At 36.8% G+C, this 72,089-nt stretch overlaps 1 protein-coding gene and 1 non-coding gene across 2 annotated transcripts; both read right to left on the bottom strand.

Annotated features, from left to right (window-relative positions):
• Positions 1-31,681: 31,681 nt before the first annotated feature.
• LOC112055870 (peptidylglycine alpha-hydroxylating monooxygenase) lies at positions 31,682-49,785 on the bottom strand. Its single transcript, XM_052881196.1, has 10 exons — positions 49,384-49,785; positions 46,631-46,688; positions 45,570-45,657; positions 44,751-44,826; positions 42,759-42,885; positions 41,894-41,942; positions 41,423-41,568; positions 40,583-40,772; positions 38,588-38,779; positions 31,682-37,595 (listed from the first exon to the last, which is right to left on the bottom strand). The coding sequence occupies exons 1-9, from the start codon at positions 49,501-49,503 to the stop codon at positions 38,611-38,613; spliced, it is 1,023 nt and encodes a 340-aa protein (XP_052737156.1). The 5' UTR covers positions 49,504-49,785; the 3' UTR covers positions 31,682-37,595; positions 38,588-38,610.
• A 14,350-nt stretch (positions 49,786-64,135) lies between these two features.
• On the bottom strand, positions 64,136-64,208 carry Trnav-aac (transfer RNA valine (anticodon AAC)). The gene has a single exon. It is a non-coding gene; the product is annotated as a tRNA-Val (tRNA).
• Between the last annotated feature and the right edge of the window lie 7,881 nt (positions 64,209-72,089).

Here is a 72,089-nt window from a genome sequence, read left to right as displayed (position 1 = left end):
TGCTTGTACTTGAACTACATTGTATTTATAATACCTACTTCGATGTATAGCCCACCCAAAGAATCGAGAAACGAAAGCAATAGGTAATTAAATAATTTTGGCTAGTGGGAGACTTTGGCCGTGGCTAGTTATCACCCTACCGGTAAAGATGTACCGCCAAGCGATTCAGCGTTCCGGTATGATGTCGTGTAGAAAACGAAAGGAGTGTGGATTTTCATCCTCCTCCTTACAAGTTCGCCCGCTTCCATCTTAGATTGATTGCATCATCACTTACCATCAGGTGAGATTGTAGTCAAGGGCTAACTTGTAAAGAATAAAAAAAAGGTAACAATTTCAATTACTTTTGTAAATACGAAAACGCTCAACTCCTTTTTTCTTTTCTCTTGATTTGTTTTAGGCGCTAATTAACAATAATCCCCAAACAATCTTTTATAAAGATCACTTCGTTATTCTAAAGGATAAAAAATAATTCGAGATTAAAACAGCGCGTTCCTGAACGGCCAGTGGAATTTTTTTAAGGGATGGAGTTGGAGTTTTTCATGAAAATCTTATTTTTGTCTGATTAAAAAAAAGTCAAATTTAAAAAAGCACGAAGTCGGCGGTATCGTAGTCTGTAAGATCACATCCGCATTCAGCCCAGAGTCTGTGACTTTGATGATAAGCTACAAGCCCGATTAGACAGTACAGTCATGTCGCGCGACGTTCCCAGAGCTATGATGCCTCTACATCGCAGACCTTGAAACTAACCCACAAAGCGCTTGTTTGACTCAGGCCAAAACACCCTTCCCGAACGACCCTCTAAGCCGAGGTCCGAGTCTCAGAGGAGACGCCCTTAGAGAGTCGTTCCGCCCATCTACTCTGCTTCTGCCTTCGGGCCCCATCTGGCGATGCTTCTGAGCTCGCCAAAACCCCTCGGTGACGCCGCTGAGGTCCCATAAGGAGACAGAAAAAAAAAAGAAAAAAAAAGCTTGCTTGACAATGTAAACGCAGACATGAGAACCAACAAAACATGTCAAAATCAACGATCATTAGATGCCTAAGACCGGGCAAACTGGGCCAGCTTACAGCAGGAAAGCGGAACCTACATAAGTGGGTTAACGATGGAAGAAGAGAGATGGAGAAGAGAAACATTGATCATGTAAAAAGCTTCTTATACTTTATGATAGCCTGGTAGTTTGACTCTTTTGCGTTACATTAAGATTTCTGTAAGTTCACTCTAGTAAGCCACATAAAAAACCTTTGTTCCAAAAATCTCTATTACCTACGTAAAATGTTAGGTGTAACAGGTCCCATTTTCCTGTTGCCTATATTGTTTATTTTCCATCGAATGTAGTGGAAATGACATTAGTGATAATAATCGGACGGGCCGGACTGTTTCAGTAATAATATTTATGTTTCCTATGCCAAAAACGTGTAGTGGGCGTTTTCTGTTAGGGTGACAATGATTTTATCATTTTATAAAAATACCCAGAAATATTCAAAACAAATTAAAATTCTTGTGTATACTTTTCTGTTCTTGTGCAATCAATAAATATTTATTTTTATAACTTGAAATAACAATTTTCTTCTAATCTTTCTGCTTTTGTTTTTAATAAGTTTCTTGCCATTTCTCCGTTGGTTATTATTTCTGAACTGATACTCACTATAGTCTGGCAAGTTCGTTGATGACACTCCCATGATATGCGGGTGACGGGGCGAAAGACTGCGCGGGTGTGAAATCGTGCGTGCGGGGAATGAGGTGCATCAGTCGTGGGATTTTCATTCATCGCTACACTCCCCCCGGCCCGCGCGGACCATCAGGAGTGTTACGAACGCAGTTGCCAAGCTATAACAACTTATTAAAATTTCGGAAAGGACTGAACTGAATAAAAAATATGACAGCTTTAAATATTTTATCTATACTAATAATATAAGGCTAAAGAGTTTGTTTGTTTGATTGATCGCGATAATCTCAGGAACTACTGGTCCGATTTAAAAAAAAATTTCAGTGTTAGATAGCCCATTAAATGAGGAAGGCTATAGGTTATATATTATTCTCATATTTTTTCGGGAACGGGAACCACGCGTGTGAAACCGCGCGGCGTCAGCTAGTTTTAAATAAATAGACACTGTTCCTTATTGTTTCTATCGATCCCCCAAAAATTTAATTGTGCTCAAGAATTTTACGTCTAAGCAGGTGGCGTTAACTAACTTATACGGATATATTTAAGTCGGAAATCTATGGATCACCGTATATTAAACAATACAATAATAGAAAAAGCATTGCATGTGGTCACACTACTTCTTATGCTCATACATGAGAATAATGTATAGACAAAAAGGAAACGTCCACATAACATTCGAGGCCATACAGTGACGCATGTTATTAGTAATCAGCGTAAGAGCAATCTAATAGATGCATTACAAAAGAAAAAACATAGAAGGAAATCCGTACATTTAACAAAAAAAAATATAAATCGAATGGAAGTTTATCGAAGAACTTTCAAGAATTTCGGAGATTTTTTCTTTAAAAACTGATTTTAATTTTGCATGATACGCAATACAGACGTACAGCAGAAACGAATAATACAAATTATTCGTTAATTTTTATTTAATCCAGCTTAAACGGCTTAATAGATTAAATTTTTTTTTCAAAAAAAATTCAATACTCAGATCTGAGCTAAATTGGAAAATATGACCCGAACTCGGAATCGAATCCAGGACGTTTCTGATGAAATCAATACCATTACCAATTACGCCAGAAAGATCATCACTTAAATTATACTTAGGTACATGAAATTCCCGTGAAGAGCTGGATGGAGCTCCGTGGTGCAGTGGTATACACGGTGGATTTACAAGTCGGAGGTCCTGAGTTCGATCCCCAGCTGGGCAGTTTGAGATTTTCTTAATTGGTCCAGGTCTGTCTGTAGGGAGACTTGGGCCGTGCTAGTTACCACTCTAGCGGCAAAGACGTACCGCCAAGCGATTAAGCGTTCCAGTACAAGTCGAGTAGAAACCGAAAGGGGTGTGAATTTTCATCCTACTCCTTACAAGTTAGCCAGCTTCCATCTTAGATTGCATCACTTACCATCAGGTGAGATTGTAGTCCTTCACTATCTTGTAAATAATAAAAAGAAGTGCGAATAGAAGCCCCTGTATTGTGTTTTATTCCAAAGTCAAAGTCAAAATTCATTTATTTCAAATAGGCTTAGTTTACAAGCTCTTTCGAAACGTCAGGTAATAATATTAAACTTAAGACAATTGTGATAATAATCATTCGAAAACTTAAAATTAAAGTTACGAGGGTTCCAAACGCGCCTTGGTCCGAGAAGAGCCCACAACAAACTCACCCAAGGTTTCTTTTTTTGTTATCACCATTTTACAAACTTATTTAAAACTAAGCACACAGTCGTATAGTACAGTTTAACACCAAGCTTTTTTATAATTTAAATACTCATTAACACTATAATAAGACTTTACTAAAAGCTTGCGTTTAATAAAACCTCAAACTTCATTAAAAAGTGCAACCAAGTTTTTAACTGTAACCCATTAGCTTGATTTGTTTGCTTACGTTCTATCTATTCAAACAGCGTATGAGGTTAGGGAGTAATGTCTGTTGCTTGTCCGTCCGCGTCAATCGGTCAAATGTTTCGCCGATTCCCGTAAATATTTAGATTAGTGCTCCGGTAGTGTGAAGGTGCCTTAATTTTTATACGCGATGCTGTGGTATATACGTAAATGGGATTTTTTTAAGTGAAGAAACATTGTAATTAAGTGAATTATCTTAATGCAATGTTTTATATAATTTTCGGGTTTATATATAGTCTTGGTATATAAACGCGAAAGGTAATTCATCATGAAATCGCGAAAACCGCTTGATGTACATAGCTGAAATTTGGCAGGGAGGTAGTTTATAGTTAGTAGGTATCCACTAAGAACGGATTTTGCGATAGGACTGGATTAAAAAGGTCTAAGGGCAGACGACATCGCGGGCGTCCGCTATTCTTAAAATATAAATGCGAAAGGTAAATCGTCACAAAATCTCGAAAACTTCTTGACGTAAAAAGTTGAAAATTGGCAGGGAGGTAGTTTTTAGTCCGATAAGAACAGATTTTGCAAAAAGGCAGGATTAAGGAGGTTAGAGGGCGAACGAAGTCGCGGGTGTCTGCTAGTACTTTAGTAGTACGATTAATACAAGTAACGCCATCTATCAATAAATAAATGCATGTAAGGATACGGTTCACATTGTTACACTTTAACAGAAGACTTCCCACATTTTACTATTGTGATTCTTTAGGAATTAACGAATATTTGGAGATTCTTTTAAAGCGTTTACTTAGTTCTGGAATTCACGTATTTCAGAAATCATGATGTGTCAAATAAAAATATTTTTATTGTACCTATTAATGTAGTAGTTTTCGAGTTTTAGCGAGCAAGAGTTCTTAACGAACAGCAATAAACATTTATGTATAAGATTATTGATATTCAGAAGTGGCATAATTATGGAAATAATCGAAGTGTTCTACATCGTTGATTAAACTTATAACACCTCTGGTTTTCACCAGACCATGCACTGGAATATGTCTATTTAAACGCCTCTGGGATCATTTATGAATAAGATTATTGAAATTCAGGAGTGGGATAAATATTATGGAGATAATAGAAGTGTTCTACAGCGTTGATTGAACTTATAACACCCTTGGTTTTTACCGGACTAAACATGTAGTGGTTACTGTGCATATATTATATGCACTGTAACCACTCTTACCATCTGGATCATCTGGTTATAGGGTTAGGCCTTCTATTATAATAAAAGTGTGAAAAAACTGAATATCAACCGAATTCTTTCGCAGCTATCTAGTTTATGAGTAAGACCATCAGTCATTGTCAGGTTCGGTATATATCATGCTTTTTAAACGATCATCTTCGGGAACAGCTTCCCGGTACAGCGTAACCTTTAGCGGCTGCGATGATCGGCCGGTGCGGGAACTGGCGCCAGGCCAAAATCTCGACCTATATTCCGCGTCGTCACACTTCTTGTCTATCCACTTGCAACCAAATGTTGGAATGTATCTATGTATGGATTATCATTGCCATCTCAACTAGGTAGGTTGATGACAGAGTTCGTCTGGGGATGTAGTAACGCCGAACTTCGAGTGCTCTGAACACGAAACAAACTTTGTAATAAATTACCTGTAAGCTTAATAAGACAAAGATTCGCCAAATTAATATTTTGTACACAGGGTGGCAATAACATGAATTTTAGACTGCGCCAGTTTAGAAAATCACTGCCGAAGAATCCAAAAAAACCAATACATCTTAGGTCAAACTTAATTAATTAAAACTATATTACAATTAAGTGATCCTACATTGTACGCGTTGTACAAAAGAATGATTGAATATGCAATTTAAATTATAAAGAAAAATTCTTAAAGTAGGTTGGTTTCGCAATTGCTGAATTGCGTTTCGTGACGCGGTTATCACCAAAGAGTCGTCAGCAATCTTCATAGGGCTACATTCTGTTATTAACTTTTTAATATTGCCAGCTTTTATTTTTGGCTGGTGGGGGGCTTCGGCCGTGGCTATTTACCACCCTACCGGCAAAGAAACCGAAAGGGGTGTGAATTTTCATCCTCTTCCTAACAAGTTAGCCCGCTTCCATCTTTGATTGCATCATCACTTACCATCACTTGAGATTGTCGTCAAGGGTTAACCTGTAAAAATAAAAAAAAAAGCTTTTCGATTCGTTGTGAGACTTGTTTAAAAACTCACTTTCTCAAAAACTTCTGGAATTTTTAATAGTGCTAGTATAAAAATAAATTAGAAATGAATGATTTTATGAAATTTCACCAAATTCTTACAGTTCTTCTATCCCCAATCATGTTTATGTTCCCAGTTTCCCTGTACGAGATAATGAATGGCCCGCAGAGGTGCGAGAGCGCGTACATCATCACCTCCCCGCTCGCTTGTTCACTGTTCATTACTGTTCATATATGAACTCACTAGAAACTTGCGCTATCGGTCTGTCAACATAAGGCCTCATTCGCACGAGAGTTAGGCCTCATTCACATGAGAGTTAAAAAAGAGATGCGTTAAAACCCAGCGTTGGCGAGTGAGCATCCTACTATTATTATAAACGCGAAAGTTTGTATGGATGTATCTTTGTTACTCTTTAGCGCCGCTACTACTGAAGCGATTTGCCTGAAATTTGGAATAGAAATAGATTTTACTCTGGATTTATACATAGGTTACTTTTTATCCTAAAAAAATCTATGGATTCCCGAGATTTGCGAAAACCTGATGATTTTGATATTATGATACTCTTTCACGCCTCGACTACTGAACCAAATCACCTAAAATTTGAAGTAGAGATAGATTATAGCCTGGATTAGCATATAGGCTTCTTTTTATCCCGAAAAAATCCGTGGTTCCCGAGGGATTTGTGAACAACCAAATTCTACGCGGACGAATTCGCAGGCGTCTGCTAGTATAGTATGAAGTTGAATGAAGATCTATATCCAACGCCCAAAACTGAAAGTGCAACACTGCACCATAAAAAGCGTCGTGTGAATATATATTTGGGAATGTTAATTAATTTCTCTTAAATTAAATTAAATTAGATTTATTTAATTAAATCTAATTTAATTTAAATCTTTTATATCTGTCACACTGTAGCCTGCTGGTTGAACAGTTCAGTTCAGTAATGATAGTGTTACTTTGTGCATCTGCCATCCTTGACACGTAAAGCTTAGAACCTGAGGCTACGGCTTCTCCGTTATCAGAAGTGGAACTTAGTCTGCTCCGCCGACATATCTCTACTTCAATAGTTAACTACTTCGTATTATAGATACAATACGACAATACCTACTTCAACAATTTGGATCGTAAAGTGTACGGTCATGGGTGGTAGACATAAACACGCGGTTCACGCTAACGAAACTGTAAACCGGCGTTTAATCGCGCGGTAAAGTAAACCTTTGAGCGGAAACGACGTGCTATCGGTTAGCATAACAAATGTGGACGCGCCCTTATGATGCGGGTGGCAAATGGTTGTTATTAAAAAGTAAAATCATCATTATTATCAACTACTAGGCCTTCCTTCTTTTAGGGTAAGAGATATTGAGTTTAGACCCACCACTCTGCTCCAATGTTCGTTGTCAAGTTTAGGGACTTAATTTATCAATCCAATGCGGATTGGCAGACTTCACACACGCAGAGGACTAAGAAAATTCTCTGCGTGTGCAGGTTTCCTCACCATGTTTTTATAAACATAGGAGGATAAAGGGGATATTATATTGTAGTGTGTATGACTAGATATTTTTCTAACATTCCTAAAGACTTGTTTACATTAAAACCGAAGACCTTGCAAAAATATCTTTCAAAGAAGTTTTCCAATCTTCATTGAAAAGACAAAATGAAGGCTAATGAAAATAAATGATTCTCGTGGGCATTCATCTGCTTTATACAAAAAATTAAGATCATAATATTTTTATAAATTCTCAAATGGAAATTGTTTCAAACATGTTTGAGACTACGACGTTTCTTGGCTCATTTCCTGTTTCTGTTTGTGATAATGTCTAGGTATGGTAACATTTATGGTAGTTGTAGCTGTAGTTATCACATCACAGTGAAAAAATACGAATAGGATTTCTACTCAGCATTTTAATGATTTAGTGATACATATAATTATTTGCAGTTAATTAGGTCATAGGTATTTATTATTCTTTTACAAGTTAGCCCTTGACTACAGTCTCACCTGATAATATGTAAGTGATGATGCAATCTAAGATGGAAGCGGGCTAACTTGTCGGGATGAGGATGAAAATCCAAACCCCTTTCGGTTTCTACACGACTTCGTATCGGAACGCTAAATCGCTTGGCGGTACGTCTTTGTCGGTGGGGTGGTAACACCGGCGAAGCCTCCTCTCCAGCCAGACCTGGACCAATTGAGAAAACGTCAATCGACCCAGCTAGGGATCGGACCCAGGATCTGCGTCTTATAAAACCACCGCGCATACCACTGCGCCACGGAGGCTGTCAAATTATTATTAAAATCAGATTACACAATGATCTAAAGTAAAGTCATTATCATCATCATATCAGCCGATGGACGTCCACTGCAGGACATAGGCCTTTTGTAGGAACTTCCAAACATCACGATACTGAGCCGCCTGCATCCAGCGAATCCCTGCGACTCGCTTGATGTCGTCAGTCCACCTAGTGGGGGGTCGACCAACACTGCGCTTACTAGTGCGGGATCGCCATTCCAGCACTTTGGGACCCCAACGTCCATCAACTCTTCGAACTATGTGCCCGGCCCATTGACTTTGTTGACTTTCGGCCCAAGTCGGTGACTTTGGTTCTTCTGCGGATCTCCTCATTTCTGATTCGATCACGCAGAGATAAATACGCAGATAAATTTACGAATAAATTCATTATATATTGTAAATAAGGCAGTCTTTTTGACGGCCTCCGTGGCACAGTGGTGTGCGTGGTGGATTTACAAGACGGAGGTCCTGGGTTCGATCCCCAGCTGGGCCGATTGAGGTTTTCTTAATTGGTCCAGGTCTGGCTGGTGGGAGGCTTTGGCCGTGGCTAGTTACCACCCTACCGACAAAGACGTACCGCCAAGCGATTTAGCGTTCCGGTGCGATGTCGTGTAGAAACCGAAAGGGGTGTGGATTTTCGTCCTCCTCCTAACAAGTTAGCCCGCTTCCATCTTGGGTTGCATCGTCACTTACCACCAAGTAAGATTGTAATCAAGGGCTAACTTGTAAAGAATAAAAAAAAGCGTTATACACTGTAGTATTTGGCTAGTATAGTATAGTATAGTATAGTATAGTATAGTATAGTATAGTATAGTATAGTATAGTATACGTAAAGCAGCAGACGCGTCGTATCATTTCCACGGCCCGTAGCGCGTAGCTCTGGCACTTGGTAAACAACGCTCACGTAACCCGATATGCGCGCGCGCATTCCGTATACGGCTTGTGGTCGCGCCGACCAATCACAGCGCGGCGCACTCCGCCCAACTCTTTATTGTATCTACAATGATTTATAGCACTGTCAGCTTACACTGGAAGCTGGCGCAACTTCTAGTGTTTATGGCATTCACTGAGTAACAGTGGTATAGTTGTCTATTCTATACTATCTCGGATACAAAAATGTCAAAGGCTTTTTTACTTATACTTTTCAGTCAACCGATGGTTATAATATATAAGTTGCTCCAGCTTTCAATAGTACTGACAACTATACCACTAACAGAAGTTAATATAATTAGGTACTATTTCTAAAGGCACAGACTAAAAATGTTAGTAATTATACGTTGATAATAATGAATAATATTCCAATGACAAAATGTATTCGTAATCTTTGTACCTACATACTTAAAAAAATATTCTTAACAAAACAGAAAGGTACCAAACAATTTACTTTCCTCCCAAGGTTTTCTGGAAAATTGGATATTAAGATTTCTTATTCTGTAAATGGATCAATAGTTTAGTAGAATGTGAGATTCTCAGACCAATAACCGTCTATAGGATTTGTATCGCATTCAAAATCAGAAATAAAATTGTCTATCGTTTTTTGTTTGAGGGGGACGAGGTAAACTCACACATCGAACTTAACACCAATAAATATCCTGTGTCCTTACACTACACACAACTATAAATTTTAAATCGTAATACACACACAATGAAACACCGACTCTATAGATGCAGTGTATGAACAAGTTTGATCATGATCATATATTTTTGACAGAGAGGTAACCTCTAACGAGGCAATTCCTCTCGAAGATAGGTCTCAGGTGAGTATACCTTAGTTTGAAGTCCGCATTAGACTTAACTACTTGTACATATGTTTTCTGTGACTTAACCAAGAGATAGTTAACGCAACCAGGCCACACAGTCATCACCCTCAGGCCTTAACTAAATATAACTTTCTTGTGTCAATAATAAAACAACTTACCTATGACAGTCCAGAAATCTTAGCACGAGGCTTACGAACTCGAAATCGGTAATAGTTTCCGAGTCACTGTAGTCGTCATTTTTAGAAAAGCCTAATATTTTATAGCTCAATCCTGCCCCCCTAGCCAAGGCACGTCGATTCTCTTTCTACGATCGCTAACGCTTCGAAAACTAAAAAGATGTATGGGAATGACATTTGCTATCGACAGGTCACGTGATCAAGATCTGTCATTCGCATACATCTTTCTAGTTTTCGAAGCGTTAGCGATCGTAGAAAGAGAATCGATGTGCCACTTGGCTAGGGGGTAGGACACTAACCAAGGTCCAAAACGTTAATTGAAATTAGGTAATATTAACATCAAATCATTTAAGAAATATACAGGATTCGCGGGAGTATTTCCCATAACTCTAGGGTTACATTGTCTAAGGAAAATTAATTAAAAATATCTAAAGAACTTGTGCTCTAAAATGAATAGTTTCGGAGTCAAAAATATTTCTTTTGTAAATAGATTTTAAATTGTGTCCCTTATATCGCATCCTTATACTATGACCTATCCAAACTTACTTATTGATAAATATCATGAAGTAGCTTACTAGTGAAGTGCGAAGTGCCAGTTGCAATATCTCGTCGATATCGTCAGTCTTACCACTTTGATGACGTATTTTAAAATGCAAGGATAGATAAAGGCGTGAATTACATGGATAGTCAGATTTTTTTAAATTACTTTGTATGAAAATATAAATGGTTTTTTTTTTAGTTAAAAAAATAGTTATGCAGTTCGGCTCCTATAAGTGAACTTGTCAACACCTTGAAGTTATGGGAAAAATTGCCGAGATCCCTGTATATAAAATAAAAATAGTAAAACAGATAAACTCTAATTGTAATTATCGATTTCTAGTTCCAGGGGAAACCTTGGAATCCGGATGGTATTACAACACTTGATTAATTCTAAAAATTGATTAATTCTCAATGCTAGTAGGTATTTCCTTTTGTTTCCCGAGGAATTCTTAGCATCCGTTACTATTGGAAAAGTAATTGCTAATTACACCCTCGTGTCTCGAAGAGCGCGTTAAGAAGCTTCTGATTGTTCCAATAAACATCTGACAGATTTAGAAGCATAATCAACTACTTTGTACACGTACTAAGAGACATGGTTGCTCATTTCATAAACTGCATGAATATGGAATGCCCTTCTAGCCAGTTTTCCCTACAACGTGGGTGTTTTAGTAAAGAGTGAATAGACATATTATAGGCAAGCGTTTCATCATTGGCTGAAATTTTGCTTACCAAGTGCGCTTGCTTATAACTTTAATCGTAACTTTTTTTTAATTTTAAGTTTTAGACTAATAATTATTACCATTGTCTAATAATATTACTACTTGACATTTCGAATGTGCTTGTAGACTAAGCCTAATTGAAATAAATTATTTTATTTGATATCGATAACATTAAAAAAAAGTTAAAGCCTGCTTTGGAGGACAATTTTAATATCCGCTATTAGGTGAAAGGAGGCCTAAGCTCTGCTATAGGTCAATTAAATATATATCCTCAATAGCTCCACCTTAAAGAAACTATATCTAACACCATGGTCATGGGTTTGATCCCCGCTCACCATTTTTGTACCCACTACTAACACAATATTTCCGACTAACTATACTTAACATGAATATAGATCATATTAATAAATATGGCAAATTATCTTTATAAAAAAACTGAACAATTAATGTAAGATGACCTCACCCACCGAATGTACAGGATCGTTTTATATAGTTCAGGAATCGAATAGAGTAGCGTCGTTTCGGTAAAAGCTCAACAAGCTTTTACCGAAATTGAGTTAAAATCCCATTTTTGTCAAGATTTAATTACAAATGTTCTGAGATTTATTTTTGTATTTATACGTGTATAATGATGTTACTTACCAAATTTTGATTCCCTTGAGAATGTCGAAATATGCGTCTTTTGCAAAATAAACCGTATACCTGGATATACGGTCTCATTAAGCTAATACATCCACGCATTGCCGAAATTAGGGCTAGTCAGAAAAACAGACAGGCAGATAGACAGACAAACAAACAATAAAGTGATCTTATACGCGTTCCGTTTTTTTCTTTTATGGTCAGGATATGGAACCCTATAAAACAAAGCAAATACTTGAGTTATTCAAGATCGAAATGTATTCGTACTAAGCGCCCACAGATCGCATTAATGTAGAACTTAAAGCGTTTAAATTCACAAACTGGTCGCTGGTTATAAATCCAAATTGCTACAATTTGAGCCGTGTGTTCGCCTGACAGTAATGGAGGGATGATTGTCGATTATCAGATTGCGTGTAAGTATATTCTTTTCTTTAACTATTTGTCATGTAATACGTTTACGTTGATGATAGATCTTTATGGACTACAATCGGACGTCCGCGACTTCGTCCGCGTGAAACTCGATATAAACTTTCAACTACCCCTACCATACCCTATCTTACCCCTACCCTGCCTTTACGCCGTTTTCTTATTATTATTAATATAAACTTTATACAAGCTCAAATTGACCACGAATATTTTGTAACTAAAAGTTATACAAAGTTATACAAATGTTTTCTAACTAAAAGTTAGAAAACATTTGTATGATAAAAAGAAAAGGGCTATTTTGATGGTTTTTCCGGCAATTATTCAAAATTTTCTCGCCGTAAAAACCATGCTAGAACTTCAACGAACATTTAAAAAAAATAATTGGCCAAATTGGTCCAGCAGGGCTAGCACGGGCAAGGGAAAAATTTATCCACGGGGAGAGGATAAAACATTTATCCCCCACACTCGTTTTATCCACTCACCGCGCATGGGCACGCCGGTGGATATAATATCCCCGGTGGATAAACGGAGGGAAAGACTTGTCAACCCATTTGTATATATCTTATAAATTGGCATTAGGTATATTAATAGTCCGAAATAAACGTAAATTTGATAATATTTGGTTATTTTGTGCATATTATTTATCTGTTTTCTGTTGGCATTGTTTTGTTTGGTGATTGTTTTTTGCGGTGGTTTGTAGTAGGTATCTATAGTATCTATCATACTAGCGGACCCGGTCAAGCTTCGTTGTGACATAAGTGCACTTATTCTCTATCCCTACTCTACCCTTCTTTACCTCTACCCCTACCCTACCCCTACCCTACCCCTGCCCTACCCCTACCCTACCCCTACCCTACCCCTACCCTACCCCTACCCTACCCCTGCCCTACCCCTGCCCTACCCCTGCCCTACCCTACCCCTACCCCACCCCTACCCCACCCCTACCCCACCCCTACCCCACCCTACCTCTACCCTACCCCTACCCTACCCCACCCCTACCCCAGACGTAATGAGAGGTGTTATTATAGTTACGTACATACAAAACAACGGTAGTTGTAGTACCTACTGAGTCATAATATTTATCGTTTGTTGTAGAACACGCAGATGTGAATCATGAAATTCGTAAGCTCGTGCCGCGGGAAACATTTTCTTGCTAAATTATGATTTCAGATGAGTGGACAAACTTTAATTATATGATTATATTTTTCACTATGTATTAACATAATTTTGTTTTTGTAAACGAGGTAGTATCAAACAAACACACTATACCTACACTTAATGTAATAATGAACAGGGACAGAAAGGTTTCTACTATCGCCATATTAATAACTAGCGGACGCCCGCGATTCCGTTCGCGGAAAATTCTGTTTGTGACAAATTTTTCGGGGAAAAAAAAATAGCCCATATTCTGCCCTAAGTTCCTATTTATATCTATGCCAAATTTCGTCCAATTCTGTTCATTCATCAAGCCGTGAAAAGGCAGACAAAAATACTTTCGCATTTATAATATTAGTAGGATTATAAAAAAGTAAGGTTTGTTAGGTTGTAGGGGATCTCTGCATCCACTGAACCGATTTTGAAAATTCTTTTACCAACAGAAAGCGACGTTATACGTGAGTAACAGAGGCTTTATTTAATTCCCGTATTCTCACGGTTACGAGAACTACGCGGGTGAAGCCGCAAGGCGTCAGCATGTTGTCAATAAAGATGGGCACGTAAGGTCTCATATGTCGTTTTTATGGAATTCATACCACCTAAACTTATCTAAGAGCCGTGATAGCCTAGTGGATATAACCTCTGCCTCTGATTCTGGAGGGTGTGGGTTTGAATCATTGGGACATGCACCTCCAACTTTTCAGTTGTATGCATTTAAAAAATTAAATATCACGTGTCTCGAACGGTGAAGGAAAGCAGCAGTGAGCCGAATATGAATTGATAACGACGAAACTTATCTAAAAGAGATAATTTACACAGAAAATTGACGATATTAAATTTCAAATATTTCACCTGCTCTTTTAAGCTTTCCCTAATTTTCATTTTCCTAAGACACCCTTGTATAAAAGCTTACAGCAAATTATTGTTGTTCATAAGATGTAGTTATAAGTGGCGTAATTATATTTTCGAATATTATTTTATCGGAAAATCTACGCGTGGGCCAGGAAAATTTATCGGCAGATACTCATAATAAATGTTATTATCTGATACTTGCCTACTCACTTTTCAATGACCGTGAATCATCCACTTCAGGTATTGTCAGAAGAAATGAAATTCTATTGCGATGGGCTAAGATTTATTTTACAATGGATTGTAATTATGACGTAATATCACGTGTATTACAAAGGATGCCGCATATTTATTATATTGATATAAGGCTCGTTAGCTCAGCGGGTTAGAGCGCCGATACCTGGCCTTTTTATCGGAGGGCGGAGGTTCAAATCCTTCACGAGTCGAGCTTTTTTGGACGGAACTACTAACACACCACAGTTGTATTTCTGCATCGTTTTTTTTAAATAAATATATAAATATAATTAAGCAATCCAAAATTCAATTTATTTTTTTTTATTTTGAATTTAATAAATACATATTACATACATACATAAACAATACACACATCACCCCACACACATAGCTCTAGTAAGCGTAGCTTGTGTTATGGGTAATAAAATAGCTGTTTTTATCAATTATAAATTTATAAATTACGTATAAATACTTATATAGTGTATAATTATACCCAGACATTGGAAACACCCATATTCATAACACAAATATGTTCCATATTGGATAGAAGCAGGCGTTACTTTGCGGAAGTTCATCATGAATATATAATAATTTATTTATTTTGCTATTATCCGCGAAAAGCCGACGAACCCATGCGACAACTCAGGTCTGACAAAATACTCTCTACGTACGTTTCACCCCGAAACCGGAGCATCCTCAGGAGTTGACTCTACAACGAGCAATTGCACGTGCAATTTGCACGTAGCATTCGTCGGACCTGGGTTGCTGCGTGGGTTCGTCGGCTTTTCGCGGATAATAGAAAAATAAATAAATTATTATATGAATATTTTCCAGTTGTGGGAATCAAACCCAAGGCCCTGAATGCAGGAAGCAGGGTCAGTACGTACTACCCACTGCGCCATGTGGCCGTCAAATTTTTCGCTTTTGTGGCTTCGGACCACGAGCTATGACTACTAAGTTTTTATTCTTACAAATTTTCCATGAAAATTCTCAGCCCGGATTGGGAAAGTTCCTGATAATACCTTCCGTAACACGGCTCGTTACGTTAAGCCCTCGGTCTCGGTCATTATCAGTAACATATTTTAGAAAACAATAAAAACCCCAAAAACATGTTTTCTCAGCTCATCTCGGGACACATACGAAAGATCCCACGATCCATATTCAAATTCAAAATTCAAAATTCATTTATTTCAATTAGGCTTAGTTTACAAGCACTTTTGAAATGTCAGGATTATGCCATATTTTAATTTAATCTAATGGTGGTAATAATAGTCGAAAACTAAGAAGTAAATTAAGAAGTTTTCACTTAACTGTTGGATCAAGAGTCGGATACAGAAGGCAGTGATTCTTGAGACGCCGCGTATTGTGAGGAGGTTCCTCACTCTGGAGCCCTGACCACCGGTTGCTTGGGCACTCAAATGTCCCGCAGCGGGAGGTTTTATTTTTTTTATCAATTCTTAATAGTGTTTTGTATTATATTTTTATATTAACATTTAAAAAAAAGATAAATAAATAAATGAGAGATATAGCCGAAAACTTAAAATTAAAGTTAACAATAAACAAACAGATCAACAACTGGAACTACGAAGCAATTCGATGAGGACGATAGTGAAAGATATTGCAAAATAAAAGCATGAATATTCACAAAAAATATCATTATGAAAAGGAATGCTATACAAGTAACTTCAAAGAACAGCAGTAATTTGACATCATTTCCATATTGAAACAGACAAGAAAATAATATGTACTCGCAGTAGGACGTGCCGTTATTTATCAAACAACACTTTTCTTTGTGAAAATTGTGGTATTTAGCGTCGAGTGGTATTAGATATTCATTAGTGAGAGCTTGAATATCCGTTTAATATTTCGCTTTCAAACATTAATTTGTTAACGATCAAAGAAAGCTGTCTAATTAAATACGCGATCTAAAAGAGGCACAAATTGAGCAAATGTATACATTGTTTCGAATTTAGTTATGCCATTGTGTTTTGTCGCTGCGTGATATTTGGTGCACTTGATTGACTTGAAACTCTTGTTGCTCGCATGTTTGTGGGCGAAGACGAGTGGAATAAATGCGTGACCATGCTCCGCACTGTAAGGGTTCGGAGAGAAATAAGAGAAAGGCAGGAGACGGGAGAGTGTGATAAACGATAACTGATCGGTTAGCACGAAGCAATGCTAGGCAGTTCCGTGTTGACCGAGGAGTTGAGGGGAAGTTATTTTAGCCCATGCAAGCCATGCCCATGCATGCAACATGGCAGAAGTTCGGGGGGATTTTTTCCTCCCGGAAAAAAGGGGGAAGCTTGCACTAAAGTAATAATTATGTTACATTGCCGGGTACTAGTTACCACCCTACCGACAAAGAAGTACCGCCAAGCGATTTAGCGTTCCGGTACTATGTCGTGTAGAAACCGAAAGGGGTGTAGATTTTCATTCTCCTCCTAACAAGTTAGAAGTTAGCCCGCTTCCATCTTAGACTGCATCGTCACTTATCATCATCGTGTAGGAACCGAAAGGGGTGTGGATATTCATTCTCCTAACAAGTTAGCCCGCTTCCATCTTAGACTACATCATCAGGTGAGATTGTAGTCAAGGGCTAACTTGTAGTAAATAATAATGAAAAATAATTTAACATTGAAAGAAAGTTCACAACATCTATTGCCACAAAGTCATACCGCTCATCAAAACTACTTACTAAGTTCAATCTAATAACTTCAGAGCGGTAATCCAAGTAATCTCAAGTAAGATCTCCCGACAAAGACGCCCGGGTGGCAACACTGGCGCCAGCTCAGAGTACCTATTACGAGTACAACACTTCAAACCGAACACACCGAGACGTGAACAGGAGTCTGTTATCAGAAAGGCACTCATGTTCATTCATTTCATTCACTTTTATTAACTCGGTCTACACTTGAATAACTACCTCATCGGTATAGGATAACCAGCATGCTCAAATTCGGCTTAAAATTTATTTAAAAAAAGATCTTCTAAAATTTTTCATAATTATCAGCCGATGAATTCAGGAGATGGAAATGGATGAAGATGGAGGATGGAGGTTTTGAGCCACATGCATCCAGCTCCGTGTTACCCGTTGGATGTTATCCGTCCACCTAGAGACCAACAATTCTCTTTCTTAATTTAGAGCCTCAATAGCTCAACGGCAAGAGCAGTCGGATTCATCACCAAGGGGTGGTGGTTCGATTAGGCACCAGAAAGATATGGCGAATATTCTTAAAAAAATAAATAAAAGAAAAAAACAATCTGCTTTTAGGCGCGGTGTCGCCATTAAATTTCAGAACCATTGGCTCCTAAAACTATGCGATCTAATTACTTCAGCATCGTGTAAGACCCCAATATTCTTCAGCTTTTAAAACTATACGTTTTAGGCTTCGCGACTCGTTGTCAATCACAATTTCTTCTACGGATCTCACCACGCAGAGATACTCTGATCATTACTCGCTCCATCACCCACTGAATGACTCGATGAACCTTCTTATACCCATCCACTAGGATGCCCATTATCTTGATCCTACAAATTATATTTCCCCTTTCTACGACAGAACAGAATGACCCCAGGAACGATATCATCATCATATTCACATGGTAGATACCAAAGTAAGCATTTTGCATCAATGTTTTTAATTCACATAGGAAAAGTGGTGAATGCTATTGCAGCGCCTGCGTTTCCTGACAGATGCAATTAGAACATCTGCAATGCACGAGTAAATATGCATGACACTAACATTATCCCTCTTTAACGCTGCGACTACTAAAGCGATTTGGCTAAAATTTGAAATGGAAATAGAAAATCTATTTCCATTCTGGATTAACATATAGGCTACTTTTCATTCCGGAAAAATCCATGGTTCCCGCGGAATTTGTGAAAAACTACATTCCACGCGGACGGAGTCGCGGGCGTCCGCTAGTCTTCCATAGGCCGCATCATTGCTTTCCATCAGATAAGATTTTAAGGCCTTTAGTTTTTTAATTTTTCAAATGAAAAATAAAACAAAATTGAAAATTATGAAAACCCCCCGAATGTCATGAAATTATTAATTATACTCTCGATCAAGTCTCTTTCAGTGCGCTTTCATTTGAGACCCCACTCGTGTATATTTGCAGACATTCGGTTACTCTTCCCCACTTTTACCCTTCACAACTTTTAAACGCCTCAACCGATTTTCATGAAACTTGTCTAAACTAAATTGAAATCGCTTCATCCTGTCGGAAATTATGGTGCCACACACATACAGACTGACAGACAGACACGTCAAACCCCGTTACAACAACCCTTTTTTGCATAAAGAAAAATTTAAAATATAATTGGAAATTTGAACAAACTATATAAAACGCACTTAGCTTATTGAAACTGGTAGCTGGTACACGATTTGTGGAATAATGACGCGTAACATTGCCAAATTTCCTTTATACAAAATTAAGTGAAATTTAATGACCAAATTTCCATTGCCAATCTACGCTAATGGGGCGTTAGCTATGCCTTCTCGAGATGTGTAGGATGAAGCTCCATTATTTGCGACTTTATTATCAAAATAAGGTATTTTATCATTCTGAAGCTCTGTATATCCCTTTTACGAATTATTTAATACTAGCTGACGCCGCGCGTTTTCACCCGCGTGGTTCTGGTTCCCGTAGGAATACGGGGATAATATATAGCCTATAGCCTTCCTCGATAAATGGGCTATCTAACACTGAAAGAATTTTTCAAATCGGACCAGTAGTTCCTGAGATTAGCGCGTTCAATCAAACAAACAAACTCTTCAGCTTTATAATATTAGTATAGACTAAGAAAGGATCGATAATAACATGTTCTTATAAAAGTACGGGAGGTTTGCGTGACAGAAAATGTCTTTATTTCGTTTCCTGAATGCAGTTGTAAACTTTTGACTGTTGTGTACGACCCAAAACTAAATAACTGTATCAACCCGATCGTGATGTGTGTGTAAACTTTACTGCCTTAAAGTCAATATATAAATAAATTTAATATTAAGTAAAATGTTTGTTTGTTAAATAAAATTCCACCTACTTAATCATAAAGGCACAATATACAGAGGATGAATCTCTATACTAGTATAGAAAAGCGTGTTTCAATTGTTACCACCGTTCCCAAGCGCATAAAATGTTGATTAGAATAACGCCTACCTGTTTTATTAATCCAACCCCACGCAATAACCTACAGTCTATATATATCGCACCTTTCGTAGTGTGATGGAGTGACAACACCGTGAAATGCTTCATGGGTCAGCGAGTGAGCTAGAGCCTACAGCCTACAGGCCGGCTGACTGCATGACGGAGCAGCTCAGCTGGATAGCTTTATATGCCTTTGCGATTTATCTATATTGTTTTTTTTTTTTCACCATGAGCAAATAATAAAAGACTCTACAATGATGAATTAAATGAACATTTTGATGGCGTCCGTGGCGCTGATTTACAAGATGGAAGTCCTGGGTCCGATTCCTAGCTGGGCTGATTGGGGTTGTCTTAATTGGTCGAGGTCTGGCTGGTTGGAGGCTTTGGTCGTGGCTAGTTACTGGCAAAGACGGCCTCTGTGGCGCAGTGGTATGCGCGGTGGATTTACAAGACGGAGGTCCTGGGTTCGATCCCCGGCTGGGCTGATTGAGGTTTTCCTAATTGGTCCAGGTCTGGCTGGTGGGAGGCTTCGGCCGTGGCTAGTTACCGCCCTACCGACAAAGACGTACCGCCAAGCGATTTAGCGTTCCGGTACGATGTCGTGTAGAAACCGAAAGGGGGCGTGGATTTTCATCCTCCTCCTAACAAGTTAGTCCGCTTCCATCTTAGATTGCATCATCACTTACCATCAAGTGAGATTGTAATCAAGGGCTAACTTGTAAAGAATAAAAAAAAAAAAAGATGAGCCAAGCAATTTAGCTTTCCAGTACGAAGGTACAACACAGCTATCTTAGTAGGTATGGTAGGTATCCATAATACAAACTACGCTTACTTTGGGACATGACAGTGATGTGTGTATTGTTTAAGTAGATAATATTAGTCAGTTGTTTGTTTGCGTGGACACCGTCACGCTGCCAGTCGCGTTAGTAATTTTGTGCAATAATGTTTTGTGCTGTAATTAATGATCGTAAATTGTTTAGCTGTGGGCATGGTACATGTCGGGCAGAAAATGTGAGTGTTTATGCATTCTGTAGGGATCTTTTAAACCTAAAGTCACAAGTCCTGGGACCTACCCGAAGTGTTTCCTCTACAACAAAATAATGAGGCAATCACTGTCACACTTATTTATTTATTTTATTTTTAGAATTAACTTAATTTTATCTACCTAAAGCGTCGTTGCACATTTGTTTTAGATTTAAAGGAAAGTAAAAAGAGACAATCATAATTGATAGGAACGTCTGTTAGTATTCTTTTAAAATACTAAATTACCTACGTACGAGTTTATTCGTAAATCACAAGAAGCTAAAGCAGGATACAAGAGACGCATATCTAACTGATACGTCCTTTTTACAATACCGTACAACAAAAAAAAACCGTTTTTACTGAAATAAACGAACATGTATATTTGCTATCGTAAACTCCGACCATTATTTCCACGATAAACACAATAAAAGCCCACTCATTTTCCGCTTGAAGACAAATTACGAATTCTCTATTGATTTTCCCGCATTCTAATGCGAATCGACTGCCGAGGACAAAGTGGGTTCGTGTAAACAACGAGATGTAAACACTTTAAAAACATTGTTTATTTAACAGAAAAAGCTTAACAAAGTTATTTATACAGTTGGTGTATATAGAAAACTGGACCAAAATTGAAAAATATTTTAATTTTTCCTTGATATATAAACACTATATATATATATATATATATATATATATATAACCAAGCGATATATATATCGCTTGGTTATTAAAAATTCAGACTTCTGGTTTTATCTACAACGTAATAGGGGTCGAAAATGGCTTGAATTGCTTTAAGAAAAGTATGGTACGTTGCTACTTTTTTGCTCTACCTTTTTGCGGGGCCCCCAGATTTAACAAAAAAGTCGATGGCTTTTACACACATGAGTGAGGTATTTTTTTTATTCTATGACAAGCCTTGACTGCGAACTCACCTGATGTTAAGTGATAATGCAGTCTAAGATGGAAGCGATTATTCCAACCATACCTCTGACGGTGTCCCCTCGGCATCCGGAAACGCTTAATCGCTTGGCCTTTGTCCCTAGGGTAGTCACCAGCCACAACCAAAGCCAGACCAGACTAGACCTGAGCCAATTTAAAAAACATTAAATCCTACACTGATCCGTGTTGGGAATCGAACATAAGACCTCTGTGTTTAGAACCACAGCACTACCAACTGCGTCAGAGGTTAAAAACTTCTTTGCTCAACGCCCTCTCAACGTCCGTTCGTCTCACCCAATTACATTTATCGTAACGCATTCAAAACATAAAATTGAAAATTTACACTCTCGATCAAGTCATCAATATTTTCTTTTAGTGCGCTTTCATTTGAGACCCGGCCACTCGAGTATATTTGCAGACATTCGGTTATTCTTCCCCACTTTCACCCCCCAGAACTTGTAAACGGCTCAACCGATTTTCATCAAACATGTCTAAGAACACTCGCACATAAGTCACCTTTAATACAAAAAAACTAAGTTGAAATTGCAAAAGCTATTGTTACAGACAGACAGAGTGGAAATTAGTGGACTATTACTATATTACTATACTATATTAAATAAATCATTCATAAATATAAATAGAAGGGTGAAATAAGGGTTGAAAGTTTACATCGATATTTTTTTTATCGATTTCGAAACGCGGAAGAAGTACAAACATACAAGTTACAACTCCAGGGTTTCAAAATCAATAGTAAATTCAATAGTAAATAACAATATTTGCTGTGAGCAGATTGAGTGAGAGTAAAGAACAATTTATTATTCGAAAGAGTTTCAACGCTGAAATAAATTTAGAAAGTCCTTTAACGCGATGGGACTTTCTACGACATACGACAAGCGAACATGTGAATTTTAAATGTAGTTCTAAACTCTTACAGCCAGTTTTTTCATCTCAAGCTAAAGTAACAGTAAAAGTAGTAAGTAGTAAAGAAGACTTTATTTTTCAGTGAATAAGACCATCACTTTTGATTTATGACGTTACTTTAACTGTTACTTGCGATAAAGAAACTGGCCGTTAGAACTTAGTCCAGTTTATGTTTCTGCAAGCGAAACTTATCTACTAGGTACTGTTTTGACAGCCTTCGTGGCTCAGTGGTATGCGCGGTGGATTTATAAGATCCTGGGTTTGATCCCCAATTCAATTACACATAAAATACCTTTTTGTGTAATTGAATTGAAAAACGGGCAAAAACTTCTAGTTTAGTATAAGATATATACCAAATGTAAGCTCGTTTCCTTCAGAAAATGACAGACAATTTTGTTCGTGACGATGAGTACGATACAGGTTCTTCTATAATTGGTCTGAGCTTACCATACGAGTGTCAAAACCTGGGGCAGACAAACGAGGCTTGTATATCAAATCGATATCAAACTACTGGGAAAATAGCAAACCAATCAAACGATAATTTTGATACTAGCATAAGCAATCTGCAATGTATTCATTAAACTACTTACATCTCATTACTGGTAGGGAAAGCTGAGGTAATTGATTGACTACCTGCTCGGCGCGTAGGTGGCGTGGGCCGGTTGCCATGGCGACGCCCACGCGCCCCCGCCCCGCGCTCCGCACACCCCGCACACCCCAGCATTGACCCGGGAAACCTTGACCCTGAAGCTTCACAGCTGACAGACGCGTGTATATATGGAAAATATGAAAACCATCCCTTGCGAAAAGCGCTCCAGTAAGATTTTTTTTTTTATTTTAATGCAACGATTTATACTTATACTAAGGCCATACTTAAGGAATACTGTTTACTAACAAACAATTTAGAAATGAGGGTAGGAAATGAATGTCATTTCATAACTTATTTATTTTAAATTATGTATGCTTTGTTTATAAAATGTTATATAAAATATATTAACTATATCTAATTGTTCTAAGCTTATTAATCAAAATTATTTTCATTAATTCAAGAACAAGTTAATCATAATTATTATTAGGTGTGAAATGACTAGTGATTTATACCTTCATTTTTAATTTATTTGTTGGTAAACAGTACTCATCAAGACAGGCGTACTATTATATTACTCTTATACAAGAATAATAATATAAGTGGGTTCGGATCCGGTCCGGAGCATGCACCTCCAACTTTACAATTGTGTGCATTTTCAGAAAATAAATATCACGTGTCTCAAACGGTGAAGGAAAAACATCGTGAGGAAACCAGCATACCAGAGAATTTTCTTAATTCTCTGCGTGTGTGAAATCTGCCAATCCTCATTGGGCCAGCGTGGTGGACTATTGGCCTAACCCATCATTCTGAGAGGAGACTCGAGCTCAGTTGTGACCCGAATATGGGTTGATAACAACGACGACGACCCAGGTACATATGCGTAAGATATATTTTTTTACCTTGTTTGGCATTTAAAACATTGATAAGAAAAGATTTTTAGGCGGTTCCTTTGCTTTTTTAAATGAATTACAATGATTATTTTGAAATTTCACAATCACGTTTTGCTCCTAACCATTACGAAAACACCCTACAAAAACTGTTTGCAACAAAATTAAACTTTACCTTGTTTCCTCTTTTACTTTACAACAACGTAATTTAAAAAGGGGAAAGAAAAAGTGGAACAAAAAAACAAAAGAGTTTGTCAATTGACTGTGATGTTTGCTTCAGAGAAATTAAAGAAAGAAAGAAAAGCGGAAATGAAAAAAGTCGTAGAAACTCTTAAACTCGAGGTATGAATTGAAATGCAAAGTTACAAATTCAATTTCCAATCACAATGAGATATTTTTAGACTTGTTTTAAAATACCCTGCTTGAAGTTTACGTAGTAGGTACTTAGTATTGATTGCCTCCGTGGCGCAGTGGAATGCGCGGCGGATTTACAAGACGGAGGTCCTGGGTTCGATCCCCGGCTGGGCCGATTGAGATTTTCTTAATTGGTCCAGGTCTGGCTGGCCGTAGCTAGTTACCACCCTACCGGCAAAGGCGTACCGCCAAGCGATTTAGCGTTCCGGTTCGATGTGTAGAAACCGAAAAGGGGTGTGGATTTTCATCCTCCTCCTAACAAGTTAGCCCGCTTCCATCTTGCTGCATCAACACATACCATCAGGTAAAATTGTAGTCAAGGGCTAACTTGCAAAAAAAAAAACTTAGTGTTGGTTGGTAAGATACGGAATTAGAAATATATACTTACCCTCATCTGTTACACGATAGATAAATATTGTACTATTATTGCAAAAAGGTAGCCTCTTTTCTTTTTCCGCCCTAAATTAAGGTGGGAGTAGGTGCGCATGCTATTACTTTTTTACAATAATAGTAAAAATAGTAATAGTATAGTGAAAATTTAAATAATTCACGAACATTTTGAGAAATTAAAAATTAATTACTATGTAAATAAATAAATTAATTACTATGTATCACGTGTCTCAAACGGTGAAGGAAAAACATCGTGAGGAAACCTGCATACCTGAGTATTTTCTTAATACTCTTTGTGTGTGAAATCTGCCTATCAGCACGATGGAACGAGCTATGTTAGGAGTATCTCTGCGTGATTGAATCAGAAATGAGAAGAACCGCAGAAGAACCGAAGTTACCGACAGTTCAGCGAGTTGCGAACCTGAAGTGCACATAGTTAGAAGAGCCGATGGACGTTAGGGTCCCAAAGTGCTGGAAAGGCGACCCCGCACTAGTAAGCGCAGTGTTGGTCGACCTGCGACATCAAGCGAGTCGCAGGGATTCGCTGGATGCAGGTGGCTCAGTATCGTGATGTTTGGAAGTCCCTATAAAAGGCCTATGTCCTGCAGTGGACGTCCATCGAATGATATGATGATGATGATTTCTAGATAGTACTGATCTTACTATAATGCCTAATACATCAATCAGTGATTAGCTTTTGTCGCTGAGTAGATGTACAACAAGTAATTAACCAGAATGACAACGTGCGACGTGGTGTAGAATATTTCATGTGGCTAGATAAGGTGCTTCGCAAGTGATTGAGGGTAAATCAATATTTTTAAACTCGTTGGGGGAAACAGGGTCTCACTGGATGCAGGTGGCTTTTGGCCGTAGTATTTTGGTATTCCCAAGCACAAAAGGTCATGTCTTGCAATGCATTTTTTTTTATTCTTTGACAAATAGGCTAGTTGACATTATAAGGGTCATAAATTGTTCGTTCTACTTGATAAAAAATCTTTATATTTTTTGACCATTAGAGCCAACACGACAGCGTTCTGGTTCGTATTTTTAAAAACATATGCGCCATGATGGTATATATTTTAACTGTTTCATGACGTCGCATTAACACTAAACCTTAACCAAATGGAATGTTTCACAAAACTATTGGTTAATAATTAGTTTTTTTCATTAGAATGAAAGGTCAATGAAGAAAAATCAATTAGAATGAAAGGTCAATGAAAAGAATCGAGATTAAAACTTCCAACAATATCTACGTACATATTATTTCAATAAATGTACTTACTGGGGATGCGCCGACTGTGACTTTTGCCGACTAGCCGACTAGACGACTAGTCGATCGCAAAGGGGCCAACTAGTCCGCCAATTAGTCGGCCGATTAGTGGGCCAAAACGATCACGTTTTCGGGGATTTCCGTAGACCTTAGATAAGGTACTAAGAGTTCATAATATTATTAAGAAATAAATACAAAATAATAGGCTGACTAATTACGACGGTTAGTCGGCGTTTTTTGCCGACTAATCGTCGACTAGTCGCCGCATCTCTAAAATGTACACAAAGCTACAACAAATTATAGACAGACAAGACGTACCCCCAAGCGATTTAGCGTTCCGGTACGATGTCTTGTAGAAACCGAAAAGAGTGTGGTTTTCATCAACAAGGTAGCTCGTTCCCAGCTAAGACTGCATCATCACTTACCATCAGATGAGATTGTAGTCAAGGGCTAACATGTAGGAAATAAAATAAAATAAAAAAAGACACGTTAGTATAGATTATACTGATTAGAATATAATACGAGTCTACATGTTTAATCTCTACTGATGAGTAATACAGTTTGTAAGTATGACGTCATATTGAGGATACTCTAGCTCAATTCGCCACTGCTCACACAAGACTCGTTAGCTCAGTAGGTTAGAGCGCCGATATACAAATATTCTTGACCATCGGAGGGCGGAGGTTCAAATCCTTCACGAGTCAGCTTTTTTGCTTTTTTTATTTATTATTTTTTTTTATTTCTTTTTCATATTTTAACATTATTTCTACCACTTTTAATACAAAAAAAGAAGTTACCAGCGTTATTTTACTTTGTGGTAATTTTAATGATTATCTATCTGATAGGTACTGATCGTTATATTGCCAATTACGGAACCCCGCCATTACTGCAATCTGCTCTAGCGTGGTGGGTTTGAACTCCATAATCTTCTATATGGAAGAAGGCTTGACCCTGTGATGAAACTTGGTTAAAAGACACGATTACTTAGACGGTTGACGCCGACCTTCCAAAGCCACCACAGTCCAAATATTCTTAATATGCCACCATACTTACTACTTACCTAAGTATATCAGGTCTAGTTTTGAAGCGTTAGCGATCGTAGAAAGAGAAGAACAGAAAGATAGATTTTCTTAACTTTAGTAAGCGAAATGGCGGATAGATAGGTTATTGAAAGCGGCCTTTAGTTTATGCTAGTAGGTAGGTACTAATTGTTACGTTTGTTGTACTAATTGTTGTAATGCCAGCCATAATTTATTTTGCTACGAGTACGTATCTCCCTGAAGATGATAATAATTATTATTGTGTTGTACGTCCATACAACTTGTCAATTACTACTACGCCGCATAATACGCATGAATCTACTGGTTCATATGCATGGAGATGGCTTTATATTTCTTTCTAATATTATACAATAAACATACCTACTATTTTAGGTTCGAGTTCACCTACATTCGTTTAGACACTTCCCACGACTTTGCAGCGATCGCGCCGTCTGTTGGGGACGTTTTTTTTTATTCTTTACAAGTTAGCCCTTGAATACACTCTCACCTGATGGTAAGTAATGATTCAATTTAAGATCGAAGCGGGCTAACTTGTTAGGAGGAGGATGAAAATCCACACTCCTTTCGGTTTCTACACGACATTGTACCGGAACCCTAAATCGCTTGGCGGTACGCCTTTGCCGGTAGGGTGGTAACTAGCCACGGCCGAAGCCTCCCACCAGCCAGACTTGGACCAATTAATAAAAATCTCAATCGGCCCAGCCGGGGATCGAACCCAGGACCTTCGTTTTACGTGACAGGTTTGTCCCCAGTAGGTAGTTAAAAATATCCTGTAATGTTGATTAGGTACTGGTTATGATGGTTACGATGACGATGATGATCGCTCGCTCTGCCTCTGCTTCAAAGCCGGGGTCACTAGTGAACTATAAGCCCCCTCCACACCTGCGAGCCCCACGCACGGCGCATCGCGGGGGGTGAAACGTGCCATCCCCCGCCCTGCGATGTCTACCCCCTCTGAGTTAGGCCTGTGCCACAGCACAGCAGATAATATATCTGCGCTATACTCCTGAAAATCATATAGAAAAAAGTAATGGTAGCTACCTACCTACCTTACTTACCTGTTTTCTGTTAGAACTCAGAAGCGAATAAACCGATTTTAATATTTTTTTTTTCTTACATACGTAGGTATAGGAGTAATTTAACAAAGCTATTAAACAAGACAACCAGCTAAATTAGCCAGCCAGTAACATAGTACCTACCTATTTTAGAATATACGTAGCCAAGAAAAAATTTAATGCGGCAAATATTTTGCAACTTTTATTGGAGCAAGAAATATAGAAAGTCATACAAAACCGCAAACTTTTGCAAGTGCTTACCTAAGGTACACTTTATAAAAGTAGGAGGGTTATTCTGTCACGTTTGTTTTAAAAATCAACAATGAGTTTCAACGCTGTTTCGATTATATTTTTCTATTATCGATATTTAAAAAAACTTACCACTAGAATGCCACGTTGTTTGTTAGTGGCACAGGCTATATTTTATCCCCGTCTTCTCAAGAAAACGGGAACTAAGTAAAACCGCGGGACGTCGGCTAGTCAAAGATAAATAGAGACAAACAGACAGAAGCGTCATCAAGCTTACACTTAAAGAAAATCTTAAAAAGTTCCTAATACAAAAATGCTACTGCTCCATAAAGGAGTACTTTGCTGATGCTTCAAAAAATAGTTGTAATTATATTTCTTTTAACTTAATGTCATTTAATTTTAATTTTAATAATTAAACATTGGTACCTCATAATTAAGAACTTCTTTGTATAACTAAATGTAATGTTTCTTGCAAATAAATGATTCTAATTCTGACAAAATAAATTATTCAGTAATGTGAGACTCACACAGTCGGATTATAAAAATTTGCCTAAACAAAAACACTACGGTCTATTATTATGAGAAACTAGCTGACGCCGCGCGGTTTCACACGCATGGTTCCCGTTCACGTAGGAATACGGGGACAATATATAACCTATAGCCTTCCTCGATAAATGAGCTATCTAACACTGAAAGAATTTTTCAAATCAGACCTGTAGTTCCTGAGATTGGCGCGTTCAATCAAACAAACAAACTCTTCAGCTTTATAATATTAGTATAGACTAGCGGACGCCCGCGACTTCGTCCGCGTGAAGGTAGTTGTAAACCCTGCCCTACCCTACTCTACCCTACCCTTCCCCTACCCTACCCATTAAGGCTACACACGCGACGGAAGCTTAAAAAATGAAGTAAATTCTCCCGTTTTCCCAACGTTTCCCTTCACTGCTCTGCTCCTATTGATCGTAGCGTGATAAAAAGTATACTATAACCTGCCCAGGAGTATGAAAAATAATTGTACCAAGTTTCGTTAAAATCCGTCGAGTAGTTTTTGTTTCAATAACGAACATAACACGCGGCGAAAGCTTAAAAAATTGAGTAACTTCTCCCGTTTTCCCAACATTTCCCTTCACTACTCTGCTCCTATTCATCGTAGCGTGATGAAAAGTATACTATAACCTGCCCAGGAGTATAAAGAATAATTGTACCAAGTTTCGTTAAAATCCGTCGAGTAGTTTTTGTTTCTATAAAGAACATACAGACATACAGACAGACAGACAGACAGACAGACAGACAAAAATTTTACTGATTGCATTTTTGGCATCAGTATCGACCACTAATCACCCCCTGATGGTTATTTTGGAAATATGTTTCATGTACAGAATTGACCTCTCTACAGATTTATTATAAGTATAGATATGTTTTTCATATCAGATAAGTATCATTGGACACCAGTCCTAACAGAAACGAGGTACGAGTATGAGGTATGACCGTGAACACGAAGCGCCTGTCCGCGCAATAAATAAGCTTAGGGAAATTCTCGGGAGGAAAATTGTTTATTTCCTACTTGATCAGGCATACGGCGATTAGATTAAAGCTCTAAATTATTAGGTATATTCCCTACGTGTTCATTCATTATCAACCCATATACGGCCCACTGCTGAGCTCGAGTCTCCTCTCAGAATGAAAGGGCTTAGGCCAATAGTCCACCACACTGCCCATCAGTAGAAACTACTGTTTAAGTAGGTAGGTACTTAGGAATAAAAAATGTAATAAAAAAAATTCAACCGACTTCCAACTCAAAAAATAACTTTAACTAAAAAGCAAAAAATAACATCCTACCTATGTGCTACCTTCTGATCAGTTTGAAGGCGGTGCCAAGCCACCCTGGAAGTAAACCCTACAAAACAAAAAAAGAATTTTCAAAATCAGTCCATAATTGACGGAATTATCGCTGGACATACATAAAAAAAAAACATACATACAGCCGAACGTAGAACCTTCTCCTTTTTGGAAGTCGGTTAAAAATGATTATTTTATACTATAGATATGTTACGTGCCTACAGAATCAACGCATCTTGAAGATGGTCCGAATTTAGCGACTCCACTGAGCACACACATGCATAATATTGTGTTTATTCACTATATACCTAGGCACATATATCAATGTATACTCAAATAGTTTTTAGACTTCCTGAAATTCAACTCGACATTGTAGACAATATTTAGGTATATTATTCAAATAACTTTCGTTGTTTAATAAGCAAATGTTGGTATACTTTATAAAACTTCCGCTAGGAGCGCTGCCTGTAAAAGTATGCAAATTCATTTAGAAATTAAACTAAAACGTGTCTAGATATCTATAACCTACTTCTTGGTAGATACGCTATTTAATATTCAAAAGGGGCACCATGTAAGATCTAATGAAGATGTAGGCAATAGTTAACTAACCTATTCAAAGCTGCTACCTCGTCGCATCTGAGTAGGAAGCTACATATTACTTAAACGTAGAATTATAAATCGTGGGTGTCTGTCAACGTTCGTAGAAGTATAGTACAAATGTAAGATAACTTGCTTGCATATGAAAAACACAAATATTGGCTGGTGGGAGGCTTCGGCCGTGGCTAGTTACCACCCTACCGACAAAGACGTTACTCCGCTTCCATCTTATTGCATCATCACTTACCATCAGTTGAGATTGTAATCAAGGGCTAACTAAAATAATAATAATAAACGAGAAAAAAATATAACTCACTGACTCTCTTTCGTCACGTAAATAATAGTGTAGTTGACTGTTTTGGACGCCATTTTTCCAATATGGCGGCACGAGCAGCAAATATACACACGGCACATTAAAATATATAAAATAACCAATTTTCGAAACTCCGGATTTTTTTTTTATTTTTTACGTTAGCCCTTGATTATAATCTCACCTGATAATAAGTGATAATGCAATCTAAGATGGATGCGCGCTAAGGTTTCTATATGACATCGTACCAGAAGGCTAAATCGCTAGGCGGTACGTCTTTGCCGGTAGGATGATAACTAACCACGGCCGAAGTCACCCACCAGGCAAAAATTTATAGAATGCTGAATAGCCAGATTTCATTGAATACTTTCGGTGAATGCCTGGGCTTCCGATTAGCTAGCTAAATAATCCCAAACCAAATTTAAATTGAATATTTTAATGACAGGGTTTAAAAAAAGAAAAGATTTGTATTTAAAATACATTTAATATATTTTTGCACATCGTCAATATAATCAGATCTACAATTACATAACATGAGGTTCATACAATAGGAATGTCACAGTTTACCTACATTTTACAGAGCTTACAATATCCTTGGTAAGAATTTGCACAACTTGACAATAAGTCTAATAGTTAAGTTTTTAAATAGTTAAGTTAAGTTTTTAATAAATAGTTAAGTTTTTAATGAGTAAACTTTAGTTTAGTTAGTACTAAACAAAGTTTACATGAGCTCTGTTCAAGTCCATTGTTTTTTAATATAAATTCGATTTTCTCGAATAAACAAAAGATCACCAGTGACAAATGGGACTTTTTCTAAAGAAATCTTTATATCTGTGTCAATAAAATATAAAAAGTAGTTGTAAAGAATAAACAACTTTCAACTCTAAATAAAGGCAAATAAGTCTTTTTTTCAAACACTGAATAACATTTCTTATTTTTAGTCTATATCATAATTTCCAATTAAGTGAGGAGTTTCTTAGTGTGCTATATTTTTACACTATAGGTGGACACTAAAAACTAAAAAAAAAAACACAGACTCGAATTGAGAAACTCCTCCTTTTTTAAGTCGGTTAAAAATTGCAGAAGCGACTTCTAGAATTATCATTATGCCGTGGATTTTACAGTTAAATACAGTCAAGATATTAGTCGTGCAAAATCATACCTAATTCAGAAACGCACATACTACAAAACGGTTATTGGAGTTGGATTTCTGCTGGAGAAATTATTAATTTATATACTTCTCTTATATTTCTATGATTAAGTATGCAGTATATTCGTTTCTGTGCTTATGCTATACATACATGGACAGTCGGAGACACATTCAGAATAATAAGTACATAGATTATATCCAATATAATTTTACTTCTTTAAGGCAGTCCTGGACTATCATTTTTCCATACACTTCTTTTAGGTACTGGAAATTCTGTTTACTGTTCATTGTTCGTAACCTTAGAATAAATATCCCTGCGTGGGGTCATTGCTGTATTCCAAAGTGCTTGTTATTTGAAAATTAAAAAAAAAAAACAATTTTTCCCTGGCAAAGCTATACTTAATGTCAAATATGACAAAATTTAAACAGATAGGAGCCGATATTATAGATCGTATAGACAGAATTGGCATCTTTCATCAATATTTAGCTTTTAGCGTTTTCTGTTCTGTGTTATGCAGTGTACATATAAGTTGCTATCTAAAATGTGTTTAATTTTAAAGTAAGTTACATTGAAACATCTCATTTACGACTCATATCCGTTTCGATATGGCTTTTGTATTCAATCAAGGGAAAAGTTTCTAGTACCGAAAGATACGTGAAGTAATAGAAATAAATAATAGAAATAGTCATCACGCAAATTTTTATAGTGATCATGAGTGGGTCAGCGTAGAAATCGCTTTTTCACTCTATATCGCAAATAACAAACTTAGAGCGAGATGGTCTTAGTTAAGTTTGTTTACAAAAAGATGGGTCCAATCAAGATGACGACCTTTACTCCCCACCCCTCTCTCAACGCGCGCTGCGAGCGTACCGTGTTGCAAGAACCAGCTCATGACTAAGGGCCCCGTATGTATTTGAAACTAGCGCACTCCGACGTTGTGTCACGTGAGTTTTAGCCGTTTTCCATAATAAATTAATAGTTTACATCAACTTTAAATTCGAATAACTAATTAATATGGCAACGTAGAAATTAACAAAATTATCACAATTTAATAAATTCTTTCTAGTTCCATTCAATCGATTTTTTCTATTTGCTGTTTTAAGAAAATATCGCATTAAATTAAACTAAGTAAAACGATTGACCAGAACCGCCTTAATTTCATACATCAATAACAAACATTTACGTAATAATGGTCAAGACATTAATACATTTATATTTATTAAGTTAAAATAGATCTAATACTTTTTTTTTATAACGTCAGTTCTTTTTGACACTAAAATTTTAAAGCAGTGATTAATAGTAATTGATATATTTTTGACAATATAAAGTTAGATTTAATTGCGTTTTTAGAAAGTTTTAAAGGCATTATACAAAAAAAAACTGATCTAAAACAGAGTAAAAAATTTAAAAAAAAACATTTTTCAACAAAAACATATTTCTTAACATAAAAAAAAAACAATGTCAAGGCCCAAAAAAAAAATATCAATTGACGACGAAAATTGATATAGGTTTTTTGTAGTATATAATTAAGTGATTGACAGTTTTTACAATGCTTACGATTTCATCGCTCTGTGTTATACACATATGTTTTGATATAATTTAATTCAATCATATTTAAAAAAATATCAATAAAACTTTTTCACAGTAACAAAAATTTGCGACATAATAAATAAAAGTATATAGTCAGATAAGTTTGTATAATATAATATATTTAAAATATACAATTGATTGTTTATATGCAGTAAAAAAGCACAAAATAAAAAACAATCATAGAAATTGATTTTATCTCAATAATTCAGTAAAAAAAATCTTTCAAAATCAAAAAAATATTGTAAATTTTTTAAGAAATTGTGTCTATTTTTTTGTGATTTTCCTTTATATCCACATTAATATTCATAAAAATACTATTTTCTGTCTTTTATATATATTTAACTATTTACAAAACACCGAGAGTCCGTAGAGCGAGCCATAGTCATTTCAAAAATAGAGTAGTACATCGAATCTAATCTTATAATTTATAAATGTTGCTTATTTTAACACAAATATTATGTATTTATTTGAGTAACTTATACTATATACGATATTTTTTTAATTAAAATGTCTTTTTTATTTTGTCCAGAATCATAATCATAATTATTAATATTATTTTTGCCTTTTGAGAGTATACCAGGCCAATATTTTTTTTAAACTTGATATGCCATTAGATTTCAAATAAGTATTAAGTATATTAAATTGTTAAAAATATAAATGCTTTTTTGTGATTTTAGTGGATAAAAAGATTTTTGTTAGAAGAAATAAAAAAAACATACATACTAAATACTTTGTATAGAATCTTAAAATGAAATTTTCAAAATGTTTATAAGATGTTTAAATTTTTTTTTATAAAACGAAGCATATAGATAAAATTAATTCACATTAATTTGTCGAAATATTATGGCTGTTCATTTTGTAAAAGATGCACATTGTAATCTTTCATAATTTTGACTAGATTTACATAAAAATTAAATATAATATTATTATGCCTGTTACGAGTATAAGGTAAATATTTTTTTTCCTTACAGCAGTGTCTTAGACATAAGTACTTTTTAGTAATTTTATAAGGGATACAAACTAATTATTTCCACTCATATTTCAGTCATATTTTCTATGGAATTAAATTTCAACGAGCTTTTATCTGAAACCAACTGAGTTAGTGAATATGCAGGTACATATAGGTATAGGTTCTTCAATTAGTTTCACAAGATTCAATGGTAAAGCGCTAGTTCAAACAGGTTTACATGTATTTTTTTAATTAATTCTCATCGTACCGGAACGCTAAATCGCTTGGCGAATACCTAAAAATAGGTGATGTTTTAAATAATTTTATGTCAACATATTAACATTATATTAAACTTGAAATACATAGTAAAGAAACCTTACAAAGGAAAACAATTTAACCGAAAGAAAAAAAATATTGATACATTATCTATTAAATACTATTTATTACGAATCTCAAGTGTTATGTTAGTGTTACCTACTCAAAATTAAAATAATTTTCTACTTTTTTAATTAACATTTCAGCGGTTATATTTATAATTAACACTAAATAATAAATTGAAAGGATCTACTGATATGTAAAATTTAACTAAAATACTGTTTATTGTATTTAAAAAGGAAGATATATACATCTTCCTTTTTAAATACAATATTTTATAAATAATGATAATAAAAAAATAATAATAAATCGTTCAATACTCAATTCAGATTATTTTTAGCGTTCAAAGATCGATAAAAAGATTCAATTTATGTTTTTTTTTTCATTCTTTATATTCATACTTTAATGATAATTGAATTCATTGATTGTTTTATGGTAGTTTTTTATAGACTACTGAAACTTAGAAGTACAAAAAAATCGTTTTTTTTTGCAATTTTCTACTTAAACCTACCTGTCAATCTGTGTAGTCAATTGTTGCCAATAATTGTTTAAATCAAAGATACTCTAAATATGATGTATGTCTAGGTGTAGACGCCACACAGTTTTCATCATTAATTCGTAAAATATAGTAAAATAAATTTATTGTTAACTGTTTATCATGAAAAAATAAACAAAGGGCCTAGTGGCAGTTTGATACTGTTACTGTCACGTAACGTAAACGCGAATTTCTAAGAAACTGAAATAGCGCCATCTAGTGGCACTACTGCACAACTGTTTCAATTCCATATAAAGGAGATGGTCCAAAATTGTATGGAGCCCAGGTCCAGTCATTGTACCCTGGCGGAAATAAAAGAAGATATTATTTTTAACTATTTTTGATTATACAAATCTACGAATTTACTTTAATTCTTTCGAAAGAATATTCATTATCACCCAAGAAATGCAACATTAATAAAGGTAATAATGGCGGATAGATGACGTTTTCATTGCATTCATCGATTTGACGTTTGCTGTCAACTGTCATGTCATAATTGCTTGGGCGCCATCTTGATATAACTCAAAAACTTGGGTTTTTATTTTATTTATTTGTTTTTCTTTAGTTAGATTTATTCACTTTAATAAATTTTAATAATTTCCTTGTATTTTTAAATTTTAATGATACGGGGTACAAGAGTGGACATGAAATGGACCATCATCTTTGCGTTTACGTCAACGTGATAGTAACAGTATGAAAATATTGAAAACTCCCACTAGGACTAGGACAACACAGATTATTTTATAATATTGTAAAAGATTTAAGTTTAGGCCGCATTAATGCTTTTGCTGTATGAATCAAATAATTGCCATACAAGTAATAATTTACCTGCGCAAGTATACTTGCATGAGTATAAACTAAAGTAAGTATACTAGAAGATATTAACTGAAGATAATGATAATTATTGACTTGTACAAGTTGAATTATTTTTTTAAATTTTCGACTTCAAAATTGGCAAATGAAATTGCTCAAGCATACTTGAATAGTCTGTGGTCAATTGGAAATATTATTTGTTGCAAGTGTTTTATTTGTGCAAGTAAATTACTTTGTGTATATTAATATCAAGAGGAAAAAAATATAAATATCAAAAAGCCGGGATATGAACTCTGCCTCCGATTCCGGAGGTTGTGGGTTCGAATCCGGGGCAAGCGGAGAATTTTCTTAATTCGCTGCGTGTGAGAAGTCTGCCAATCCGCATTGGGCCAGCGTGGTGGACTATTGGCCTAACACCTCTCATTCTGAGACTCGAACTCAGCAGTGAGCCGAATATTGGTTGATAATGATGAATATTAAGAGAAATCGGATCAATTATTATAAACACAACAGTCAGAATAAATCTGGTACTGCTTTAGTGCGGAATTTCCTTAAGAAAATCATTCATTTACTTAATTTTCAACTAAAAAATCATAACATAAACAGTCTTCTAAAATGCGAAAAGGAATATATTAGTTATGTAATGTTACATATTATTATAATATAATGTCGCCAAGATAAGATATTAAATAATATACCTAATTAGTTGATTAGTAGAAATCGCTATATAGCGATAAGGTCGCCTTTTGTATCCTTCTTTATTCATAAAATGTGTAAATTTTTTCTTGTTTTTGTTATTGTGGTGTAAAAATAATGTATAAATAATAATGATAAATCTGTCTGTCTGTCGGGTTGAACTTCTCCATAATAATTAAGAGAGAGAGTAACAATACTGCGCGAGGGGGATGCCATCTTCTAGGGGGAACATTCGGTATAAGTTGCACATTTCTTCGTTATTGGTCGGCCTGGAAATAGATTTTGTATTATTAATAAATATATAAGCGACGTGATAGCCCAGTGGATATGAACTCCGCTTCGATGCGGGGGACGTAGGTTCGAATCCGGTCCAGGGCATGCACCTCCAACTTTTCAGTTATGTGCATTTTAAGAAATTAAATATCACGTGTCTCAAACTGTGAAGGAAAACATCGTGAGGAAACCTGCATACCAGAGAATTTTCTTAATTCTCTGTGTGTGTGAAGTCTGCCAATCCGCATTGGGCCAGCGTGGTGGAGTATTGGTCTAACCCCTCTGATCCTGAGAGGAGATTCGTGCTCAACAGTGAGCCGAATATGGGTTGTTAATGATGATATTAAAATAACTATAAATAATATAGTAAAGATAGACGTTTTAGACGTACCGCCATGCGATTTAGCGTTTTGGTGCGATGTCGTGTAGAAGCCGAAGGGAGTGTGGATTTTCATCCTCCTTCTAACAAGTTAGCCCGCTTCCATCTTAGACTGCATCATCACTTACCATCAGGTGAGATTGTAGTCAAGGGCTAACTTGTTAAGATAATATGGTATTGTAGGCGCCATCTCTAGATCTACTAAACTGATTTTGAAAATTCTCAAACCACTAGAAAGCTAACATAATTTTAAGAGGCATTTATCCTCGTATTATCAGTCTCAGCTTTATCTTTATATAAGAACTTCTAAGCGTACCCACCAATATTAAGGGCTTATACTTGGAGGTATTCAAGTTCATGTAGCGATCAAATAAAACTATAAAATCCCCTTTTCGGCATCCCTTACATGAAATGTAGTATTCTAAGATTCAGTCAACCTTCTTCAACATTTCAAGCTGTCTAAATAAAACAGATTTTAAATTTAAAAAAAAAATTAAAAGCACTGGCTCAATCACCCGACGCGCGGCGCCAATAAACCAAATTGTATTAATGGAATCCCACCAATTGAAAAAAAAAACAAAAACCAAATCATATGCAAAAACATTATACCGGTATACGAAGCAGAAGTCCTCTTACAGAACGTTAAAATCCCTGTCGGGTATGCGGTCGAAGTTCTGCGGCGCGCGGCTCCAGTAGTAGTAGGGCGGGCCGGGCGAGAAGCAGTACTTCTGTGTGAGGGGCGTGTCGTCCTGCACCCAGTACATCAGGTAGAAGTTGCACATCTCGTCGTTGTTGGTCGCTCTGGAATGGTAAAAAGCTTGAAAAAAAAAAATTGTGTCAAATCCGACGCACAATGGACTCCTTAAGATACTCTGACTGTCTAAATAGGTGTATGTTGCCCCGCAGCATACACTATGTGCGTCTTAATAAACGCCTGAAAAGTGAAAGGTGCACAACCGGCCTCCGGTTTTGACGGCCTCCGTGGCGCAGTGGTATACGCAGTGGACTTACAAGTCAGAGGTCCTGGATTCGATCCCCAGCTGAGCCGATTGAGGTTTTCTTATTTGGTCCAGGTCTGGCTGGTGGGAGGCTTTGGACGTGGCTAGTTACCTTCCGACAAAGAGGTACCAAGCAATTTAGCGTTCCGTTACGATGTCGTGTAGAAACCGAAAGGGGTGTGGATTTTCATCCTACTCCTAACAAGTTAGCCCGCTTCCATCTAAGATTGCATCATCACTTACCATCGCACCATACGCACGGTAAAAAGTGCACAGAATAGGTTGAGCACAAAAAACGTAACGCTGTTATTCATTCATCGAATTTTACTGCACATATTTTTTTCATACCGGGCACTATATATGTAAAATCGATTATTAATGAGTAAACTACAAAAAATGAGCGTAAATATATGAAAGAGAATCTTAGAATTTAGTATAGGTTAATAACGCCATCTCTTGTCGTACTTGCGTTACTCCATAAGCACCTAATTAGTTCACAATTATGCCGTTAAGACTAAATGGATTCGGCGCTGGGCTTCCTTGTTGTGTCGTAGTTTAACAGTGTTATTACAGATGGCGCTTTTAAACTTAGCGGTATGTAATTTCGATACAGGACGCGTTAGCACGTCGCTTCTCGTAATAGGCGTGCGTGTAATTAGTGATTTGCTTTAGCATAAAGAAAGAAGTCCACACTCACTCTTACAAGGTGTTTACAAGATGAGATCATTATAGGTGTTGATAATGTCTTGGACGATGGGGATTGAAGATTTCTTCGATTACAACTAAGAGTTTGGTCCAGCAGCTGTTTAACTGTTACATCGTAAAGGACTGCCGATATCATTTACCTAATGATAACAGGGTGTTGTTCATGAGGCATCCTAGCTTCTCTATCGAATAGAATGCTTAATAAGCCTTTGTTTTGCCATAAAGATGTCAATAGTCACAGTAACTCGTATCACAAGTTCGGGAGGCATAAACTGCTGAGAAGAACCGACAATAAACTATTAATCGATGATATCACTCACCCAGTGTTAAAAGAGTGTAAGTACTGGTGCTCACCACTAGTGGTTTGAGAAGCATGAACTGCTGAGAATAGCCGGCAATCCTACTAATATTATAAACGCGAAGGTTTGTTTGGATATTTGTTACTCTTTAACGCCGCTACTACTGAAGCTATTAGGCTGAAATTTGGAATAGATTTTACTCTGAATTAACACGAAGGTTACTTTTTATCTCAAAAAAATCCATGGATTGCTGATTTTAATGGTACGAATGTTTTTACTCTTTCATGCCTCGGTTACTGAACCGAATCACTTGAAACTGAGGTAGAGATAAATTAAAGTCTGGATTAAGACATAGACTACCGGAAAAATCCATGGTTCCCAAGGGATTTGTGAAAAACCAAATTCCACCAGGACGATGTCGCGGGCGTCCGCTAGTAAACAAATAACTGACAGATGATATCACTCATTCAAATCAGAGTCGCTCAGTGAGCTATGAAGAGAGCTATGTATGAGGAAGGGGGAGGTACGTGTGTTGTGGCGAGCTCTCCGAAAGATCTATGTCCAGCAGTGGACGGATACAGGCTGATGATGATATCACTCACCCAATGTTGACAGAGTGAGACCTGGTGTTGTTCATGACACAGCGCGCAGCCAGCACGTCGTTCTTCGTGATGGGTGTGCGGCTGACCACCGGGTAGAACATCTGGGGTAGCTGGGGATTCTTGGAGCCGAGGAGTTGCCAGATGTCGCCTGTGGGGGAGCGGCGGACCACGAACCCTGACACTTCAGTACCTGTAGTTGTATATAAAGTTTTCGTTAGACACGTGTCACGTGTCTCAAACAGTGAAGGAAAACATCGTGAGGGAACTTGCATGTCTGAGAATTTTCTTATTTCTAGATATGTGAAGTCAGCCAATCCGCATTGGACCAGCGTGGTAGACTTTTAGCCTAATCCCTCTAATTCTAAAAGACTCGTGAATGTGGGTTGCTAATGCTAATGATGATTTAACTTTGAAGAAAAATTTCTCAAGACTACAAATGTACGTAAAATCGCTCATCTTATGACCAACTTTTAAAAAAGGATAACCTACTCAACTTACAAAGCCAGGCGTAAGCAATTGGAAGTCATGCTTTTCTACGACGTGTCACGACAACATTTGTGTTTCCTGACACTTATAATTTAAACACCCTCCTAAGGAACAAGTGTAAATAGGAATACGGCTCGATATAAGCTCAAGCATTAAAAAAGTTTGATTAAGTATACCAATAAGCGCTGACCCTACATCATCATATCAGCCGATGGACAGTCTTTTGTAGGGACTTGATGTCGTCAGTCCATCAGGTGGGGGGCAACCAACACAAACACTTTTTAGTGCGGGGTCGCCAATCCAGCACCTACAGTCAGTCTGAAACAATTGGTCCTTCGAGCCGGATGGACTCACCAAGAGCATGGGTGTGAGGCCGGAACGCGAAGGGGTGGATGACTTTGTCCTCATTGATGGTGCACGCGGTCTCCATGTGCTCGATTCTGTTGGCAGGTATCACTCCGCTGGTCCCCAGTAGAATAACTCCAGCTTGACGTGGCATTCTGTAACAAGATTTTCTTTAACTTTTTGGGTTAGGATGTAATAGTTAGGTGACAGTAAAGTCGCGGTTTTGTGATACAACAAATCTGGAAATTAGAAGATATTTGTTTTGTACCACTAAATATCTTACCAGAGATTAGCTGTTGTTACATAATCCTCTAAAGACAGATTATAATGTATGTTTCTTTATATAAATAATTATAAAGGTTTTATGTAAAGAAGATGTAATTTAGAAACACTATTAAACATTTTATCGTAGGTAGGTACTTGAAATGTTGTCATAAAAAATAATTTGCTCTACATTGAATATAAGGTAAATAAACGAACCTTTCAGTCGTATACTCCAAAAAGACGCCGGAATTGTCAGTTTTGCCTTCTGTAATTTGATAGTGAACAGAGTTTAATTATTTGAATTTAAAAAATGTGTACTTTACACTATGGTGTTTGAATTTAACAATAACCTATTTTACTTAATGAAATAAAATTTGTGTGGGCAAAACAATGATAATTAGATCATTTGGATGTCAGTGAATCCTTTTTTAGTTACGTTAATCATAAGTTAGGGGGTTTTGAGGTCGTTAACGACACTGAGGATAGGTTGTGCTAGCAGTGACATACACACAGTGATTAAGTGGGGTATGCATTATACGTACAAATAGCAAAAAATGGGAAATCAATTCTTCGATACAGGATCGTAATGAGTGCTTAGGGTAGGCAGTGCATTTTGCATCTATGAAGTATACGCCATTGTGTAGTAGGATTAAATATTTAAAAAGAAGCAATGGGTTCATCCATGGACCAGAGGATTGCATACGAAATCTTTACTTATATTAAAACTGTAACAGGTTGAATTCTGTGCATTAAAGATATTTTGAAAATCTTCGTTGGAGGGCATTATTGTATTCAATTTGTTGCCAATATTTTTTTTGTCTGTTTGTACGTCATATTTGTTGACCGGACATCTGAATCTACTGAAAGAATTCAAATGATACTCAGCACTATTTGAGACCATATATGGTTACTTTTTGTCGCGAAAATAAAATCAGAAAAGGGTAAAATAGGTATTCAAAGTTTGTATGATAAGTCGTTAATTTTTTAAGTTTCATTCGTAAAAATTAGTATGTGTACTAAAAGTAATGTAATTCAAGATTTTTCAAAATTCCACCTCTGAAGGGTTAAAAAGAATATTTACCTGGGAATTTATGCATGTAGTGCACTTGCAGTACAAGGTACTTGATGGGCGAGTCGTTGCCCATGAGGAAGCCGACGTCAGGGGGTAGCTGCAGGCGAGGCGCGTCGCGGGCCCACGCATATACTATCTGTTGAATAAACATTATTACATACTAAGGTTACGAATTTTTTTTTTCTCTACTCATCATCATCATCATCATCATCATCATCATCATCATCATCATCATCATCATCATCATCATCATCATCATCATCATCATCATCATCATCATCATTATCAGCCAATGGACGTCCACTGCTGGACATGGGCCTCTTGCATGGACCTCCAAGCATAACGGTCTCGAGCCTCCAGCATCCAGCGGTTTCCTGCGATCCGCTTGAAGTCCTCGGTCAACCTAGTGGAAGGTCGACCAACACTGCGCTCTCCGATGCGGGGTCGCCATTCCAGCACCTTGGGATCCCAACGTCCATCGGCCTGAGACGAAAGTCATCGAACAGTGCGTGTTGCCAGTGATGACCTACGGATCCGAAACTTGTCGCTAACTATGGGCCTTATTAGAAGGCTTAAAATTACTCAGCGGGCGATGGAGCGAGCTATGCTTGGAGTTTCTCTGCGTGATCGAATCAGAAATGAGAAGATCCGTAGACGAACCAAAGTCACTGACATAGCTCAGCGATTCGCGAAGCTGAAGTGGCAATGGGCAGGCCACATAGTTCGAAGAGCCGACTACACTATCACTAGTCACTAAACACTAACTCAAATGGTTTGGTTCGTTTAAGTCTTCTCATTGTAACGTCGAGTAGCTGGATTGCCTCGATGTTTACGTGATGGTGAAGTCTTTGTTCATGATTAACATGATGAAATTATTATTAAGTGTAAAAATTTAAGAGTAAATAAATAGAAAAAAAATGTGCGTTAGGGCCTCCCCCCATCAGGAACGAAGTCCTTCAAAAAAGAATACATATTATAGCGAATAAACAAGTTTTCTATAGTTATCATCATCATCATTATCAACCCAAATTCGGCTCACTGCTGAGCACGAGTCACCTCTCAGAATGAGAGGATTTATGCGAATAGTCCACCACAGTGGCCCAATGCGGATTGGCGGACTTCACACACGTAGAGAATTAGGAAAATTCTCAGGTATGCAGATTTCCTCACGATGTGGTTCTTTCACCGTTTGCGACAAGTGATATTTAATCTAAATATACTATAAATAGCATATTATTTGAACAATATAAATAATTCCGTCTGCACTCTGGACCGTTCCTAGCAAACTTCCATTTGAACGCAAGGAAAAACCTTGAAAAGGTTATAAATACCTCCTAATTTGTTAATTTTAGATCGATTAAACAGATATTATCATAGTTTGGTATTTATAAATCAATCGTAAAACCAAACCAAACCAGTAGGTACAAAAACCTGTTTTTCACTTGTAAATAGAAACTTGACCAATTGCCTATGGTAAACAAGGCCTATATACTCGCAGATTATGGACAGTAGAATTTTTGCACAATTTATTATTTACTAGCGCCCGCCCGCGACTTTGTCCACGTGGATATCAATGTAAACTTTCAACCCCTATTGCACCACTTTAGGGGTTGAATTTTAAAAATTCTTGAATCACATTATATTTCGCATTTTATTTATAATTTATATACAAATTTTTAAAATTGTAACTCAAAAAATGAAGATCTTTCCATACAAACTTTCAACCTCTATTTCACTCCCTTCTATTTTTATTTTAGTGTCAAAAAACCCCTATATTTTGCTCCAAAGTCCAATTTACCATTATACTAAAATTCATACACACACTCCTACGATATGCGGGCGACGGGGGGAAAGACTGCGCGGGTGTGAAATCGTGCGTGCGGGGAAGTGAGGTGCATCAGTCGTGAGTTTTTCATTCATCGCTACCCGGCCCGCACTGACCATCGGGAGTGTTACGAACGAAATTGCCAAGCTATACTAGATATTATTCTTAATGCTTACCTGCGAACCGGATTTGCAAGGGCTCGCCGTGTTGTATTTATTGTCTATTTCGTTGCTTTGCATTTCACCGCATGACCTGTATTATATAAATATTCATTTGAAAATATTGTTTTTCACCAACTTAGTTTTACAAAAAAATGAGTACCTACCTACCTTCTAGCTTACACTTATCACGCTCGAGGTCTCGAAGTTACACTATTAATAATGTGAATATATATTATGACCTAATTTAACTAAAAATGGCTATGTGGTTAGTTTGTACGCGGTAGAAGTGGGTGCGAGAGGATTTATAGCTTAAAAATACCTTGCCCTCTCCAGAACTACACCAAGTTCAATATTAGAACGGGTATCCATAGCTGCCCTATAGTAGGATCTTACCAAATTTGGGAGAACAACACGAGCAGAGAAGGGGAGACGAAGGCCTCCGTGGCGCAGTGATATGCGCAGTGGGTTTACAAGACGCGAGGTTCTGGGTTCTGGGCCGATTGAGTTTTTGTTAATTGGTCCAGTTCTGGCTGGTGGTTAGTTACCACCCTATGGCAAAACGTGCCGCCAAGCGAGCTAGCGTTTCGGTATAATGTCGTATAGAAACTGAAAGGGATGTGGATTTTTATCCAACTCATAACAAAGTTAGCCCGCATCCATCTCAGATTGCATCATCACTTACCATTAGGTGAGATAACTAAAAAAGGTTGGTACCTACTAAGATTCAATCTCAAGATATACAATCATATCTTTGTCTACAATATTTACAATGTTATTTGTATTGTCTCTGAGTATTTATTTAAAGTATAAACAAAAACAAACAATGATACTAACCACACTGAATCATTAGAGCCTGGCTGAGAACATCCATACAATAGCATATGATGAGCTGTATGCATTGATGCATTCGGTTTGAATCCCACTGAAAACAAAAACATTTGTTTGTTCAAGTGAAACTTTAGGCGCATGAGGGTAAAATTTTTACAGATGTAACGTCACGCCGGTATGCAACGGAAGTGTCGAAAGAGAGACAGCGATCGAGACCGATTGAGAGAGAGTAAGACAGGGCGAACGTAGCATGAAGCAACTAGCCGTGGAGAGAGTAGGGAGCAAGCAAGTGAGAAAGATTGAGAGAAAAAATGAGACAGAGCGAACATCGTATCACGCCCAGTGCTATGGAGTGAGAGGTGGGAGAGAGCTATAGTGAGAGATTGAACGAGAGAGAGAAATCGCGCAATGTAAATGTTAAAGATATAAATTGAAAAAAATAAGTTTATAATTTACATTAATTTTCAACACTTTATATATTTTAATGACAATTAAATTCCTAACCTATCTTCCTTTTTCCCTTCCTCTTAGTCTCGGAAATCTAAAGTTTTAGATTTGTATAAATATAAACAAGATTCATAAATTAGTTCGCCAAAGAAGTTTCACTTCTGACATATTTACTTTGTACGTACGCATTTTTTTTACACAAACAAACAAGAAAAACTAACATTTGTGTAGGTACATTTTTAATTTTGAGAATAGTTACCTGTATGTATGTAGTTTTTGTCTTTGCCTTAAGATTAAGATGATTGATTATGATTATTAAGATACAATTAATTGTAATTGTTGAGAGCTGTGTTTGTATTGTATTTTGCTTAAGAAATGGTTTTAGTAATTAGGCATTTTTTACTTCTGTTCCACACACACACACACACTTTGTCCTAATTTGTTTTAATTTATTTTAATGTATTTTTTAATTTAATTAAACAATAAATTACAGTAAAAGGTGCATACATAAACTTATTGTAGTTTTAGTTTTTAAAAATTTGTAGTTAAAAAAAAAAATCTATATTATCGTTAAAATTCGAATATCTTTCTTTTCCACTATTGTGATAAAAATATCTTACCAACATAGAAATTCTTCTTTGGTGCAATCCTTATAGGTGTGCAGAGATACAGTTCATCCTAGAACAATTAAATTAAATGATATATTACAAACCCCTCAACTTTAATTGAAAGACAACTATAAAATTTTTACTTTTTTTAACCAAATATGGTATTAGAGACTTGTGAACATGGTTTTATTACTGGCAACATATAGTAACAAAAATGAATTCAAAGCTGGAGAACTGTGAGTCCAAACAGCAATACTGGTGAGTGGCGCTATGCCAGGCGTTAGCAACCCATATACGGCTCATTGCTGAGCTCGAGTCTCCTCTCAGAATGAGCCTTAGATGGCCTGAATAGGCCAATAGTCCACCACGTTGGCCCAATGCGGATTGGCAGACTCCACGCACGCAGAGAATTAAGAAATTCTCTGGTATGCAGGTTTCCTCACGATGTTTTCCTTCACTGATCGAGACACGTGATATTTAATTTCTTAAAATGCACACAACTGAAAAGTTGGAGATCCATGCCCCGGACCAGATTCGAACCCACACCCTCCGAAATCGGAGGCAGAGGTCATATCCACTGGGCTATCACGGCGCTATCCCTAGTTCGGACTTTTAGTCTAGTATAAGCAATTTTTGGGTTTACCGCCCAAAAATCATTCGTACTCCTCTAGCATTAACCACAGAACAAAGAAAACGCTAAAGCTAACGCTTGGTAAATATCAAGCTTTCATCATTAACAACCCATATTCGGCTTCTGTTGAGCACAAGTCTCCTCTCAGAATGAGAGGGGTATAGGCCTTAGTCCACCACGCTGGCCCAATGTGAATTGGCAGATTTTACACAAAGAAAATTAAGAAAGTTCCCAAGTTTGCAGGTTTCCTCACAATGTTTTTCATTCACAGTTTAAGACATGGATATTTAATTTCTAAAAATGCACTTTACTGAAAAATTAGAGGTGCCTACACCCTCTGAATCAAAGGCAGAGGCCATATCCACTGGGCTATCTCGTCTTATCAAGCTTTAGCATTTACTATTAATTATAGTTAACTAGCAGACATAACAATCCATACAAACGGATCCATACAAACTTTTGCGTTTATAATATTATAGTAGGATACTATAGGTATATACACACACACTGTGGGCATCCCCTATTCCCGCATCACACCAATCAATATGTTGATAGTGAGATAACACTCAAGTGTTTAATTTAAGGCCAATGCCAAATGATAAAATGTAATGTCCATTATTCTTATAATTGAAGATTTTTTTATCCTCTTAATACATAAGATTAGTTGTTTATACAATTGTTTGAAAAAAAAGAGTAGCTAACAGTTAAAAATTATCATCCATTTATGTGGTTTATTTGAAAACGAGAGTTTTTTTTTTTGGGAATAGCAAGTAAAAAATATCAGATAGGTCATTATATTATACATATTAAAAGCAATAAAAGTAATTTAATACCTATACCTGAGGGATCCAAGATCTATCTTAATAGGATTTATCAATTAGATAGATTTTAATGTTATCTTGTTTAAGTGATGATAAAAATATAAGTAATCATTAGTAGTTTTGTTGTTGTTTGCTAGATCAAATTATTATTACTATTACATTATGGTATATTTATTTTTTTTCAGTTGGCAGTTGATATGAAAATGAAATCATTATCCTTTAACCTTTCACATGCATGGAAGAAAACAAGACACTGCTACATGTTATGCTCAGATGCAGCTGCATAACAGAACAATGAGAAACCTACATCGGTTCCTTAACAACACTCCATGAGGCTATCTGCTGTTTCTGAAGCAAGCATCACTGGATCAAAGATATCTAGCGGGGACCCACATCCTTTGGTGTAGGTCAGTGTAGTTTCCTGCTGGATTTATTACATACAAAAACCAATCACATGGCCAATAAGGAAACAGCCCAGAAGGAAAAAGAAGGCACTGTTGTGCAGTGCTGGCCTGAAGTAAATTTTAAAATGGAGCGAGATCCAATTATGGCGCCTCTCCTGTTTGTTCCTAATAATATGTAGATACCTATACCAAATTATGAGTGTAAAGTAAGAATGGAACGCAAAGATCTCGACCATTCTCTGGAGTGACCAATTGAAAATCTGGTGCAGTACTGTCTACGGTTGAGTAGGATTATTATTTAGACGCTCTCTAGGATTTGGCGCCTGGGGCAACTGCTCCATTCGTCATATGGACGGGCCAGCCCTGCCGTTGTGCCTATAAATTTGTGAACAAACAGGCTCAGTGCAGGGTAGGTATTTCACCAGTAGGCATAGAAATAAGGCGGCAAGGAAGTAACTGTAGTTAGTAATCCCCTTAATGAGTTATATATCAAAGATTATTTTTTCTATTTTGATACAAAGAGCATATTATCATCATAATAATGTATCATTTCAGTTTCTACTGAAATAATACAGAGTTTTAATACAGAAAGAGATACAAAATTTAATAAATCTATAAAACAGTGGACCTGTCTCACACTGAAAGGATTGTTTAGTAGCGTAAGCAAGAGACAAGAGACATCCATGATAATAATTCAATTTCTTCTGGTGCTTAGTGACATACACCTTTGATTTGGTATCCCATAGGTCACAAGTATTTGACCAATCAAGCTGCTCTTGTAAATATTCTTAATAGTAATAAGCCAGCAACAATATTAATAATCAAGTGCAAAAAGTGTGAAATGATAATAATACTGTGAAGGTTTAATACCGAAAATAATCGAGCTATTTCTTTGAGATAAACACTTACCTTGTTAGGCCAAACGTTCGGCATGAGAAATTCGTATGTATCAATTTCATACGCGCGCACACCACGTCCAATAATTGAAATAATAAAAAGCAAAGAAATTATGAATTTACAAGATTCCATGGCTTTGTTTTATTTTAAAAATATCGTATAAAACCCGCAAACGGCGATGGTAAGTCGTGGTAAATCCCCTTGTCGTTAATTGATAACTGAACTGTGCTAATTATTTAAACAAATCGAACTCGGACTGCGGTTTGAATATCGAACAAGAACGACGATTCTACAGTCCCCGTCTACGTGAATGGCAAAGGCTGAAGCGACAAGTGTTTATATTGTTTCGCGATTACGCATGACGGATCGATATTGTTTTCATTGTGTTTGTCGATTGAATTTACTGACGTCATTGAAAAATGTTGCCCGCTTTATTGTATTTCCCATTTTGTGTTTAATTTTAATGAGTAAAAAATGTCAAGAACATATTTTTTAATATCTTTTACATAAATCATCATCATCATTTTGTAACGCTTTTTAATAATTATCCAATTAATCGATGTCAATTGAAAGTTCAAGCCAAAGTTTTTCATAAATCGATTTTATTTTATATTATTAAATTACTTACAGTAGCGACTCTACCTTATTTATTAATGTCTTATTTTAGAAATATTAAATCATTTTTCTAAAACTAGGGAAAATTTTAAACGTACGCTGGTATACTTATATCGTTCAGAATCAGAATATGTATTGTGGACAATCCAAAAATGAAATCGATTTTTACTTTATTTTTTGTTTTGTTTTTATTTTTATGTTAGTTAAATATAATAGTTATTTGTTTTACCTTTAAGAAGTGTTTGGAATTGATGTTTCTAGACGAGTAATCTAAATACTAATGCTTTATAATCATTATAGATGGCACTGTAAAAAAATGTTACTTCGTGGTTCATAAACGTGCTACTAGGTGACGCTAATCAACCGCAGTATATTTAAATTTTTAAATTATGAAAAAATTAAATTGGTATAAAATACCTATCTATTTTTACAAAAGTCCGATTATTGAATGTGTTTTGAATTTTGTATAATATTTCTAGACTAATATCTATATACGAACGCTTCATACTCCCAAAAGATATAACTACGAAAAACTTTAATACTTACGTTATTCCTACAAGTTTTGTTAGATGGCGCTAATCGATATGTGAAATAAATTAAAAATATTCAAAACTCTGTATGAATTTTCGTCTAATTATGATAAAAGATCTTAAATACATTTTGAATTTTTATAATCTTATTTATTTTGCAATCATCCAGACAATCTTTGCTTTTTACGTAAATTACTTAACATTGACCTTATAGTTACCCGAATAAGTATAATATCATAAAAACTATTCAAACCTAATCATCATCCCCATTATCATTAGGTAGTTAGTCATACTTATTTTACTTTCGACATAACATTAAACATTTTATTTATACTAATTTACATATATGTAAGTTTTTCGAAGCAGTTTTGTTTCCCAGGTAAGTTTTCACGTGTAGTGTAGGTACCTACTCTTCTGCCGACGCAACTGTCACACTCACAAATCACAATTCCAAATCACTCTCTACGTCACACCCTTCTCCGCAGCTACTGAGCCAGGCGACTTCCAGGAATTGCTCATTTTCGAAATATATAATGTTTTACAAATGGTCGGGTATGAGATACCCCACCGCACTCACGGCGGTAGAAACTAAGATAGCAACCAACAACTTTATCTACTTTGTTGAAACTCAGAAGCACGACTTTGTTTGCATTTATCTTTCTTTACCAACTATACATCATGGACTGAGAGACTGTAATGGCTAGACCTACTTCATTTTGTAAAAGCTTGTCTGTAAATATACACCTACGGTAGGCAACTTTCAAGGATCCAGATCCTTAATTTTCTAAGTGTACATATTATGTTACTTTCTACGGGCGATCTCAAGAACTTCGTGGCAACCTTCGCTAGAGACTTAAACTTTGATCTCTAATTTAAGTTATAGCGTTGCCGCAAAGCTAAGCGAATGGAAACTGAAGAAATGATTTCTAGTATTACGCCGAAGAAAATTTAAAAAAAGTTGTGCTCAATACTTAGACGATTGAAGGTCTGAATTTTTAAAACCTGTTGCCTCTTATAGTTGCCTGCCATACTTACCAATGGTATGTGCTTAGACCATTATTCTAAGGGTATGTGTTGTATTAGTCTAAGGGTATGTGTGACAAACATTAGACTTGTATGAAAGAGGTCTGGAGGTCACAGGGTCTCATTCTATCAAGGGCGTAATGGAAGTATCTTGTAGTAATAACGTTATCTGTCAACTCGCAAAACTACTAACAGTGTTGCCCTCAGTGAAAAATTGTATTACGCTTAGCGATATAAATTGACGCAAAACACGCTTGCACGGTGCGACAAAAGTTGCCATTATGTGGAAAACTTTGTTAGCATCTCACAATGGGGTTTCAAATTGAATTCTTACCTATACAATGGGAGATATTTTGTAAACTATGATATTTATATACGTAGCTTGTAGCTAGTACTAGCGGAAGCCCGCGACTTCGTCTGCCTGAAAAAGAGGTTAAACTAATAAGAAAATACGTAAAAACCTTCATCTTGAAACGCACTCGAAAACCGTATACTACAAAAGATTTAATGTAGGCTCAGACCAATTATAGAAGGACCTGTATCGCACTCATAGTCACGAACAAAGTTGTCTGTCATTTTCTGAAGAAAACAAGCTTAGATTTAGTATATATCTTAAACTAAACTAGAAGTTTTTGCCCATTTTTTACACAATTCAATTGCACAAAAAGGTATTTTTACGGGGCTCTTTAACCGACGAACATAATTACAACTATTTAACATCGATACTGTAGAGACAGTTTCTATAATCGCATTAGATCGTTGATCATATACTTTGACAGAAAAGTAACGTCTAGCGAGGCAGGTCCTATACAATAATTGGTCTGAGAATGTAGGTACAGACGGCAGGAATCGACTGCGTTTTACGTCAAGTTGAGATTTCTGAAAAGTACGAATCAGTAGGTCGAAATTAAGTAGGTGTCATGATATTTTAATGATTTGCCAAAATTGGAATAGATTTTCTTTAGGAACTTCACGCACGCTTCATTCGTTATCAATAATTGCTAAAAGCTCTAAATGAAAACGACGGGTTTGTGTAAATTCTGTAGGTAGCTACTAGCTAGCTATCCACGGCCTTAGTCTATCACCAGGCCAGAACTGAACCTGTTTAGAAAACCTGTTGGTACTTGTATTGGTACTGGTGTGCTGGTGTGCTGGTGTCATGTGGTACTTGTATTGGTACATGTCCAATTGGTACTTGTGTTGGCACTTGTATTGGTAGTCCTAGATCCCTTATAGCAATCGAATCTTTTCCTCTAGCACTAATTGTGCCAGATAGTTCGTGAATACGCGTCTTTCCTTACAAAATCATCATCATCATCATCATTAATGGATGGACGTCCATAGCTGGACGTAAGCCTCTTGCATGGACTTCCAAACACAACCTCTAGATCTCTCTAGAGGTTGTGTTTGGAAGCCGAGTCTCGAGTCTCGAGCCGCCAACGTCCAGCGGACCCTGCAACCCGCTTGATGTCCTCGGTCCAACTAATGGGGGTCAACCAACACTGCGCTTTCCGGTGCAGGATCACCATTCCAGCACCTTGGAACTCCCAACGGCCATTGGCTCTATGAACATTGGCACTTCAGCTTCGCGACTCGTTGAGATATTTATGTCAGTGTTTGGTTCGTCTGCGGATCTCCTCATTTCTGATTCGATCACGCTTTTTACTAGATATAACTATAAAAATACTCTATGTAGTTCATTTACGTACAAATAGGATAAGGTCACGTGTAAATCCACGTCACATTTAGTGTCACACCTCTAGCGCTGTGTGGGCCGGTACGTGAGCAGCGTGGAAATTTGCCTGAAAACGTTTTCTTTCAGAACAAGCTGTTATTCAGAGTTTAGTTTTATATGACAAAGACGACGCTTTTCGATGAAGTCACGATTACCTTTTTAAGCTTGACTGGAAATAAAATTCAACACAGGTGAACATTTCAGCTGATTCACAGTCGCTGCCTGGAAAAGTAAGTGTCCGAAGTTTCTGTTTTTGGAATTCACCGAATTCACCAAATTTTCTGTTTTGGTTTTGGCCTTGTCACGGCAAGCATTGGCTTTCGACTTAGTTTCGGTTTCGATTGCCATCCAGACGAAACTATACAACTGAAACCGAAACATACTTAACTTTTGACGACCTCTCTCAGATGGTAGTGCTGTGGTTCTCAACAGAGGGGTTTAATTCCCATCTCGGGTCAGTTTGTGGTTTTATAATTTCTAAATAGGCTGGTCTGGTCTGCAGCAAGGCATAGGCAGGTTAATTAGCACCCTACAAAGACGTATCGCCAAGCGATTTAGCTTTCTGGCACGATGTCGCGTACGGTGTAGAAACCGTCTGAGGCATAAGAATATACCTGTGCATTGTACATTCGTTTACTTTAAAGAAAGTAAACCCGCTTCCATCTTAGACTGCATCATCTCTGTGGTGTGATTGTCAAAGAATAAAAAAAACTAATTCTTAAGGTTCCGTGGATATTATACTTACATCCGTTTCATAATCTGCTAAGTTAATCTCATTACAGTCTTTATATACTTAGCAATAATTGACAAAACGATAAGATGGTTCACATGATGTTTAGTTATGATAATGCCAATGATTTTGTGTGCTTTAGTTAGGTAATTATCATTGATGATCTTTTGTAGTTTAAATTATTATCTTACTAGCCGATGCCCTGTGGTTTCACCCGCGTAGTTTCCATCCCCGTGAGAATACTGGGATAAAATATAACCTACAATACTCACAAATAACGTAACTTTCTAGTGGTTAAAGAATTTTCTAAATCGGTTCGGTAGATCCAGAGATTACCCTGCAATACCACAAACTTTACGTGTTTATAACATTAGTACCTACAGATTGAATGTCTAATGTAACAGAATATGTCCATACCCGATCATTTCGTTACAATCATCACAACAGGAATGTGTTGGCTACTCACTCTTGGCCTCTTGACCTTTCATCTATTCTGCGTCAAATATTCATCACTAACTCATCACCTATGATCTAGTAGTAGAACTCTGTAGTTTTATATACCTATTACTAGCTAATAGGTATATAAAACTACAGAATATAATAGAATAGCTCATGTTACAGGACACTCCCATTCGGATCATTATGTTACTTGTTACCTATCCCAACAGCATCGTGACCCGCTCACCCACAAAACCAATAAGGTCACGCGTAAATCCACGTCACATCCGCTACGTGTGTTACACCTCGGAACATCCGATATATGGCCCGGTTCGTGATCTGAGTGGGAATGCGTCAAAGAATATTGCCCTGAGTCGTCAGACCCGTCAATATTACCGGCGGTATATAAAACTGACCTCAGAATACCAACAGCAAATCAGGAATTCTTCTATTTTAAAAATTAACATTGCTTTACAAACGCATAACCCTAACATTCTTAAAATATGCCTTCGATTTTTCCAGGATCCCATTATCACATCACACACATAATGACCATGGGATTACCTCAGGAGTATCTGAACACTCTTTCAAACGAAAAAATAATTATCAAATCAAAAAAAATTATCAAATCAAATCAAAAATCGATCCAGCGTCTTCGACAATCGCGTAACAAACAAAAAAACAGAAAGACGATTCTTCTTTGAAATCGGTTAAAAATCACAATTTTTCACAGCTTATCTTGAACATCTCATTAGCCTACGTAGCATAGACATAGACAATGCATTTGAAGCAAGGCTGAGCAGCAGGCGGTTGACTGTTCTGTGGTATTTTATAAATTAATATTCTTTGACAAATTTCAGATGCGCTGGAAACTCTCCCGCTGAAGAGGCAAATAATGTAACGTAGGTAACAATAAAATAAATCAATAACACGATATCCTTATCGTTATAACCATAAATTGATATTGATAGAATCTCTCCGAGGCAATTCACCGTCAATGTAATATATGACATCCGCAGAATATATGCTAAATCGGTATCCGTACGAATCTTTACCTCAGATATTTTTCTGGAAAAATAAAAAAGGACGTAGAAAAAGGAACACTGAAGGTTTTTATTGATGGTAGATGTAGTTCATTGGACGCAGTTTATATTTTTACTGATTAATAAAAGTATGTTTACTTTTGGGCTAAGTAATGACGTAGAGTATTTTGTAAATCATATTTTTTTTTTATTTTTTTGTTTATTTGTATATTTACTAATACGACTGATATTGATATAGAGATAAATTGGACTTTGGTGCAGAACATATACTTTTCATCCCGGAAAAATCCATGGATCCCGTGGAATTTGTAAAAAATCACAATTTCTAGCGAAAGGAGTCCGCTGGTCCGCTGGTTGAAGGCGACGGTTTCTCACTTGACTGTTATACTTTGCTTTATTTGATACATTAATTAATACTAAAAAAAATCAAATGATCTATAATCGCTGTATCCCACGGTATGTAACGGTAGTTATGCGGATCTGATGAAACTGTAAGGCGTGTGCTAGGTCTTAAATAAACCAAACTTCGCTTTAGCCTTTCATGAGCTAATAGACTAAGAGCCCGTTAACCCCAGACCTTCGTCATTTTATAAAAGCAGAAAGTTTGTTAGCTCATTTTCCTACCATAAGTAAGTACGGTAGCCAATTATGGAGTTTGGACCGTGGTGGCTTTGGGAGGTAGCAGGTTTTAAGGATCCAGACCCTCAAATGTCTAAGTAAAAAGTTCAATTTTTTAATGTTTTTCTCAGCATAATACGAGAAATAATATTCCCTGTTGACAGTCACTTAGCTTCGTGGCAACCCTTCGAAAAACACTAATTAATTTGAAACTTCAAGTGTCTCTAACGAAGGGTTGCCATAAAGCCAAGTATCGGGCGAATGGGGATATCATTTCTCATATTATGCCGATAAAAACATAAAAAAAGTGTGTCAGCTCCGACGCACGAATGGAGTTTACTCTTTTCAATAGCAACGCCTGAAAAGTGAAAGGTGCGCAACCGAGGTGCAGCGCTGCGTGCGCGCCCGCCAACAGCGTGCACGTGCGTGCGGACGCGCTAGGCATGTGCACGCTATGGCGGCTACGTACGGTGAAAGGTGCGCAGAATAGGTTGCGCACAAAAAACGTACCGAGGGGTATAAATGAAAAATCGATTGTTAAGGAGTTAGTTAGTTCAGTTGGTTTTACCCCTCGGATTTTTCTCATACCGGGCGCCTTATATATAAAAAATCGATTCTTAAGGAGTAAACTCCAAAAATATATACTTACTTAATACTTAAACCACGGCGTTTTCATGATAAAAACAAAAATAAATTTGCTTAAACTTAGTCAAAATTAAAACTACACAGTTCGAGCCCATATGTTATGTCAATTAAAATTTACAACAACCTACCACATCATATACGAAATGAGGAAAAGATAATGCATTCATAAATATATTAAGGGACTTTCTAGTCAAAAAGTGCTACTACGCGGTAAATGACTACATGTATGATAAAGAAAAATCATAAAAACGATCTCCCTATCACTCACTCGACAACCAAGGCTACGCCCAAACTGGGCTCCATAGCTTGCATTATATAATAAAAGTGTGACTAGTATTTTTATATTATATAATGTAAAACATATGATATTGCTTGAATTATAATAAATAAATAAAAACTTAGGCGGCTGAGAGTCTGGATCCTTGAAACCTGCTATAGCCAAAGACACTACAGTCCAATTTGCATAGTTGGTTACGATACTCATTTATAGTAGTAGCATGATCTGACAAACTTTCAGCTTTTATAAAATGACGAAAGTCTGGCTGTCGCTGGCTCTCCGTCTATAAGTACAGAAACTAAGTAATAGCAGACGACCTAAGTTCATGCTACGCAGTAATTAAGATTCCGGGTAATCCACGGTAATAGATGGTAATAGGCTGGAGTGGTAACGTGTAGGTTGGGCTGAAGTTTAATGTAAGGTAAGTACTGCGACTAAGTAATTTTGGAGTTAATGTGTTTTGAATTGCTTAATTAGTTTAGATATATATATCCCAAGATATACAAATTAAGGATTGCAAAATCTGAAGTCGGCCGTTGAAATAGGCTGTTGATGATGAGCTGATTATAGGTTTTGATGGCGCAATGGTATGCGCGGTGGATTTACGAGACGGAGGTCCTGGGTTCGATCGATTGTAGTAACGTTATTTTAACGAAAAACTGATATTTACGTTATTTTGTGAAAATATTAATGTTAGACGATTGTTAAATTAAAATATCATTGCCACTGTAAACTGTCGTAGTCAAGGTAATTTTGTAGAAATAACTATATTAGATGATCACAAAAACGAAAATACGACGAAAATCGATGTAGTGACTCATTGTTTGAATGGTACACTGAGATACATAATAAGGCCGCTGGTCTGCCTAGTGGGTGACTTTGGGCATGTCTAGTTACCAACCTAACGGCAAAGACGTACCGTTCCGGTACGATGTCGTGTGGAACTGAAATGGGTGTGGACTTTCATCCTCCTCCTAACAAGTTAGTCCGCTTCCATCTTTGATTGCATCATCACTTACCATCAGGTGATATTGTAGTTAAGGGCTAACTTGTAAAGAAAAAAAAGGTAGGTACTGTTAAAAGTGCTAGAATGATGAAGACGTGTTATACAGTGAATAAATGTAAAAATGTATTATATCATATTATTAATAAATAATACTTCATTTCCATTATCAAGCAATAATCCTACATTTTCTCATTGATGTAATTCCCCACAGTAAAAGGTCTGTTCAAGATATTTATTGGTTGTCGAATAGAACATAAAATTTTCGACGTTTCCCTAAGGCCATGAAAATCCCCCTCTCGGAATGCCACGAAATAATAAATGATAAGAGGTAGCGTTTTTAGTAAATTTGTATATTTTTTTAACATCTACTTATGCTGATATTTGTAATTAGTGGCCTTATAACATTTTTTATATTAAAGTAGACGAATAAACATACAACAGACCAACTCCTCAACTTAAAGTATGCGATGAACGTGTTAGTATAAGCTTATGTTTGCGTTAGACATAGTACTATACTTAGTTCTAACAGTACGATTATTAATAGACATAGCTAACAGTACGATTAATAATTCCGTATCGTACATACGATTATTCTTACATAAGATTATTAATTCTAGTCAGTAAATTGATATTTCAGTAACAGTTGCACTTGTCATTTTACTGGAATTAATAATAATCGTACTCTAGGCTTTATAATGCCGAGTACCACGCCATTCAAAACAAAAAAAAATATGTGCCTATTATTGTAGTAATAAAATTGGTTGTCTGTAAAGTCGGCTTACTGACGATAGTTGAAATACTGATGGGATGGTTGCATTTATCAAATAAAAATGTTAGTTTTTCTAAAATACTGTTTAATAATCTTCATAGACTAGAGTATAAGTACCTAATTTATTTTTTGTATATAAAGTTGGCAACCCTAGAGCGAGAGAATGACGCAAGACGTCATCTTTTTTCGAGTTTGCAGCTCCATCGAATTATAAGACGTTGTCACGTCAAAAATCTATAGCATAAATGTACTTAGCATTGTTTAAATAAAGTTAACTAACCTATAATGATTATATTATATTAATTATTCTGTATATATTAATAATTATGTTAACTTATAAAATAAACCCGCTATCCGCCCATAACTTAGAACCCGTCATCTTGCCCTAGGTCAATTCGGATGTAAAAAAAGCGGAATTCCGATACAAAGTATCGCCAAGTTGCAATCGTGTTGCATCCCTCAGATGGCCCGCCGCCAAATACCATCCCTTTTTATCAATGAGGGGGTTGGGGCGTAATATGCCTTGTTCTTGAAGATAGCGCGTAAATGTTGAGACGATAAATTGAATTTTGAGAAAATGGTGGATATTTTTTTAAACGAATATGATGGTGAACACACTAGAGCGGGTTTGAATCGCTCTGAATTTTTTAGTTTTACTTTTGTTATTACAATAGTGTTAAAGCCCGCGTCTTTGTCTGCGAGAACTTCCGGGATGAAAAGTAGCCTATGTGTTAATTTAAGGTATAATAATCTATCTCCAATACAAATATATACTAATATTAATCTGAAGACTTTGTTTGTTTGTTTTGGTTGAACGCACTAATCTCAGGAACTACTGGTCCGATTTGAAAAATTCTTTCAGTGTTAGATAGCCTATTTATCGAGGAAGGCTATAGGTTATATATTATCACCGTATTCCTGCGGGAACAGGAACCACGTGGCGTCAGCTAGTTATGATATTAGTAGCTAAGATGCAAAAAAATATCATTATAACAAACAAATACAAGTTTTTTTGAAGTTTATTACAATTGGGCATGGGACAGAGAGGTTAGAAAAGAAAATAAAATATATACATACCTACCTTTATTACGATTGATGCGAAATGTTACCCGGTTTCGTCAACGTGGCGTCTTGCAAAAAAGTGTCATACTCACATTGCGTTAAAGATGAATTATTCTCATGCGTAAACGAAAAAAAACTGGAAGAATAAGAACCAACAAATTGTTAATTTTTGGTCTAGAATGAGCGTTTTATAAGACATAATTGTAAAATTTAATAAACTTTTTATATTATTTATAAGCACGCTACATTTATATTTTAATCTATGTACTCAAATAATAAATAATTAATATAATGTGACCATTAGGAATTTGTGAAAGTGTACATTATCTCGCGTAAATAGTAGTGAAATGACATAAATAACTTACTCCGACCCGGTTGTGTGTAGTTTTTTCTATCGCAATACTGCATTATTATTTGTCACGCAAGGTCATTCTATAGATAAAAGAAAAATACACAGCCTAAATAGAATCTTCTGTTGTTTTTTGCAATAAGCAAAATGATGGCTGTAAACTGCTGGCCCATTTATTCAATTCAATTCAATTTATTTATTTGCAATTGTACAGTTACATTAGCTGGTATACAATAAATGTTGAAGTAGGTACATTATACAATTCGCCATATACTGGCAAATTTCTTAAAGTGTTTTAAGAAATTCTAAAAATCTAAAAAGAAGAAGAAAATCTAAAAATCTAAAAATCACTAGTCAAAATAAATACAATATTAAATTAGTTTATTACAATATCATTTGCGCACTATATTTATTTAGCTGTGTTACAAAAAATAAATAAGCACGTAATTGTTTAATTAAACAATTAATCTCCTTTATGGAGATTTTTTCATACATAGTATATTATGAATTGCTTGTGTGATAATGCAAGTGTTATATAAACAGATTGTTGTGTAAACTTCCTGACGTAGCATTTATATTGGTAAAAGAATTTTCAAAATTGGTTGGTGACTCCCTATAAAATTTACCTTTTTATTAAATTTGTGTAAATAAGTACATAAGACTTTCAAAACCAAGATTTACGCCTTTTCATACTCTTTTTTATATGTTATTTTTTTTTATTATTTATTAGGTAATTGCATACCAATAGACAAACAAAACTTCTCTGAATTTTTTTTTATCCTTTACAAGTTATCCCTTGACTACAATCTCACCTGATGGTAAGTGATGATGCAGTCTAAGATGGAAGCGGGCGGGCGGGCGGCCGGGCGGGGATTGTTAGGAGGAGGATGAAAATCCACACCTCATTCGGTTTCTACACGGCATCGTACCGGAACGCTAAATCGCTTGGCAGTACGTCTTTGCCGGTAGGGTGGTAACTAGCCACGGCCGAAGCCTCCCACCAGCCAGACCTGGACAAATTAAGAAAATCTCAATCTGCCCAGCCGGGGATCGAACCCAGGACCTCCGTTTTGTAAATCCACCGCGCATACCACTGCGCCACGGAGGCCGTAAAAGGTGGCCTAAGCTACGTATTTCTCCACGTTAATAGCATTTTTTTGGAAATAAAAGAACATCAAGAAAATATAACTACAATGCTAATTTATTCATGCTATTTATTTATAATATAGCTATTAAAGCTATAATTGTAACGTTTAATATTTGGTTCTGTGACTGATTTATTTACGCTGTGGTCGAGTGGACTTTTTTAAACTGCGCTGAGGACAATTTATGTTTAAATGGCGTGCTTTATGGCAGTTTGGGCCGTGAAAACATCTGTCATAGGCTTAACAGGTACCGTGGGTCAGTAGGTTAACAGAATGCTTCACGAATACGTTAATTCCTTGATAATGTGTTAAAATGAGTGATTATTGCACCATTGATAGAGCTTTATAGTCCAACTTACTTGATAATAGTTAGACTATAAAGGCTGTTTATATATATTTATATATAATACAACCTTAAACTTCAATAATAATATTAGTAACATTTATTAATAGTATTTCTCTAAATTTTAAAAAGTTTCTTTTAAAAAAAAAACAACTTAATTAATAAAAGTTCTCGTCCGGAGTTAGAGGCGTGCTGAGTGAAGAAAAGTTTTAAATGAATTTCATTGGAACAACCACTACAGAACTCATAAACAGTTCGCTGGAAGGAAATAAGTGATTTATTAGTTGTTTAGCTTTGCACAATTTATTTATCATACCTTAATAGTAAATAGATACCCTAACCTACCTACTAATATTATAATGCTTGCCACTCACCTTCGCATATCAAACAAATTCTTCCACCGATAAAAATGATCTGATTTATTGGATCATCAATGGCTGACTTAAAGCTTAAGAATTTGTTATTTGTATCATCATCATCATCATCATCATCATCATCATCATCATCATCATCATCATCATCATCATCAACATCAGTAACAACCTATATTCGGCTAACTGTTGAGCACGAGTCTCCTCTCAGAATGAGAGCGTTTAGGCTAATAATCCACCAACCACACTGGCAGACTCCACACACGTAGAGAAGAAAGAAAATTGTCAGCTAAGTAGGTTTCCTCACGATGTTTTTCCTTCATAGTTAGAAGCACGTGTTATGATTGATTATGAATTTCATAAAAATGACTAATCTGAAAAGTTGGAGGTGCACTATCTGGATATGAACCTACCTTCACCAAATCCAAAGTCTTTTTTTTTATTCTTTACAAGTTAGCCCTTGACTACAATCTCACCTGATGGTAAGTGATGATGCAGTCTAAGATGGAAGCGGGCTAACTTGTTAGGAGGAGGATGAAAATCCACACCCCTTTCGGTTTCTACACGGCATCGTACCGGAACGCTAAATCGCTTGGCGGTACGTCTTTGCCGGTAGGGTGGTAACTAGCCACGGCCGAAGCCTCCCACCAGCCAATATATATATATCTTTCAAGTCAATAGTAGTAGTTAGGTAATACTCGGTAATAGGTAGATGACCAAATTGTATTCTCATTCAAATATCAAGGGCAAAGAATTCCTGTTTTTATTAATGTCATAATGTGTAGGTACTTTTTTAATATATTTTTTATTCAGTAAAAATACAGTGGTGAACTGTGAACTTATGCTAACTTAACCTAATAACTATACAAATCATGCCCTCGTGGAATGGTGGCATGAATGTCTGCATTCCTCGCTAGACAGCCAGACTACTAATCCTTTGCGCAAATAATAATAGGCCAGCTTTTCTATTACCAGAAGGGTTAGTTGAAGTTTTTTGTTTCAAATGATTTTTGGTGCCTATCTTTGAAATAAATTTTCACATCTCACAAAAATAAAAAGGAAAAATATAAATTCCCCTGGGCGTGATTTATTTTAAACGGCACATTTAACTTTAAATATCCTCCAGGGATCTCAGTGAACTGTTGTACCGAATGATTTCCTCGATTTACGAATGAGCTGCGAGACAAAGATAATGCGGATTAAGTCCATCGACAAGCGGATTTCAAACTTTAATATTAACCAGTGTACCTAGTGGGAGTTTTCAATATTTTCATACTGTTACTATCACGTTGACGTAAACGCAAATTTATATGGAATTTAGTCACGCCACTAGATGGCGCTGTTTAAGCTGTAAGGACTTCGAATCACAACGGTCTCAAACCGCCTGCATCCAGCGGCAACAGTAAGCCCTCATTCGCACAAGAAATACCGGACGTTAATTACATAAATGGTTTAGAAAACACGCTTGATACCCATATCATGCATTTCAAATAATCTTGGACGTCCGCCATACTGGATTTAAATCATGTGATTATTTTTTTCGTATTCTTATCAGAAAACTCTTATATTTGGTATCCATATCATGGGGGTGGATCACCATATTGGATTTGTAATGACGTTTCTTTGCTAGTCATGTGTCATCAGAACTCAGAGCGTGTGCAAAATTTTATCCTTATCGAAGACCGGGAAATGGGTCACATTTAGATTCCAAGATTTTCTTATATACATAGTTAGTTACAAGTGAAGCTAATATAAAAAAGCATTCAAATACAACAAATGCATTCCGATAATATAATACTCATACGACAGCGTTTTTAAAACACGACGCTTTTTTATCGAACAGTGTTGTATTTTCATTTTCGGGCGCTAGAAATAAACCACGAATTAAATGAATAACGTTAACACTGGGTTTTATAATGTATCGCTTTTTTAACTCTCGTGCGAATGAGGACAACAGTAAGTTTCTTCGTGACATGCCCTTCTCTGCTCGTGTTGTTCTCTCTCCCAGCAAAATTAGAAAGGATCTTACTAGAGCAATCTAAAAATAAAAAACAAACCAAAACTATGTTTCCGCCCGGGATCGAACCGGGGGCCTTCTGCGTGTTAGGCAGATGTGATAACCGCTACACCACGGAAACTTCGATAGTAGTTGTCTTATTTTTTGTATGGTTTGTGGTGAGTGGTATCAGGTCCATGTGACCATGACATTCTTATTTAAGTACATTCATAAATTACAAGTATCTATTCAGATAGCTTATTTAAATGACCAATATTTCATATAAAATCAATTATATATTTATTTATTGGGTACTTATTAATTGAATTTGTTATTGATGTTACATAGTCAACTACATTTAGTATTGATTCTTATATTGGGCACGCAATCTATAGCTCAATCACGAGTCTCCATAGCTCAACGGTAAGAGCGGTCGGACTCATCACCGAGGGGTGGTGGTTCGATCTCCGTTGGTTTATAGTCGTATCCACTCCTAATACAGTCTTTCCCGAACAGTGGGAGGGGAATATTCTTAAAAAAAAATTCAAAACAGAAGCATAACAAAACTGTTAAGAGTGGGTACGACAAAAATTGTTCAGTGGGCGGCGATTGAATACATCATAACCTTTCGGTGTTGAGTTCGTCCCCTTAATGTGGAGCTTCATATACTATCGGTTAAATGAGCACTCGAAAATATATAAAAGTTTTAATCGTATTTTTCTATGATGGACGATCTTAAAACATGGCAAAATGTTGTTTAAAAATATCAAAGCCCCGTTAATATTGGCTCGTTCGCAGCGTAACACAATTAGACGGGTTGCCGGCGAGCTAAAAGCCCGTGTATAATAACATTACTTTCGTTTTCGCCGAAGCGGGCGGGTAAATCAATTATACAGCCTCTACCCGATGCCTCGTGACGGGGCCAGTGGCGGCGGCTGGATTTGCGTCGGGGGGTTCAGGGGTTTTTATTCAAATTGAAGTTAAGTAACTGCGATCTCAATAGATGTTTTCAGTGTTCAAGTGAGAAAATAGCAAACTTAGTTTAATATATTTCCTACAGTTATCCAGTAAATCGATAAGGCAGCCTCTTCACTCGTTACAGACTTACTTGTCTTCACTCGTTACAGCCACGACGCAGGTAGGATGGTAGGATGCATTACGCCCAGGAAGTCCAAAATCTTATTCTACTTTGTACTTTTTAACCTACGAATAGTGACGATGAACGATGGCATTACTATAGAGTTGTCATCCGAAACGTTTTGCACCATTTCGGTTTCTAATTATAACGGCAAGTGTGTGTTGTATGATTGAATGTCTTCAAAGCTTAAAAAAAGAGTATCAGAGAAAAAGGCAATGGTAGGTACTTGAAAATATTAGAGGAACACTAAGCCTTGAGTTAGTTGAGAGCCTTAAGTGTTCCTTTGACATTCAGGTTAAAACCTCATTTGTCTGCAAATATATTGGCAGTTCCTTCAGAGCGGAACATGAATTCCAACAAAATATTTCAAGTAAACATATTCAAATTTTTGCTCATGTAGGCTCACTTTTCAAAAATTTTATGATGGTTTTGGGAGGTTCGGTACAAGTCCATTTAGAGCATAGCAAAAATAATAATCAGGAAACCCCCCTGCAACCCACATCTGGTGGCGACCATGTGCCGAGTTACCAGAGCTCATCGCGTTTCAAAGGGCCTTGTTTGGTTGAGGGTGTTCAGTTTCATACTTCGAAGTTTCTAAATATTCCAAACGATTATCGGATTTGATTTCGTTACGGATAAACAGATAAGGATAAGGACGCCTTGATAAACTTTATAATGCTATTGTAGGTGAACAACATTTTGCGAAGTAATACAGATATATCTATAATGTATTATAGTAATTTTATACGTGTCATAATTTGCAGCGCTGTTATAGTCTATTGTCGTTCCTCATTAACTTAATTATATCTGATTTTAACACTTGAAGCGCCTTCCAAAGTTCATAGTTTCGACTTGTAGTCCTCTGTTGAGAGATAAACACCACTAAAGTTCTTTGAAAGCTTTTCGAAATTCACGAATTCAACGTTCAACGCACATTGCGTTCAAATCCAAGCGCAATTTCAATGACTTACAACCATCGTATCGCGCAATGCAGGAACGCCTTTCAATAGAACACAATGCTATACACAATTTGAGCACAAACACGGCATTGCAAAAAAATCGAAACCCGTTCTACGCTGTCACCTCCAATCCACTTTCAATTAACGCGTCCAGAGGAGCGTTAACGCCGCCTGCTGTATACGCCGCGTACGAATATAAGCTGAGGACACATTTGGGATATCCTGTAGAGATAAATTTATCTAGGACTTACAAGGATAACATTAGTCATCGTCATCATTAACTACTTATTCATATTCGGCTCACTCAAAATTAAGCACGACTCTTCTCTCAAAATAAGAGCGTTTAGGCTAATACGCTAGCCCAATTGGCACACTTCAGAAATGTAGAGAATTAAGGGTTCCCTGACGATGTTTTTCGAGGTCTTCATTCAAAATTAGTAAGTATCTAGCGGAAATCCGTAGAAGTACTAAAGTTACTGACATAGCGCAAGTAGATAATAGATTTATATTTGTAGCAGAAGAGGTGGCTGATAGAGCAAAAGGTTTTTTGTGTCTTGCCCATCATCAGCCTGTATCCGTGCACTACTGGATATAGGCCTTTCCGAGAGTGCGCTACCACACACGATCCTCAGCCTTCCTCATCGAGCCACTTCTCACTACCTTCTTACTGTTGTCAAACCATGTAGCTGGGGAGTGTCCTACACTGCGTTTACTGGTTCGTGGTCTCCTCTACAGAACATGTCTGCCCCAGCGGTCAATCTGTTCTGCGACACACATGGGCGGCCCACTGCCACTTCGGTTTGCTAATCCTATGGGCTACGTCAATTAATTTCTTTCTCCTAAGGATTTCCTCCTTCCGCATTTTGTCCTTCAGAGAGATTTCTAACATACTGTGACACACTTATTTCATCAATGTCTCTTACAGATAAAAGTGGATAAGTAGTTGTCTACTTGAAGCGACCCTATTGATTTCGGCGGTCTGGGAGCGTGTGTTTAAATCGGTCTTTTCGGTATAGAGAGCTTCATATACTATCGGTTAAATGAGCACTCGAAAATATATAAAAGTTTTAATCGTATTTTTCTATGATGGACGATCTTAAAACATGGCAAAATGTTGTTTAAAAATATCAAAGCCCCGTTAATATTGGCTCGTTCGCAGCGTAACACAATTAGACGGGTTGCCGGCGAGCTAAAAGCCCGTGTATAATAACATTACTTTCGTTTTCGCCGAAGCGGGCGGGTAAATCAATTATACAGCCTCTACCCGATGCCTCGTGACGGGGCCAGTGGCGGCGGCTGGATTTGCGTCGGGGGGTTCAGGGGTTTTTATTCAAATTGAAGTTAAGTAACTGCGATCTCAATAGATGTTTTCAGTGTTCAAGTGAGAAAATAGCAAACTTAGTTTAATATATTTCCTACAGTTATCCAGTAAATCGATAAGGCAGCCTCTTCACTCGTTACAGACTTACTTGTCTTCACTCGTTACAGCCACGACGCAGGTAGGATGGTAGGATGCATTACGCCCAGGAAGTCCAAAATCTTATTCTACTTTGTACTTTTTAACCTACGAATAGTGACGATGAACGATGGCATTACTATAGAGTTGTCATCCGAAACGTTTTGCACCATTTCGGTTTCTAATTATAACGGCAAGTGTGTGTTGTATGATTGAATGTCTTCAAAGCTTAAAAAAAGAGTATCAGAGAAAAAGGCAATGGTAGGTACTTGAAAATATTAGAGGAACACTAAGCCTTGAGTTAGTTGAGAGCCTTAAGTGTTCCTTTGACATTCAGGTTAAAACCTCATTTGTCTGCAAATATATTGGCAGTTCCTTCAGAGCGGAACATGAATTCCAACAAAATATTTCAAGTAAACATATTCAAATTTTTGCTCATGTAGGCTCACTTTTCAAAAATTTTATGATGGTTTTGGGAGGTTCGGTACAAGTCCATTTAGAGCATAGCAAAAATAATAATCAGGAAACCCCCCTGCAACCCACATCTGGTGGCGACCATGTGCCGAGTTACCAGAGCTCATCGCGTTTCAAAGGGCCTTGTTTGGTTGAGGGTGTTCAGTTTCATACTTCGAAGTTTCTAAATATTCCAAACGATTATCGGATTTGATTTCGTTACGGATAAACAGATAAGGATAAGGACGCCTTGATAAACTTTATAATGCTATTGTAGGTGAACAACATTTTGCGAAGTAATACAGATATATCTATAATGTATTATAGTAATTTTATACGTGTCATAATTTGCAGCGCTGTTATAGTCTATTGTCGTTCCTCATTAACTTAATTATATCTGATTTTAACACTTGAAGCGCCTTCCAAAGTTCATAGTTTCGACTTGTAGTCCTCTGTTGAGAGATAAACACCACTAAAGTTCTTTGAAAGCTTTTCGAAATTCACGAATTCAACGTTCAACGCACATTGCGTTCAAATCCAAGCGCAATTTCAATGACTTACAACCATCGTATCGCGCAATGCAGGAACGCCTTTCAATAGAACACAATGCTATACACAATTTGAGCACAAACACGGCATTGCAAAAAAATCGAAACCCGTTCTACGCTGTCACCTCCAATCCACTTTCAATTAACGCGTCCAGAGGAGCGTTAACGCCGCCTGCTGTATACGCCGCGTACGAATATAAGCTGAGGACACATTTGGGATATCCTGTAGAGATAAATTTATCTAGGACTTACAAGGATAACATTAGTCATCGTCATCATTAACTACTTATTCATATTCGGCTCACTCAAAATTAAGCACGACTCTTCTCTCAAAATAAGAGCGTTTAGGCTAATACGCTAGCCCAATTGGCACACTTCAGAAATGTAGAGAATTAAGGGTTCCCTGACGATGTTTTTCGAGGTCTTCATTCAAAATTAGTAAGTATCTAGCGGAAATCCGTAGAAGTACTAAAGTTACTGACATAGCGCAAGTAGATAATAGATTTATATTTGTAGCAGAAGAGGTGGCTGATAGAGCAAAAGGTTTTTTGTGTCTTGCCCATCATCAGCCTGTATCCGTGCACTACTGGATATAGGCCTTTCCGAGAGTGCGCTACCACACACGATCCTCAGCCTTCCTCATCGAGCCACTTCTCACTACCTTCTTACTGTTGTCAAACCATGTAGCTGGGGAGTGTCCTACACTGCGTTTACTGGTTCGTGGTCTCCTCTACAGAACATGTCTGCCCCAGCGGTCAATCTGTTCTGCGACACACATGGGCGGCCCACTGCCACTTCGGTTTGCTAATCCTATGGGCTACGTCAATTAATTTCTTTCTCCTAAGGATTTCCTCCTTCCGCATTTTGTCCTTCAGAGAGATTTCTAACATACTGTGACACACTTATTTCATCAATGTCTCTTACAGATAAAAGTGGATAAGTAGTTGTCTACTTGAAGCGACCCTATTGATTTCGGCGGTCTGGGAGCGTGTGTTTAAATCGGTCTTTTCGGTATAGAGTCACCATTCCAACACCTTGGAACAACAAGCCCATTGGTTCCTCGAACACATCGCGTATTCTGTCTTACATTCATCATCATCATCATTAACAGCCGATGGATGTCCACAGCTGGACATAGGCCTCTTCTATAAACTTTCAAACACCATTGTTTCGAGCTGCCAACTTCCAGCAACTCCTAAATGTTCGACCAACACTGCGCTTTCCGGTTCAAGGTCATCATTCCTTACTTCCACTTTGGGACCCCAACGTCATTGGGTCTTCGTATTATATGCCCTGTCCATTGCCACTTCAGCTTCGCGACTCGCTGAGGTATGTCAGTCTTAGATAATAAAGTAAAAAAAACAAACTTCTATGAAGTTAAATCTGTCAGTGGTTTAATTTTTGCCATGTCCCAAAAAGTTCTTGTTCATTAAATAATGTTTCACTGAACAAAAGAAAGTTCTAAATCAGAAAATTAAAATTACAATTTCCCATGTCAAGTTGACAAATTGGTTAAATTCGTATAATTATCTACATATTTAATTACGTATATAATTTTAGACAGAAATTATAAGACGTTTCTGGGCTGGGACAGAATTAATTTCATAATATATATTTTTTTATTTTTATTACAACTGTAATAGGTATGATGACAGTTTTTGAAATTGTATATAAATTATGAGTATGCTAATAGTAAAGCAATTTTGTAAAAGTAACACGATATCTGCGATCATTACTTTCGAAACTACAGGGATTTAAAGGGTCAGGTTTGCGGCGCTGACGCGGATCCCTGAAAAACGCTCCATACAAAATGGCACGAGTTAGTGACGTCGTTGGCTCGCTGATCGTTAGATTTGTATGGGCGTTCAAACAAAATTACTAATATCTTTGTTATTTGTGCGTTTATGTTAATAATTCCTTTATTGGAAAATGTCACATTTAATGTAAGGAAGCTAAAACTGTTCGAATTTTTATCTAATTACGATAAAAGATTTTTATTAGATTTTGAAATTTTATAATCTTATTTATTTTGCAAATATCCAGTCAATCTTTGCTTTTTATGTATAAATTAGTTAACATTGACCTTATTTATCCGAATTTATTATGTTTTATGGTAGATTATTAACTACATATTGTTGGTCCAGTGGTGAAGTATTGTATGTGGTTTCGGATAACGAGGGGTTTGAAACGGTTAGTATATGAAAGGTTAGTGTATGAAACACAACTTTTCATTCCTCTAAGGAATCTGTTAGAGTATCAAACATCACACTAAGCTCGCTAACCCACATAGGAGTGCGTATATTGAAAGTATACAAGGCACGCACAGGCTGGGACTGCTCGCATATACTTTAAATTCCAAAAAAACAAAATTATTTTTGAAACTATTTTTTTTATTCTTATCTTGGGCACGCAATCTATAGCTCAATCACGACCACGAGCCTCAACAGATCAACGGTAAGAGCGGTCGGACTCATTACGAAACTATACATTGTTATTACGCTTTTATCGCGTAACAGTGGACGCCCGCGTTTCGTCCGTGTAGAATTCAGTTTTTCACAAATCCCAAAACCTGTAGCAGCAGTAACATGGTGGGTCGAATTCCTATGGTCTAAATTCCCTCTCCTATGAGAAAAAGACCTGGCCCTGCAGTGAGCCGTTAAAATAGCTTCATAATAATTAATGATGATGATCCCTTACATGTGTAACAACCCTAATAAGTTCCTCCCTCGCGCTATTCAAATATCTTTCAGACGGGGCAGATCGCAGGGTGCTAATTACGCGGCCTAGGGTGTCTACCGCCTATTGAGAGCCTACTCGCTTAATAATGGAGACAATACAAATATAACTAGCTGGCGTTCTATGATCTTTCTGTGAGTAGATTAGTCGAAATAGGAAATTGAACATACATTAATACCTAATTTGTCTGTATTCTGATTTATAAATATTCAAATATCTGTTATCGCCGCGTTGCAACGACTTGCGGTACGGACAGCTTCAGTGTGCTCGTGGCGTTCGAGCCCAAAGATTACAGTGTATTATTGGATTCGAGCCGTCCACATCTATTGTTGTGATATCTTTATGGGTTACTTGGAATAGGCGGGGAGAGTGACTTGAGTGGAAAAGTGGAGTGTTACATATCTATCAAATGCGCCTTTAACCCTACAACACAACGTTCACAAGTGCGTGACTTCACTCAAGGTCATTCTCTGCCATTCTTGGGTCTTATTTTGGTTACAGTGTGATTTGTTAATTAAGCTGTCCTTTGTAATCACATCTGAGTCTGCTAAAAAATCTTTTATTTCTTATTACTTTCAGTGATAAGGCCGCCGTCACTATAACTATGAAAGTAGATGTTATTAGGATTTCTTAGAGCCATTCTTTACTTCCTTAATAGAGACAGTGTCTAGCAAGAAACAAAAGTCGCCAGGATTTATCGTTGGTAGTAAAGTTAATGGGCGAGACAAGAAAA

This window comes from Bicyclus anynana, chromosome 1 (genome assembly GCF_947172395.1).
Source record: "Bicyclus anynana chromosome 1, ilBicAnyn1.1, whole genome shotgun sequence".
In the NCBI taxonomy this organism is placed as follows: domain Eukaryota; kingdom Metazoa; phylum Arthropoda; class Insecta; order Lepidoptera; family Nymphalidae; genus Bicyclus; species Bicyclus anynana.
This window is presented reverse-complemented; position numbering and strand designations above follow the sequence as displayed.

Coding starts and splice junctions, on each gene's coding strand:
- LOC112055870 (XM_052881196.1), bottom strand. CDS start 49,503: ATGGAATCTTGTAAATTCATAATTTCTTTGCTTTTTATTATTTCAATT. Junction 44,827..45,569: donor GGCTCTAATGATTCAGTGTG/GTTAGTATCATT, acceptor TATATAATACAG/GTCATGCGGTGAAATGCAAA. Junction 38,780..40,582: donor TCTCACTCTGTCAACATTGG/GTGAGTGATATC, acceptor TTACCATTCCAG/AGCGACCAACAACGACGAGA.